This window comes from Mauremys mutica, chromosome 3 (assembly GCF_020497125.1).
Source record: "Mauremys mutica isolate MM-2020 ecotype Southern chromosome 3, ASM2049712v1, whole genome shotgun sequence".
Lineage (NCBI taxonomy): Eukaryota > Metazoa > Chordata > Testudines > Geoemydidae > Mauremys > Mauremys mutica.
The window spans coordinates 13,727,414-13,798,226 of NC_059074.1; the positions used below are offsets into that span (position 1 = coordinate 13,727,414).

Genomic DNA, 70,813 nt, shown 5'->3' on the forward strand with positions numbered 1-70,813 from the left:
CTTTAAAAAGATGCAATAACAAGGGAGTGGAGAGACCTTCAAAGAAGATTGTTGTGAAGAAAGCACTCCTCGTCCCCAAATCCTTGAAGCGACAGACAGCGGAGGTGTGGATCAGTCAGCAGGGGGATTATTTTCCTGCTGCCTTGCTTTATCAGAAAAGTACAACAAAGGCCACGCTGTAGCATGCGAGCGGGCGGTGGGACGCGGAGTTCTTCAAATGGAGGTCGGGCAGGGAAAGACGCAATCCTGGCCCTCGAGTGGGAGAGAGAGAAGAAAACCAGCCGTGAGGAGATAAAAAAGGAGCCTGATGAGCTTGGAAACTAAAATGATAGATTCAAGGCCAAGTGGTTCTGAAAGAGAGGCGATTAAAGAGACGCACAACCAGCCTACGCTATCACGCTCGTGTACTTATCCTCGTCACGGTGCTATCTGAGCACCTCACAATCTCGAATGGATTTATCCTCACCATACCCCTGGGAGGCAGGGTAGTGCGATTATCCCCATTGTACAGATGGGGAAACTGAGACACAGAGACGAAGGCCCAGATTCTCAAGTGTATTTAGACTCCTACCTCCATTCAAGTCAATGAAAATGAGGGGCCCAAATACCTTTGTGGAGCTGGGCCTAAATGCCTTGCCCCTGGCCATATAGGAAAGCTGCAGCAGAGCTGGAACCTGAGTCCACCTGGTGGTGAGTCAGTTAATCCCTTCTTGCCCCACGTTCCCAACACATTCCCATCAGGTATTCTGGGAGGAGTGGGACAGTTCGGAAAAACCATTTAATGACTGCAGTAAAGCAGAAAGGAGGAAAAATGGTCCTGTGGTTAAGGCAGCAGCGTGGGACTCCAGACAGCTGGAGTCAGTTCCTGCCTCTACCCTTTGTGCCCTGATCCAATCTTCCTGTGCCTCAGTACCGTTCCTGTAAAATGGGGCTAATAATGCCTCCTTTGTCTCTCTTATCTATTCAGATTTTAAGCTCTTTGGAGCAGGGATTTAGAATGTGTCTGTACAGCACCTAACACCCGGGGACACAGACCCTGATTGGGGCCACTAGCTCATCCGGTCACACAGATACTGAGTAACACTACAAAGAGGTCAGACCCTGTGAACATTCAAGCCACAAAAGGAGTGAATAGGCTTCCCACATGAGCTACTTCACTATGTTCCACTGGCTGGTGCTGCATGAGGCTAATTTAACAGCAGCCATCCTGTGATGTGCCATGACCTTGTTTCCCCTCCTGTGAGCAAGTCCCTACTAGTTGACACAGCTATGATAGCCAGGTAGTAGGAAGGAGTGATTTTTAGTGCTTTCTTATTTCCATCTAGGGGCATTTTCTGTTAGAGTGATAGAAAGTCTCTCTTATCCTCAGCCAGAACAAAACAAAGAGCTGTGAGGTCCTGGACATTGGAGATGGCTGCACTGTTTAAGACCACAAAGAAGGGATTTGAGCCGTAAGTTTCAGGTTCAAACCGCTTATGGCCTGATTTTCAGAGGCAATGAACATCCACAACTTTCACTGAAGTCAATGGGAGCTCCAGGCAGTGATGGACATTAGTCCAGCTCTGACACAGGGAATGAGATTTTCTCCTTTAATGGAGTAGTTGGCTGTGGAAAGAATAATAGGAAGCCTGCATAATTTAAACCCATTTTCCAGCTCCTGGCCTATTTAATGCATGTTAACAATAAGCTTCAGGAATAAGACCAGATAACACTTTTGAGTCACGGCGGATGCTCATTACTACAGTATCTGGGCGCCCCAGGTGACAAGTTATGCATTCAATAAAATCTTTCCCTCTGCTATTAATAATGCCAGAAGATATTAAAAAAAAACCAACGTTAAACCTCACTGTCATTTTTCCCCTTGATGTTGTTTCACTCTTTGCACTTCACTCAGTTTGGGCTGGGTTAGTCAAGTCCACTTTTTTTTTTTCTATTTATAGTCAGTTTCAGGTTTTCGTGCAGCTGTTTCCAATATCCCTGAGATGTATAAATAAAAAAAAAATCTCTCCTCTCTGCATCCCAAAAATCCCAATCATCGATTTTTTAAAATCCCCTATTCTGTTTTGTAAATTCCCCATCCCCTCAATGTATTTTACAAACATTTAAGGTTTGAGCCTAAACCACTGATTTAAAAGGTTGTCTTTGTAACTTCCATGATGAATAACACTTTAAAGAAAGGAATCCCCTGCACAGGAATACATCTATTTAATAAGAAGTAGCCACACTGCACTGAGTTGATGCCGACTCAAATTCAAATTTTTTTTCTTAGTTCATTTGGAAGTTAGTTATGCAGATACTGCATTCGTGGCATGAAGCAGCATGTTTTCTGCTGCTGAGGGTGAGGAAATCTTGCCATCTGGTGGAAGGAAATGCAATCACAGACCCATGTGTTGTTATATATGAAGGACCGAATTTAAAAAAAAAACACAAAAAAGTTGGTAGTAGGAGGAGGAAATATTCCCATCTCAGATTCCTGGAGACAACCTGTATGAGTCAAGCTTTCTCCCAGGGTTTACAAGCTCGCTGGGAAACAGTGTGTTGTTGTAGGTGACCAGATGGCTATAGCAAGGAGGAACAATGATCAGGAGTTCTGGCCTTAACTCAGCAAAGCACTTAAGCATGTGCTTAACTTTAAGCATGTGAGTAGTCCCATTGACTGTCAAGAGCACTACTCTCCTGTGCTTAACTTTAAGCACACACTTAAGTGCTTTGCTGAATCGGGCCCTGCGTTCATAGCTCCGCCTAGTCAGTTAACCACTTTGTGCTTCATCTGTACCAGGGGGCTAATACCTACCTGTTGTGCAGCTTGAAAAGTGCTTTGAGATCTACCGATGAAAGACACGTAAAGCACATTAATTATGATGATTATTATTTATTATCAACTGTTTAAGGCCAAACTTTCTGCTGAACAACTTACAGCCATGACCATCACATTCCTCCTTTTGTTGGTGGAGTTACACGTTTCACGTTGCACCCCTTCGTCTTGCTTTTATAGATTTTATTACTGAGGATTTTGAACAGCTGTCAATACAGTACAAAGTTTTCAGTGGTCTCAACAATACAAAGTTGGGGGATGGTTGGTGCATAATACTCACACCCCTCCCACGCTCCCAAAGAAAAAGATGCAAAACTCACTACTCATGTTTAGTAGGAAGCAATGCTTTTAAAACCCAGCCAGCACGAGATGTAAATACCAAGGCACATGTGTAGCCTGAAGCATGCACCCCTGTTCTGCTACATGAAGCACTCAAAGTAAATTCATGGTTAACTGACCCCCTCTGCCTTCACCCTCAATACCAATGCAGCTCTCCTGGTAAAAAAATCAACCAGTAAGTGTAATCATGAGGCTGCAGATGGCAAAGCTGTTGCTTCTAACCTGCTTATTCCCAATGAGTAAGTCCGAAGAGTGAGCAGGGTAATACATGCTGGACCAGATCCTCAGCTGGTGTTAATCAACATCGTTCCAATGAGAAACACTGATCCACACCTGTTCAAGATTTGGCCCTTGGTCTCCACCTGAGGGTCATGTCCCCCAAGGAGGTTTGTGACCCTGTTTCCCATGGCCAACCTGCTGAAGCTGACGTACTCAGCCTCTTGCACCCAGGACATCATCAGATGCCCTACGAACCACTGCATCAGTTCTGGCTGAGCCTCTTGTGCGGGGCCCCAGACCCAGTGCAAAGGACTCTAGGAGCAGGAGAAAGACCAGTTGCAAGTGGCCGCGTGGGAGCTGTGACAGGAGTAACAGGCTGACAGCCGAACATGACGGCATTTACGTCCTCTTAGGGCCAACCCTCAGTGAAGTTGAAGGCAAGACTCTCAATGACTTCATTGGGTTTAGCGTAGCACTGTCAGCGGCTTGCTGGTTCTAGCCAGCTCAGGAGTGCACACATACAAGGTCCGCATAAGCAATCTCCAGCCAGCTGTGTAAGGCACGAGTACAAGACAACTTGGGAAGAGGGAGGGTTTGACAAGACTGGGTCTCTCACTGGGAGGAGGACGGCAGGGATGGCACTAACTCCAGTGTTGACGAAGCACCCCGTGTCCTTAGGACGTTATCTGAAAAGCAGCGTTGGTCAGTATTTCCCTGCAAAGTCAGCCCCATCATTCCCCCAGGAGGTCAGTTACTGGTCTCATTTGCAGGGGTGAATGGGGGTAACCGCTCAGGCTGAGAGTTAACATAGGGACACTGAAAAAAAACAACCCGGGAGGAAAGGTAACAGGAAAAAATAAGTTGCTTTGTGACACCAGTAGGTGGCGATATAGGGTCACGGAAAGCATCAGGCTCAGTCCTTCCACAGAGCGATGCACATTCTTGTCCTCTGTGGTTTGCAAACACTTGCGCGGAGATGGCATGGGTTGGTGTGTATCTTCCTCTGTCGGACACAGTGTGCAGCCTAGTTTAAATCCTTTGGAGGAGCTAACGCTTGGGCTACACAAAGATTTCGTACCAGCATAACAAAGTATTTAGGGTAGGGATGTTATGGTTATACCAGTACAACTTCCAGCGTAGATACAGTTATATTGTACAAAGATGCTTATACCAGAATACTTTATTCCCATTCCTATACAGAAACACATTCACACCTCTATAATTGCATCCACACTAGAGGGCTTGTACTGCTTTAACCCAATGCAATTACAGTGGTTCAACTTTAGAGTGTAAACAAGGCAAAAGAAGAAAATCCGCTCTGATGGACTCTTCCCCAAAACTGACAAGAGACCAACAAGTAATTTTACAAAGGCCCCCGAGCAGCTCTCTCATAAAAACATATTTGTATCGTTAGCAACCTGGGCTGAATTTGAATCAGGAACGCAGAGTTCACAGCCTCTGTATCCTATTAGCATAATCCCCCTTGAGCCAATCCCCTCCCCCCCACCTAACTTGTCATTAAGGCCAGTAGTCTCAGATTAGGGTGCCCAGATGTAGGCACTTATCCACAGAAAGGCACCTAAATTAGTGGCTTGGTTTTCAAAGAATCCAGGCATCCGCAGCTGCCATTGTCTACTGCTCCCCTCCACCAGCCAACCATTTCCCTCCCTGACTGACCTTCACCCCTGCAAAAGAGTTTGCTAACATCAAAGCAAAACAGAGCCCTTCTGGGAGTTGTAACACACACAAAAGAGAGTTCAAAAATCCCCCAAACCAGACCAAACACTAAAGCTTCTTCGGTCACATCTCTAAGCCTCACTTCCAAGGTCGGTTTCAACTCACTCAAGTAATCCAGTTTTGCTTGGATTTGATAGGCCAGATCCTCTGCTGGAGTAAATCAGCGCTGCTCCACTGAAGTCAATGGGGATTTACACCAGGTGATGACCAGACCAGTTGGGTGTGAAGATATTGCACAGGACACATGGGTGGTGCAGTGGTATAATCTACTACAAGGGAACTGGGATTTAACACTGGGAGAGGACAGAATGGACAAGACATGTGCTTACCAGTTAGGCCTGTGAGGACTGTACTTAGTCGGAGCCTCCTGGACAGCTGACGTAAGCACCATTGACTTCAGTGCAGTCATTTCAATTCACACTAGCTGGAGATCCGGCTCCTGGCCTCCAGTCGCCTACTTCCCACTCAACTAGACGAAGAAGAGACTTATCCAGTTGGTGGATTCGTTCTAAGCAACCCAAACCTTTGTAATTCATTTGGGACAGTAAAAGGGACTGACCCATAACCATCAGCATGAAATATGCAACTGTCTGCTACCCTCATTTCCATATTACAGGAGGGCTATACTACAGCGTCAGGGTTACGCACTGCCCTAGATCCATATGATCCGCTGCCAGCTCGCTCCCGCAGCAGAGGGCAAAGGCCTATTACACCATCCGTCCATTCCTCTGCCAGGGTGGGATTGTTCCTTATGGTACGTCCACTCTACTGGCACCAGTCGGAGTCGAATATTCAACAGAAATCTGCAGTGCAAATGGAAGAAGAATTTTGCTCTGAGTACAACAGACATTAGGGGACACCAGGCGGGATCATCGAAGGGAGAACGAGTGTACATTTTGCTTCACCCCCCCACACACAGTTTTTTCTCCAGTGATTACGTTTTAATCTCTAATGTTATTTAGCATTGATGAAAGGTGACAGACTCACAACCTTGAAGACCTCTGTTTACCCTCATAAGTACAACACAGGCTATAGCAAGTGCCAGCTTCCCCAAAATGCCCCAACAAAGAGCACTGCTCCTGGCCGGAAGGGGACTGTCCCTACAGTGAAGGGTCTTTGTTCTCTTTGCTCCACCAGTAACTGAGTGCAAGCTCATTTGATGCAGGCCACCAAACAGTCACCGGCATCACTGCCGACCCAGGCTGGATTCAAACAAAAAGGCTCCATATCCCATTACCAACCCCTGAGAGAGTCCGCCTCGTTATTTTAAATTTTCATGAGCAGCCCTGGTACTGAATTTCTATAAACACCCATGGTGAAATCTCCCAGTGACAGAAGAGGGAATTTCACTCACATCATCACTGGGTCAGGTGTTTCCCGGAAGAAAACCTGGGTCAGAGTCAAAGAGTGAAGCAGAGAGGGGCCCGACGCACGAAGTTCTGATCTGGTCTGGAAAATCCCCAAAGTCTGGGGATAGATGGATCTAGAGTTTTGGTCCAGACCCAATTTGGCAAAGTTATCCTAAGAACCTGGCACGATTTATTTCTGGAGGGAAGAGCTGAGAGAACATGAGTCACAAGAATCTAACTTGGAGATATATAAAGGGCTTGTGCAGCTGTACGTTACATAGTACTGGGCCACCCAGACCTCTGCAGCTACACCCTGAAAATTTAGACTCATGTGGCCCAATCCTGCTCCTCCTGAAATTTTGCTATTGACTTAAATGGGAGCAGGATCAAGCCCTGGTATAGCAGAGATGGAAAAGACCTAGTAGGTCATCGTGTCCATGTTCCCTGCCGGTGCAGGACTGATCCACACTGCACAGTCTCCTGTGCTTTGTAAAGTCTTAAATTACTCTAGCCATGTGCTTCCCCTAGGAGACTGCTTTACAGTTTAATGACCCTCAGGTTTTCCTGATATTCAATGTAATATTCCCTGCAGATTTACTAGCGGGGAACAAACTAGAAACCTCCGCCTAATCCAAGCATCCTTGGTTAAGTGCCCCAATCGGGCTTAAAAAAACACCCTGCATTGCAAGGGGCAGCCACTCAAGTAAAAACACTTTAGACAGAAGGGCTCTCATAGAGCGACTCCAGCCTGCGACCCATCCCTCAGTTATAAATTAGACAAACTGTTATGCAAACAAACCAATTTGTTATATCTCTATAAATGATCCTCCGCTGGTTTCCACTGAATTGGTACCAGCCAGTCAGTGTCTCTCTAGTCTTTGCAATGGCCTCTCAGGAGTCTCTTTTAGCCAGCCCCGCTTTGATCCTGCACTGCAGGAAGTGAGCCGTGACGGCACTACAGGCCACCAGGCCAAAGAAAGAGGCACAGGACAGGTAGATGGAGAGGGGTCCATGTCTACTCCGGAAAATCTCCTGCCTGATCTTGTAATCCAGGAAGATGGCCTCCAGCTGCGAGAGCGTGCAAAGGGCCAAGAACATGTGGAAGATCTGATGGGCGTGGCCGATTATATCACAGGAGCCCGGGAAATACTTCTCGGGGACTGGGCAGGAAAAGAAATAAGCACTGATTAGAAAGAACAGTATCTGGAAGGTGTGGTACCAGGCAGCCTGCTCCTCGCAGCCCCCCAAGTGGCACATGACCACCCGGTGTGCAACTGGGCTGATGTCCAAGACGAACGCCAGCCCTGCTGGGATCACCTGACACATCTTCCTCATGAGGGGATAGGGGCGCCGGTACCGGTACTTGGCGTAGCAGCAGCCAGCACAAGAGAGCCAGCCGCAGAAGGCAGCCGCGGGGAGGAAGAAGAGCCAGAATCTGTCGTACCAGGCTTGGTCTGAGCTGTAGTAGAAATGGGCCAGGGCGCTGCCGTATTGGTAGACGCTGACCCCGACGTAGTCCACGAAGTAGAAGGTGTAGTGAGACAGCTCCGACTTGGATTGCAGCAGGTGGGCCAAGAGGCTGCAGATTAGGTAGGTGAGGGAGGACAGCACGAAGATAAACAAAGGCCAGGATGAGACGTCCAAGGACAGCTCCTCCGCTTCTGCAAAGGCCTTGAACCTCAGCAACACAGCCAAGGCTGCCAGCAGGTGAGTCCAGACATTGACCACCTCGTTGTGCTTCTGGAACAGGCTGAAGAAGTAATAGCGCCACTCCTGGCCGATGGGGCGGTACCCGGTCTGGATGTACGGCTCCCGGAAGAGCTGGGGCACGTCGGATTCTTCGACGGTGCAGGGCATCTTGGGGAAGCCTTCCTCCAGGAGTCTGGGGAGGCGGCGGAGCTGCTGCCCGCTGACAGACAAGGTGCTGATACGCTCCAGGATGGCCGTCATCATGCTCCCCACGGCAGAAGGGAGTCCGCAGACGGGTAAGGCCAATCCCTCGCCCTGCAGTGAGGAGAGAAATGGGAGCAGTGAACAGCAGAATAAAGCCGGGACGGAGCCAGGGAATGTGAGTCACAAAATCCCAGGGTGTGTGCTGGGCGCAGCTAACAGGAGGCTATTGGCCAGGCAAAGGCCTGTGCTCAGTTGGGGTTCTACACAACCTAACGGGCCAAAACACAGCCTGAAGTAATGGGCCACAGCTCCGTGGACAGGACTGTCCTGATCCTGGTGGTTCCTACAGCGCCAAGCACACAGGATAACAAATAACAAGCAGCCCCTGGATTCCATCCCTTTGTCATCATCTGAGGGGGAAGTCTGAGATCTGCCATCCCCCATCCACTGAGATTGGAGGAACCCAGCCGGCTGGTCCCCTCCTAGGAAATAAGCACTCCTGGGACATCTCCCCCATTGCTCTCTCTCTGCTGTGCATCCCCCACCCCACCGGAAGGGGGGCAGCAGAAGGGAGTGGGGGAAACACAGGAGATGAGAGACAAAGGGCAGTCGCCCCAAGAGGGCTTCCTCTCCCTTCAGCCCCCTGTAAGGTCTCCCTCCCTCAGCCTGGTCCCTCCTCTCTCCCCGCTACCTCCCCCTCTCCCCCACCTGAGGAAAGGGGAAGGGCTTGAGCGGCACCTGCTGCTCTGCCTGCCAGCCTGGGGAAGCCAGCAGGGGGCGCAGTGAGGGAGGGTTACAGAGGCAGCCAATGGGGTGCAGCGGCCTCTCGTGGCCAGTGATGAGAACAGCAGCACTCCCAGCCAAGCTGCTCAGGGCAGAGGGGTGCTTTGGGTGGGGTTCAATCTGGGAGGTTTTGCCCTAATTATTGGGAGAGTCACTGCACAACAGCAAGCAAAGGCCCGCACCACGCTTTGAGCTTGCAAAGTGCAACGGATTTCCCCCGTGGGTGCTGCGATACCATGAAGCCCAGCATGAGAGCTGAACAGAGCTTGAGTTCCCAAGGCCGGGAGGTCCCAGTCTTAGTGGGGGGCCTCTAGTGGTGCGTCTACACAGCTCACTAAGCCTGGGTCGGTGGAAGCCTGCATTCACAGACCGTCTGATTCAGCTTTGTGGCTTGACCTGCCTCCACACTGCAAAATGACAGGGCTTGTACCCAAGTCACAGCAGGATCACAGGATCTGGGTTCTGAGTGCTTGCTGACCAAGTCGACTGATTTGGGTGTGGACAGAAGGAGGAGTTGGGCTCAAAATTGAGTCAGAGCCCAGGCTTAGTGTGCAGAGTACACATATAGTAGGAGCTGCTGTAATAATAAATTTGCGATGGAGGCTGAGCCACTTAACTTCCGAACCAAATGCACAGCTCCTCCTGGATGGGGAGCACTGGGATCCGCCAGATGGGGCCAGACCCCTCTCCACTACGGAGCAAGCAGCTGGTTCAGGTGACATTCCAGACCTCTCCCTTCACTGGCAACAGTTAAGCAGCTGCAGGTCAAGGGATTTCTGCAGCAAGGAGCAGCCAGAGAGATGATGCTGTTTTCAAGAGCCAATGGTGATCGGATACGGGGAGTGCTTAGCCTTGCCAATCCCTTCTCCTCTTTCTAGAACCTGCCTTGAAATGCAGCCATGTGGCTCCGACTGTTTTAAGATCCAGTCAGTCAGGCTTGGGGAGACATGTACTTGGACGTGCAGAAAGCCTTTGACAAGGTCTCTCCTCATCAAAGGCTTTTAAACAAACTAAGCAGTCAGGGAGAAGAGGGAAGGTCCTCTCATGGATGAGTAACTGGATAAAAGATAGGAAACAAGGGATACAAATAAATGGTCAGTTTTCACAAAGGAGAGAGATAAATAGCAGGGTTCTGCCAAGGATCTGTTTTGGGACATGTGGTGTTCAACCTATTCGTAAATGATCTGCAAAAAGGGGGTGAACAGTCAGGTGGCAAAGTTTGCCGATGATACAAAATTGCTCAAGGTAGTTAAATCCAAAGCTGACTGCAAAGAGTTACAAAGGGAGCTCACAAAACTGGGTGACTGGGGAATAGAGATGTAAATATTGTTTAAAAAGTTAATCGTTTAAATGATTAAAAAATATTTTGTGTAAACAGTTAACTGGTTAAAGGGCTGGCAGCTGGGACCGGGACTGCTCTGGCTGGGGCCGGCTGGCTGGCCTGGAGGTTAACAGCTAAGCCAGGTTAACCGTTAAGACTGATGCTTACCGGTTAACCGGTTAACATTTTATATCCCTACTGTGGAACAAAATGGCAGATGAGACTCAATGTTGATAAATGCAAAGTAACGCACATTAGAAAATATAATCCCAACTGTACATATACAATGAGGGGGTCTAAGTTAGCTGATACCATTCAAGAAAGAGATCTTGGTATCACTGTATCACTTGGTATCACTAGTTCTCTGAAAACACCCACTCTATGTGCAGCAGCAGTCAAAAAAGCGAACAGAATGTTGGGAATCCTTAGGAAAGGGATAGGTAATAAGACAGAAAATATCATAATGCCACTATTTAAATCCATGATACGCCCACATCTTGAATACTGGTTGCAGTTTTGGCCTCCCCATCTCAAAAAGAGATATCAGAATTGGAAAAAGTACAGAGAAGGGCAACAAAAATGTTTAGGGGTATGGAACAGCTTCCGTATGAGGAGAGATTAAAAAGAGTGGAACTGTTCAGCTTAGAAAAAGAGACGAGTAAAGGGGGATACGAGAGAGGGCGATAAAATCATGAGTGCTGTGGAGAAAGTGAGCAGGGAAGTGTTATTTATCCCATCACATAACAAAAAGACCAAAGGTCACCCAATGAAATGAATAGGCAGCGAGTTTAAACAAACATAAGGAAGTATTTCTTCATACAAAGCACAATCAACCTGTGGAACTCATTGCCAGGGGATCTTGTGAAGGCCAAAAGTATAACTGGGTTCAAAAAAGAACTAGATAAGTTAATGGGGGAGAGGTTCATCAATGGCTATTAGCCAAGAAGGTCAGGGACACAACCTCATGCTCTGGGTGTCTCTAAACCTCTGACTGCCAGAAGCTGGACAACAGGGGATTGATCACTCAATAATTGCCCTGTTCTGTTCATTCCCTCCGAAGCATCTGGCATCCGCTACTGCCGCAGGACAGGATACTGGGCCAGATGAACCATTGGTCTGACCCAGTATGGCCGTTCTTATGTTCTTACATATAACCTGACCCTCACAAGCCCCAGTGGGCTGGGCTTCCTGGCCCCTAGAAACAGCCACCACTGTCTGGGATTCTTGCACCAGATTGCTCTGCTCCCTGGCAACCAGCATTGCTAAGCTCCAAGGCACTGGGGTGGTGTGTGGTTGGGAGAGGGTCAGAGCTCTCCCACCACTCGCAAGTCCTGGGAGCTCCAGACACATTTCTGCAGCAGATGGAAAACTGCAGCATGAAATTGTGGGGTCTGCAACAACCCAAGCAGTACCATCCCCTGCCACGGAGGCTTGCACAGGTAGCACCGTCCTAAGGGGTGGTGGAACAGACCCACTCCTCCTGCAAGCTGGGAAGCAGCACAGCGGACCTCCCTGAAATGCCACCTGAGGCTCCCTGGGAGGTGATGCGTGTCCACACAGCTCCCATTGCAGAGCTGTGCCTAGAAGGCACAATCTTAGCCCTCAGCTTTTTCCCTGCTGTCTGGAGGTGGAGGGCTGTACTGCATGGTCAGAGCTCCCTGTAAAAACCCGCAAAGCCACTTTCAAATCTTTCCTTAAAACTTCCCTCTGCGGCAATGCCTATGATGCCCTCAGCTATGGCCAGGCAGCTGGTGTGCTATGACCGCTCTCTGTTATACTCAGAATGGGCTTACAAAGTGCAGTGCCACAGGCGCTGTGCAAACCCATAACAGAGAGACGGTCCTTGCCCGCAAAGAGCCACAATCCGCTATCAGGCATGTGCACCAGGTGACAATGAGACGATTTTCCCCATCGGTTTGTTGTGTTCACCGCTCGTCTCCCATTTCATTCTTAGACTCTAAGGGCGTGGCTACATGACAACAAAGGACCTGTAGCGTGGCTGCGACTGGTCCAAATCAGATGTCTCGAGCTCGCAGGGCTCAGACTGTGGGTTAAAAATAACAGTGTAGACATCTGGGCTTCAGACTCAGGCTGGAGGTTGGGCTCTGATGCCCTCCCGCCTTGCGGGATCTCAGAGCCCAGGCTCCATCCCGAGCCCAGATGTCTACCCTGCAGGCTTTAGCCCCACAGCCTGAGCCACGCAAGCCCAAGTTTATTGACCCAGGCTCTGAGCCGCAGGTTTTTTATTACAGTGTAGACAGCCCCTAAGCTCTCTGGGGCAGGGACCATCTCTTTGTTATAGGTCTGTACAGTATCTAGCACAGGGACATCCTCATCCCTAAACTGAGGCCTCTGGGAATACAGGCATTGGCAGACTGGATCAGACCCACAGTTCATCTAACCCACTCTCCTGTCTCTGACCGTGGCCAGCATCAGATGCCTCAGAGGAAGGTGTAAAAACCCCACTGTAGGCAGATGTAGGGTAACCTGCCCCCATGAAGGTCTCGTCTTAATCCTTAGAACTTGGCCGAAACCCTGAAGCCTAAGGGTTAATTTCCTTTCCAAAACGCTTTTAGTTTTAGCATTTACTATTACAACTCTGGGTACCACTGTTGCCTGTAGACACTAATGTAATACAAACAATAATGACAAGCTATGGACCCGATCCTGCAAACACCTACCTATGCTTGTACTTTATGCATCTGAGTACGTCCATTGATCTCATTATAGAGCTCCTATTCCTCAGATAAAGAGCAGCGTGTGTATCTATGTTTGCAGGGTCAGTGCCTCTCTCCTTATCGGACATGCACTCAACAACCACCGTCGTGGAGACGGTTCCTATATAAGTAAACACAGAGGAGTGTTTTGTTTGGGGGCATGAACTATTTCAGGGATGGGCAAACTACAACCTGGGGGCTGCATCCAGCCCTTCAGACATTTTAATACGGCCCTCGAGCTCCCGCCGAGGAGCAGGGTCCGGGGCTTGCCCCACTTCGGCGCTACTGTTGGGGAGCAGAGTTGGGGCCTTGCCCCGCTCCGCATGGTTCCTGGAAGTGTCGGCATGTCCCCCTCCAGCTCCTATACGTAGAGGCAGCCAAGGGGCTCTGCACGCTGCCCCCATCCCAAGTGCCACCCCCGCAGCTCCCATTGCCTGGCCGCACCTCTGCGTAGGAGCCAGAGAGGGGACATGCCACTGCTTCTGGGAGTTGCTTGAGGTAAGCGTCGCCTGGAGCCTGCATCCCTGACCCCCTCCCTGCCCCAGCCCTGATCCCCCTCCTGCCATCTGAACCTCTTTGTCCCAGCCCGGAGCATCCTCCTGCACCCCAAACCCTCATCCCCAGCCAAATCCCGGAGCCTGCATCCCCAGCTGGAGCCCTCGCCCACCCCCAACCCCCTGCCCCAGCCTGGAGCTCCTTCCTGCACACTGAACTCCTTATTTCTGGACCTACCACAGAGCCCGCACGTGAGCATTCATGGCCCACCATACAATTTCCATACCCAGATGTGGTCCTCGGGCCAAAAAGTTTGCCCACCCCTGAACTATTTTCTCCTTCCTCTGAAGCAACAGATACTGGCTATTGCCAGAGACGGGATATTGGGCTTGCTGGACCCATTGTATGATCTGGTATGGAAGGGCCTTCTAACCGGGGTGAGCTGCAGCGGGTTCGCACGGGTTCGCGGGAACCCGTTGTTAAATTTAGCAGCCATTTTAGAACCGCTTGTTAAGGGCTGCTAAATTTAACAAAAGTTCCCGCCCACTCCTCTCCTGCTCCGCCCCCTTCTCCTCCCCCTCCCCTGCTTCCCGCGAATCAGATGTTCGCGGGAAGCCTGAACAAGCAGCATGGAGGCAGCCAGCAGGTAAGCTGGGGTGCGGAGGGGGAGGGGAGGTGCGGCTGGCTCAGCAGCTCCCGGTCCCAGACCGCGGCTCCCTCCAGCCCAGCGCCGGCCCGGGGAGTCGGGCCCCGCGGCTGCCGCCGAGCGGCCGGGCCCCGGTGCCGGCCCAGGGAGTCGGGCCGAACGGCCGGGCCCCGGCGCCGGCCCGGCCCGGGGAGTCGGGCCGAGTGGCCGGGCCCCGGCGCCGGCCCCGCCCGGGGAGTCGGGCCGAGCGGCGCCGGTCGTGGTTCTGGCAGAGTGGACCCGGTCCCCAGGCAGTGTGGTAAGGGGGCAGGGAGGGGGTGGGTTGTGGGGGGGTGGATAGGGGTCAGGGCAGTCAGAGGGTAGGGAACAGGGGGATTGAATGGGGGCAAGGGTCCCGGGGAGCAGTCAGGAAAGAGCAGGGTTGGATGAGGTGATGGGGGCACTCAGGGACAGAGAGAAGGGGTAGTTGTATGGGGTAGGGGTTCTGGGGGGCCATTGAGAATGAGAGGAGGGGTTGGGTGGGGCGGCAAGGGGCAGTCAGGGGACAGGGAAGGGGGGGATGGGTCAGGGGTCTCGGAGTGTGTGTGTTAAGGAACATGAGGGGTTGGATGGGGCACGACCCCCCCCCCACAGAGGGGGGGGAAGGAGGGAACCCGTTGTTAAAATTTTGGAGGGAGGAGGGAACCCGTTGTTAAAAAATTGGCAGCTCATCACTGCTTCTAACTAATGGCTCCACGGATCCTCCCAAAGCTACTTCACTCAAACACAAAGGGAGAGAAGGCCGGGAGATGGCAACCACCACAGGAGGAGATCCACATTTGAGGCCAACGCTCCTGAACTAAAGAAGTCCCTAGAAGAGCCAGAAATGAAGGTTCTGAGCCTGATTTTGCAGCCACCCGGCTTTCCCCACTTCCTCCAACAACCTAACCAGTCCGTAAATAGAGCTCTGGGTGGAACTTCCTGCTTCCAGCGGGCACTGGTCACCACCGTTACGATTGCAAAAGAGTTTCTGGCAGAGCACCCGGTTCTTTTGCTGTCTGAAAATAACGCCTCGTGGGGCTGTCATTTGTCATGTTTGGCAATGGGGAACTTGTCTGGTGAGTCTGACTCAGTCCCCTTCGGTCACTTCAGGAGGGGAGATTTTCAAAGTTCTTTTCAGTTTTTTGTTTTAAACAGGGCTATGGCAAAAAAAAGCCGGAAGCATGAAAGCTCTTTCAGACAGTGTCCTCACTAAGGGTCGCTGCCTTGGCAAGATATTGAAAGAACTGGTTTAGGAGGGCTCAGAAGGGTTCACATGAGAGACTCCTTCTGTATGCTGAGGCCATGACAACTGTGTTGTGCAGTGCTGCTGTCATCACCCGCTGCTGCGCCGTTTCTCCTGGGAACGTTGTGGTCCAGATCCTGGCCTGTGGATGAGCAGCATTTGGTGCAGCTCAGGAAGGGCAACGCAAAAGGGTTTTAAGCCACATTTGGGTCCCATTCCCCCTCCCTGTCCCCCAATCCTGGAGTTATGTGAGTGCTGGGCCATTCCCTGCAGGAAGAAGGAGCAGCTTCAGGGCTGCTTGGTGTTTTGCTGGCTGCCCATGCTGCTGTCCTGGCAGCCACACATCGTCATGGCAGAAGGATGCACCAGCCACACCCCTTTTTCTCCAGCCATGCCCCCTGTGCCGGCAGCCAGGAAGGGCCAGTTCAGTGGCTGTCACCGGAGGATCCCCCGGCAGAATGAAAACCCTCCAGTGGCTCCGTCTACCAGAAGGGCACAAAGAAGCTCTAATAGACTGGAGGATCTGGCTCTCGCTATTCAGATCCCTTCCCCATTTAGCTTTAACCTTCCCTCCTATCCCCAAGGATGACTGACCCGAGCTCAGCGGCATCAGGGAAGGTGCGGAGATTGGAGCCAGACCAGTGCTTCTCTCCCACAGGAAGCAGCAGCACCCGGCTCGCGCTGCCTGGCACGGAGCTATCATTGCTAGCAAACAGCGAGGAGAAGCAAAGCATCATGGGGAAGGAGGGGCCAGAGGCTAGCCGGGGAGTGAGTTGACAATGCTAAGCAGAACTCACTCGGAGTAATTTGTCTCCTGGTGCCTTGGATACTCATAAAGGGCCTGATCCTAGAAGCTGCTGGGCACCCACAATTCCCACTGACGTTCAGCTCAGCACCTGCCAGGAGCTGGTCCAGACTCCTCACACTAGGTCCTGCAAAACTCCCACTATAGCAAGGCTGTCTCGGGCCCTGAGTGTGGGGAGAGTGCAAAGCAGCTGCCTCTCCTTGCACTGCTGTGTCTGACACTCGCTCCTGTGCAGGGGCAGCCAAAGGACGCCTCGGCCTCGTGCTGGCCCGACCTCCGCACAGGGGGGAGTTTCACCACGGCAGTGCTGGCGCTGCACAAGCCTATGTCCTGCAGTTAGGGTGACCAGATATCCCGATTTTTGGGTCTTTTTCTTATATAGGCTCCTATTACGCCCCACCCCATCCCGATTTTTCACACTTGCTGTCTGGTCATCCTACCTGCAATAGCCCTTGACCCTCCAATGGACAAGGGCTACTGCAAGGCCTCGCTTCCCTCATTGTCCCACCCAGCACATCAGACCACGCAGTGCAGTGAGCGTGTGCTGCACCCCAAGGCTATAGCAGCAATCACCTTCCCTCCTGCCTACTTCAGGAACAATCCCTCCCACAGGTCACATTGGGGTGCAGCTCTGCACGGACCCCAAAGCAGGACTGTGCGGCAAGGGCACAATAAAGCCTGTGATATCGCAAACGTGGTGGAGGTTTTCTGCATGGCATTTATGGGATATCGACTGCTCCCAGCATAGTGTCATTGGTTCCTTGTACTCCCGCTTTGGGGCTACTCCAATACAAATACCGGTAATAATAAAAATAACGCTCTGGAAGGAAAACACGACCACACATCTTGCAGAGGATGATCTCTATTGTAATGCAGAGATCCCATTGCCTGGTGTCTCCAGCTGACAATCAAACAGTCCGTGGGTTTTGCATTACGCCCCTGCATGAGCACTGACCCTGTGCTGCACTCTGCACACCAGCTGGTTACACACACTAACCTTGCACTCCCCACTGGGCTCCCCGTCCCTCTCCTGATACAGCCCTTTTTAATTATTATTGAGTTTTGATGCTGAAAACTCAACTGAAGCATTTCACCCTCCCTCAGTGCCCTCCATTCCCACATGCAGGGAGCAGCCAAACAGGTTCTGGAGCTGTAACACCGCCTCAGGGCTCAGATGACTCTGAATTAGAGCAAGGTGAGGGCCCTTCAAGCCCCAGATTGGATTTCCATCCCAATGGCACTCTCCACGCTCACAATCCAGCATCGATTGTCCCCAGCAAGGTCCAGAGTTGAGGGTCTGGGTGCTCGAGCACATCAGCTGGCCTTCATGGTCAGGGGGAGAGAGGCCGTCACAGCACACGGATCACTGAGGGCCAAGTTGTGTAGCAACTTCCTGCAACAGCTGTAGCTTCCACGTGCAGGCACTTGGTACTCACCTTTCAGCCTATCATCAGCCTCTCTTCTGTGGAATCCTTGCTTGGGGGATGCCCACTGGCCCGTCCCAAGGGAGATGGTGTGTAACCAAAGCACCATGCTAACCCTTTCCCATCGCTCCTTTAAGCAAACAGCAGCCAAGAATTCAGCCCGACCGCGGACAAGTGAAAGCTGGGTGGTAATCGCCAGACTACCAGTGAGCACAGCTCATACCGGAACAGGGAGTGGAATGGGTATCGCCAGCTTGAGTGACAACACCCAAGGCCCTCGTTAACCCTTTGGAGCCTGCAGACCTGGCTCTACACAATACAGACCTGTTTATCCGAAGGGCTTGGGGCCCGAACCTCCTGGATAGCCCCGGGGGGATCACTGCAGCCGCCTGCACTAGAGTCAGAGGATGGCACTGGGGCTCTGGTTGAGAGTTTAAGTTAACCCACGCTCAGCTGACTGCTGTGGCACTGACATAAGAGGAGCCAGATGGTGGCTAGCACCTAGCTGATCGGACACTACGCTGGTGGGCGCAATATACAAATCTAGCTAGGCAGATGGATTAGACAGACACGGGTGTGATGACCCCTTCTCCTGCAAACAGGGCACTAATACACGGCCAAAGCAACATGATTGTGCGGGCCTGAAGCCTGGTTCAGCCTATGCAGGGCTCCTTGCCCATTCTGCTCAAAGGCTGGGGGAGACTGTGCAGAGGGGTTAGGACCAGGTCACGCCAGCTGGGTACAAGCATGTGCATGTGGACTACACAACCCTGGGTCCCTGGTCACACCTGTTACATCCCCTTGGCACTGCAAGTCCCAGAGGACATCCAGAGAGGTCTCTGCAACTTTTGGTACTATCCAGAAAGCCAGCATCTGTACTAGACTAGTACTGGCTACAATTAGCAGGGCGTGTGTCAAAGTGTAGGCCATCCAGAATCTAGGCAGGGCCTGCTTTTCAAAAGTGCTGAGCCCTCAGGCACCCATTGGCTTCAAGTGTACCTGCAAACGCTTAGCTGATAGACAGACAGACAGACAGACTGACACTCCAAGCAATCATGTCGCTAACAGTCTGGAAAGCGCTAATGTTTAAAGGGATAAACCACGGCGAGACATTTTTACAATAATATCCTGGCACTAAAGAAAAAAAAATCACAAGAAACACACTTGAAACCTGGATAAACAAGCCTAAGTTAAGAATCTCCTAGGTGGCTTATTTTAAACAGAGCCCATGTGAGCAGGAACAAGTTGGTAATTTCCAGCAGTCATGTGGTGAACAAAGCAACAAGCAATTAATGTTACAGAGAAAAGAAATCCAAGGTCAGCACTGGCTGGTTCCCTTTCACAGAGCTTCTATTCTCTCCCTTTCGCGGGGGTGTAGCCTCAGCTGAAAGCTGCATTCATTTGTAGGGCGTCTATTTCAGAATCTGTCCTCACCCTACTCTCTGGGGGATTCAATTATTTTGGCTGTTCCCAAACAACAGCAACTAAGTGTCATTTGTTTGGGATCTGAGAAAAAGGAAAGACTGAGGGGACCACAGCCAAGTTGTGTCATTACAAGCCCAGTAAAAATGTGCAAATTCAGGGAGAAATGATCCTTTCCCCCTTTTATGAATGCCACAAAACAGGTTTAAAAGAGTTAGCAAACCCAAACTGTTTCCAGATCTTTACTTTTGGTCTAAGTCTAGAGGGGAGGTTTGAATGAGGAAAATCTGATGCTATGTGACAATTCTCTATTTCCCCATCACTTTGGCCTCAGAACTGAGAGACAAAGATTGTACTGATCTGGTATGTTTACTTGCAGTATGTTATTCAGTCACTAGATATCTTTGTGTGGTACCTGGTAAACAAGGGTGACAAAGCTGGAACTGGAGCTGCATGAAAGTCTGTTTGTATATGTATTTGCAATTGTTTTCTTTAATAAATGTCTCTTGTTTAAGAAAGACCGTGATTCTCTATAACATGACAATAGCAATGGTGAATGATCTCCCCCTAGCAACTGCCCAGGTCATTACTATTACTATTTATGCAGTGCTAAAAGCATGCTTGCCACTTATGGCAAGGTTCTAGTGCAATGGGCTACAAGGTTTTGTTGACTTGCCTGCCGGCTCTTGTGAGGATGGATGGAGTGGCCCTTCAGCAAAATCATTAGAGACTGTTGACATTTTTTGTAGTACATTTTTTGAGTTGAAAAAGGGCCATTTTTAAAAATAAAAATATTTTTGCAAAAACTATCGATGTTAGCTAATTGTGAAATTTTCTGAAGCATTTTTCATGGGCATCTTTATCAAACATCCTTATGGAAACTTTTCATTTACAAAACAAGGTTTTCAGTAAATGTAAAGTTTTGATAACAATTTCAATTCACAAAAATGTTGCCAAAAGTTTGTTAAAAATGCAAAGTGGGCCCATTTTGAAGCCTACACACAAAACAACTTAAGAATTTGTCATAAAAGTTTTCTCCCTGACTAGCTCCAGAATTCCTTCTCCCCAAAGAAACTCTGCCGCCCATCTTGCCATCCCTCCTGTTCGATGTGTATGTGAAGCCACTAAGGGGGACTGCAAAAACGAAGGGGCACAGTTTTATTAGCTGACACTCAGCTCTATGTCTCCTTTGAATTATAGCCAGGTTCTGCTGGCTCAGCACCTTCCCACTATCCGGCTGAGACTGGGAGCTGACAGGGAGTGGTCAAACCTGCACAAGATATGCCTAGTGCTTGGTGGCAGTGTGTAGAAGAACGGAAGTTGAAGGGTTATGTCTACCAGTCGTCATGACGGATAATGGCCTCCGTACCTGTTGGAGCAATGGCTGCCAGATAGCAGTGAGGGCCACTGCTTCCTTTCAATCCTACTATCTGTAGCTGGCCAGAAGTTGTGACCATCCCTCTCTAATGTGGGCCACGCCACAGCTACACCCATGGCTGTCATTTCCAGGCTCAACCAGTATAGTGTTCTTGAATTGAGATGACCCTGATAGTCCCCCTAGGCACCAGCGGATGCTGAATGCAGCAGCTTAATGGCTGAGTGAGGCAGGTCACAAGGGGTATGTCTGTACTGCAATGTAAACCCGCGCTTGAGCCCAGGCTCAAAGCTCAACCCCCTTATGTCCACACTGCAATTGCGCTTACCCAGTCCCGGGACCCTGCAGGGCTGGAGGGTCCAAGCTCAAGTCGAGCTGGGAAACAGGGTCCGAGCCCTATTGCTTTGCAGTGTAGCCGCAGCCGCATTTGACTCAGGTCCCAGGAGTCATCCGCAAGTATCCCACAATTCCATGGGACAACTTCCTTAGTCCTTTCTATCCCAACAATCTGCAATCCACTCTATTGAAAACAGAAGCCCCCACCCCTTGGCAAAGGGCAGCAGCTCGGACCAGCATTAACCTATTCTCTTCTGACCACCGATCTGCAAGCATATTATCAGAGAGCCTCCTGAATTTGCAAAGGAGAGCGAACCTGTAACATGCAGGGCAGACAGTAAAGTTTTCCCACAGTGCACCACAGTCTGGAGCGGCAACATGGAGGGAAGGAGCGCTGTGGTCTCTGGGATGTGGTTACTTTGACTCGGGTCTTGCACTGCAGATGCCAGAGCCCTAGATTTGAGCACAGGTTAGAAAATTCGTAATGCAGGGTTTAAATACAATGTAGATGCTCAAGCCCCAGGGTTCCCAACACAGGTTAGCTGACTCCAGTCCCACTAACCCTGGGCTTACACTGCAGTGTAGACATACCCTAGGAGCACATAGCTCTGGTGACTGAATCTCTACACTGGCTTCCGCTTGCAGTTCAAGGTGCTGGCCATCTTTGGCTTCTCTGCGACAGTGATCAGAAAGAAACTGCCCTTTCTCAGCTGTGAAGACCAGTTGGGGGAGACCTGCTGCCAGTTCCTTGGGCTAGACACTCCCCAACAATGACGGGGCTCTCTCAAGTGAGGAGCCCCCCTGCATCTCACCCTGAAAGGCATCCACTAGGAACTAGACTGAGAGCACCACCTCCCACCAAACGGCCACCAGATGACCATGTCTTTGGGTATCGACTGAGCTGAGCTTGAAAGGATGTAGTGAGAAATGCACTCACAATGGACTTGATCCAGAGTCCACTGAACCAGGAGTCTTTCCACTCACTGCTCTGCATTTCTAATCAGGCCCACTGCCCATTTGCACTCCCCAGTCAAATCGCCTTAGAACAAACTCGCTCCTCTACAGTCGTAGAAGTAACTTAGTCTAGAAGCAAATAGCAGGGGGGGAGGAGGAGGAGAAATGGAACTTATTTTGAAATGAGCAGCCTAGCACGACTGTAAATATTTCCCAGCCCTAACCCATGTGACCACTGGGAACCACTATTGCCCTTGGCTGCGAAACAGAGAGAACATCACATACTTGCTGTTAGTGGCGCCCGGCACTCTCAGTCGTCACTTCCTTTTCCTGTGGTGCATAAACCTGTCACCTCCACATTTCCTGCCAACTGCTACAGCTTGACAGTGCTGAGTGCTGAGCATTCAGATAACTAAGGGACAGATGCTGATCTCAGCTACACCTGTGCAAATCCAGACTTCACTTGAATTATTCTGGATTTACACTCACATAGCTGAGATCAGAATCGGTTTCTCTGTTTGCACTGTCCGCGTAGTAACATATAAGAGGGCAGATTCAATGAATTTACACCAGGGATGAATTTCACCCAAGATCTAATAGGTGGCAGTAAAGGATACAGTGATATTTTGATCATCTAGGCTCCAGTTGTCAGACATGTGGAGCACTCACACCTCTCACAGACAGGAACTTCAGGAGCCCAGCACTTCTGTAAAACCAGATCCCAGCTGTCTCACGCTGAGCATCCAAAAATCAAAGCACCAACATTAGAGGGCACAATTGGGAATACGTTTCTTAACTTCTCCATGTCTCGGTTTGTGAATCTATAAAACAGGGCTAATAATACCTACCAACTTTACTGGCACATCCTTGTGTGTGTGCTTTGAAATCCTTGGACAGAAGGTGCTCAAAGTGCTGTTATTACATCATATATTAAATAGAGATGTTTTATTTCTACACAAAGGGGCAATCCAGGACCCACTGAAGTCAGTGGGAGCCCCACTTATTTCAGTGGGGCCAGGATTTCTCCCAAACTCTGATTTCTATCAGTCAAAGGACACATTCAAAGCACTCACCCAAGTGAGGGACTGAATGGGTCAGGACATTAGAATTGGGTTGTAGAACCTTTTACCTACAGGCCACTCCTTCATACCCAGACTAGGCAGAGACCAAAAGCTATTCCGACCTGCTGTTTACTTGGTTCTCCATAATGAGTTGGTGGCTCCAATCTGGTTTCTACTAGATGGCAACCAGCTCCACTACTGGATCTCTCAGATGAGAGGGGAAGGACGTAAATAGGCACATTTCATAAGCCCTAAAACTCGCTTGGGCCAAAATGCTCTAATGTGGGGGCTGTTGGGCACCCATATTAAAGTAGTTGGGTTTCCAGAGTTTGCTGGCCCCACAAATCCTAATAAAGTCAACAGGAGCTATGGGTGCTTAGCAGCTCTGAAAATCAGGCTGCTTTTACTTAGGGGCCTAAATGATGGATTTAGATGCCTAATCATAGGCACCCATGTTGGAACATTTTGGCCTGGAGGTTTCAAAAGGAAAGGCGTGTTAACCACGGGCAAAGCTCCTCAAATCTGACTTTATAATATCTCCAGCCATAGCATCTGTAGCACAATGCATTCAGCCTGAGGTGTGTGGAACTGGGATGGGTACTACAGAATCTTATGGCAACTCCCACATCCTGTGCATCTGCTTAGATTTGCTACTTAGGAGGCATGGCTGCTGTTCTGTGTTCAGCTTCTGGGCTGTGAACTCAGACAGTACATACAGCACAAGGTGGAAGTGTCTAAACCCTGAAAACATAGCTCAGTGAGACAGAACAGTACAGGGAGGCTATTACAAAGGGCAGAGCTGCAGAGGAGAAGGCTCTTGCACCAATAGCGACGAGAGTGTGTGAAGTGAGGAGGTGATGGAGGGAGCAGGAAGTGATGGAGAGAGAGAAGGTGCAAGAGAAAAGACTAGAGCAAGTCTGCGGAAGGTTACAAAAAAAAAGAAAATGGGCCTAATTCTGCCCTCAGACACACAAATGTACAGCTCCAAAGGGAGCTAAATACAGGAAGCTGAAGGCAGGATTTGTATTGGGAATTGGTGCCTCACAATTTACTGAGATTAGCCATCAAAAACGACAAGAGCTGGAGTCACCATTTATATCCTGGGACAGTCACTGGAAAGTCAGGTCTCGCTGTTTTCTGGCCTGGAGGCAGGCTCAGCTAGCAGCCAGCTCAGCTGTGCTGAACCATGTACTTCTCAACACCAACACTGCATTGTCTCAGTTGTGTTGTCTCCAGCAAATGAGAGTTGTGCATCTGGTACAACAAACAGAGTACAAGGGCCTTGGATGAGGGTGAGTTATGACAAAACCGTGCAAGGGCATCGCCAGACAAAAACATCAATGATCCTGGAGCTCCAACACAGGGAAAGGCAGTTTGCAAAGTCCTGCCAAGATGAGATGTGCTGGAGAATTCTTCATGGGGTTTTTTGGTGCCTGGGGGACAAGAACGGGTAAGTAGATTGAACTCATTCATGGCTGCGAGCCAGGAACTGAGGTCAAATCCTGACTGCTGACTCTGCTCTCTGTGCCCTGGGGAGTCACTATGTCACACAGTTTTAACCCTGGATACTTTAAGTTAGACACCTAAATACGTGGCCTGATTTGCAGAGGTACAGAGCTCCCAGAGAAACTCCTAACTTGCTCAGCACCTCTGAAATGCAGGCTACGGATTTAGATGTCTCACTTTAGGCATCTAAAATTGAAAACTTTGGCCAGAATCTTTCTGTCGCAAGACACTATCGCTCATTTGTACAGTACGGGGCGTAGTCCTAAGCAAATTCCAAATGAAGTCACTTTCTGCCTTCCCAAATTGTAGTTTCAATATAGGATATAGGATCCTTCTTCACCTCCTGTCCAAAATCATGGTGCAGTGTTACTACGTACCCCATGGATTGAGAACTGGTTAAAGGACAGGGAACAAAGGGTAGGAATTAATGGTAAATTCTCAGAATGGAGAGGGGTAACTAGTGGTGTTCCCCAAGGGTCAGTCCTCGGACCAATCCTATTCAATTTATTCATAAATGATCTGGAGAAAGGGGTAAACAGTGAGGTGGCAAAGTTTGCAGATGATACTAAACTACTCAAGATAGTTAAGACCAAAGCAGATTGTGAAGAACTTCAAAAAGATCTCACAAAACTAAGTGATTGGGCAACAAAATGGCAAATGAAATTTAATGTGGATAAATATAAAGTAATGCACATTGGAAAAAATAACCCCAACTATACATACAACATGATGGGGGCTAATTTAGCTACAACGAGTCAGGAAAAAGATCTTGGAGTTATCGTGGATAGTTCTCTGAAGATGTCCACGCAGTGTGCAGAGGCGGTCAAAAAAGCAAACAGGATGTTAGGAATCATTAAAAAGGGGATAGAGAATAAGACTGAGAATATATTATTGCCCTTATATAAATCCATGGTACGCCCACATCTCGAATACTGTGTACAGATGTGGTCTCCTCACCTCAAAAAAGATATTCTAGCACTAGAAAAGGTTCAGAAAAGAGCAACTAAAATGATTAGGGGTTTAGAGAGGGTCCCATATGAGGAAAGATTAAAGAGGCTAGGACTCTTCAGTTTGGAAAAAAGAAGACTAAGGGGGGACATGATAGAGGTATATAAAATCATGAGTGATGTTGAGAAAGTGGATAAGGAAAAGTTATTTACTTATTCCCATAATACAAGAACTAGGGGTCACCAAATGAAATTAATAGGCAGCAGGTTTAAAACAAATAAAAGGAAGTTCTTCTTCACGCAGCGCACAGTCAACTTGTGGAACTCCTTACCTGAGGAGGTTGTGAAGGCTAGGACTATAACAATGTTTAAAAGGGGACTGGATAAATTCATGGTGGCTAAGTCCATAAATGGCTATTAGCCAGGATGGGTAAGAATGGTGTCCCTAGCCTCTGTTCGTCAGAGGATGGAGATGGATGGCAGGAGAGAGATCACTTGATCATTCCCTGTTAGGTTCACTCCCTCAGGGGCACCTGGCATTGGCCACTGTTGGTAGACAGATACTGGGCTAGATGGACCTTTGGTCTGACCCGGTACGGCCTTTCTTATGTTCTTATGTTAGAGGTGGCTGCATTTCAGAGCCGATGCACATATATAGCCTGCAAAGTAGTTTGCAAAAGATCATCACCACTGCCCTTATCCCCCTGGACGATGCCATGCACCTTCAGCATCAGCCAGTGGTTGGGCTGGCACACCGTGGAAATGAAGCAGACCAAGGTCCGTTATGGATATATATTCCACCAGGTGTAAGCAAAATTAGAGTACAGACTCAGCATTGTTAATGGTTGCTATGGCGGAGGTGAGTCATGGGAATCGGTAACAACGAGCGTGAACAGTCACAGATACGCTTGAGCAACCACAGTTAGGAACTACCCTCCTAGGCCTGGGAGTTATAAGAACATTTTAGAAGGCAGCTCCTGACTCTTTGGATACCCTCCATCTGTCCATTTCCTCACTGTAGATTCAAGGCCTGTTGACCAGGTAACCTTCTTCCTGAATCAGTACAGGACTAATACCCCGTACGGGAGTAAGGGGTGCTATTCTGCCGGAGGGGTATTGTAGAGGGGTTTGCTACTGTAGATGCAGAATCAGGAATCAGTCCAGCAAACCCTTTCTCACATAGGTAGATCCATTGACTTTGTGGAGATGACCCATGTGAGCAAGGCCTAGCCACACAAGAGTTTGCCAGATCAGGCCCTCAGAGAGGTCATTTGATGAGAGCTAAAAAAGTGCTCTTGGTTCTGCTACCCAGACCAGAGCAGGTTTACAAGTGTGCTGCACTGCATGAACTGTGCTCCTAACTGCATTACATTTAAATTCTGGATGGGATTTTTGTGATCAGGTGACCATCTGCAGCATGCCAAACAAACAAAACAAAACTGTGAGACCGCTGTGAAAAGCAACAGGGTGGTTGCTAAGAAGATCTCCCACAGCACGTCCTGCTGGACTGATTATTTTGCTATAAACGTGTCATCACCACAAAGACAAATGCACAGACATACTTTTAAGGCTATGAATTCTGGTGCCACAGTCACTAGAAAAAAATGTACACACATCACGCTTATCATCAGCCACGCCTGTAAGCAGAGAATGTGACACCAGTGAGTAAAGTTTCCAACCCTCCAGGATTACCCTGGAGTCTCCAGGAATTAAAGATTCATTTTTAATTAAAGATTATGTGATGTGATGAAACCTCCAGGTATACCTCCCAGCAAAACTGGCAACCCAACCAGTGAGATGTTCTCAGTCCTACCCTAATTGCCTAGAGCTGTGGATATTTTCCACATCAGGTCTCATTTACATACTACTACCTCCATCCCCCACCCTCCTCCAATCTAGGAAGGAGCCCCTTCCCATTTAGCAATATGAAAAGAACAAAGTGATCACAACGCCCTGACACCTGTTTGTGACACTACCCGCCCCCCAAGAGTCACAACCCCAGGCAAAGAAGCCCTGGCTTAGAAACTCTTCACAGGAACTTATAACTCTTGGGGAATTTATTGCGCAATCGTGAACACTATCATTAAAGGGCCGGTAAAGGTTGCTGGGAGAGGGTTCCTGACACAGCTACATCTAAACCTTCAGAAACATCCAGTTGTGCACATAGCTGCTTGTGCAACCACATGATCTCATTGTTACCCTCATCCTCCCTCATTTCCCCCCCCTGTTGTTTGTTCTGTTCACTTGCTGCACAATGTTGCAATTGGACTGTAAACTCTTCTAGACAGGGCCCATATATCTGTGTCTGCAGAGCACCTAACGCAAAGGGGCCCTGATCCCGATCGAAGCCATTGGGCACAGCCTCAGTGGAAATATTAAATAATAATAAATGATGCATAGGATATTTTTAGAATCTGAACATTCTTGCAATCACATGGGGTTGGTGGGAAACACCCTTAGCAGCAAACAGGAGTAAATAAAGAATGGTTTTGTGGTTTGGCTTGATTTTTCTCTGTGTTTCTAGGAATTGTTAGACAACATCTGGATAAATTCACACTGTCCCTTAATGCTAAAGCCGGAGCACAACCTGTTTATATAATCCACTGTTATGTTTCTCTCCCATATACAAAGAGGTAACCGTATACTTTCAGCCTGAATGATTTTTTTATATTAGATTTAGGGAAACAATCAAACAAGAAGGAACAAGAGTGATGTCTCCACGAGAAGGCACAGCATGCGTGCCATGCCTGTAACATGCCGCACTGACCAGCAGCTGCCCTCTAGGCAGGCAGCCTTGTTAGAAATGAAAAGGGGAGTACAGTACACAGGAAACAAGTAATACTAGCTACAGAGCAACCAACACCACATTTACCTTGTATTGTGTTTGTTTGGTTTTGGAACCCCGATGTGGCCCTCAGGCCAAAAAGTTTTAAATCTTAATCGGTCAAGGTAGAAGTGCAAGCTGTGGTTCTCAAACTCAGGCTATGTTTTCACTGCAGAGTTAATTCAAGTTATCTACCCTCAAGTTAACTTCTCTGAGCAGCTGAGGAAAGCGAGGGGACCCTGAGCAGTGGGCCCAGCGCAGGGAGACGCCTCAGCCAAAAGGCCCTGCAGGTCAGACTTGGAGGGGGATCGTAACCCTGACAGGGCGGGGGCGATGCTGGGAAGAAGGGTCCTGCCACCTAGAGCCTGAGACATGTGGCCACCACCAGAGCAAGTGTCCAACCCACAGCATCCCTGCAGCCCAGCCAGGGCCTGAGAAGGAGGCCTGGGAATTACAAGAAACCAGGGCTGCCCGGGGGGGGCGGGGGGGGCAAGTGGGGCAATTTGCCCCAGGCCCCGGGCCCCGCAGGGACCCCCACGAGAATATCGTATTCTATAGTATTGCAACTTTTTTTTATGGAAGGGGCTCCCAAAATTGCTTTGCCCCAGGCCCCCTGAATCCTCTGGGTGGCCCTGCAAGAAACAGACTGTGAACTGCCCTGACATTCCAGAGACATTGTTTGTGATGTTCCCTGCCACAGAGCAGGGTGATGTGTTTCCTTCAACCTTTCCCATTTTCCTTATTCCTTTTTAAACTAATTGTTAATTAAATAAACTGTATTGCTTTAAATCATATGTAATGATCAGTGGGTCAGGAAAGCACCCAGTGCAGAGAGAGTACCCTGGAGTGGGGACACCCTAGCCCCTGTCCTAGGTGACCACAGCAGGGTTGGGGGTTGAGCCCCCTAGGAATCCTGGGCCCAGCCTTGTTGGGGTTACGAGGACTCTGCCAGACAGGAGAGTGCAAGGGGAGTCCTCGAGGGCAGGGAGGCCTCTGGGTAAAGGAAGTGGGAGCGAGGACTCAGATCCTTCCGCTAGCCCATTTCACCGGGGTGGTGCAGAAGCCAGGAAAGTTCCCCACAATCGCAGAACCATTCCCTCGCTTACATACAAAGGCAGAGAAAGTGGCCAAAGGAAAAAGCAAATTTGGGCTCACTTTCCCTTAAGTGCAGGGTTCTTCTTTTCCAAATACTAAGGAAATATACAAGCAACAAAGGCCCTGATCCAAATAGGGTGACCAGATGTCCTGATTTTATAGGGACAGTCCTGATATTTGGGGCTTTTTCTGATCTAGACTCCTATTACCCGCCCCACACACACACACACCCTCTGTCCCAATTTTTCACACTTGCTATATGGTCACCCTAGATCCAAAGGTCACTGAAATCAATGGAAAGACTCACATTGTTCGACTTCAGTGTGCTTTGAATCAGGCCCACAGCTATACACACCTTGCAATTGTGTGTGATGTAAAACAACACATCCCAGAAAACAAAATAGTGCATCCTGAGAAAGGCAGATCAGAAAGGTGACCAGCTGATGTATGAATAGTGAGTCAAATCCTCAGGTCCTTACTCAGTTGTTAATCAAAAGTTTTGCTTGAGCAAGTGTAACCCACACATCTAGTGGCACCGAGATCATTTAAAGAGAGAGATACAATGACTCTGCTCTACAGCCTTAGCTAACAGCCAGCTGGCTTTTAGCTCATGCACTAAGCTCCAGAGGTCTCAGGTTCGATGACGACTGGGGTCTGTCGGTGTTACACAAGGGCTGCTGGTTTTGGCCCAGGGATCTGAAAGCCTTCCAGGTTTATGCCCTAACCACTGGGCCATCCTTCCTTTCATGCCACCAGGATCAACACTGTGTGGAGCATAGTACAGGCACAGCTATCTCTGTGGGTGCGCAAAAGGTGCCCAACTGAAAAGATGTCCATCTCTGGGATGCACAGAGGTACCTATGTATCCTTTGGGCATACGAGGGGTGTTCACTCTAGGTGCTCAGCTGAGTGGGGGTGAAGCACAATGGTATCTATCTATGTTGGTGTAGAAAGGGAGCATCTGGGCCCTAATTGAGGCAGGGGCAGACAGTGGTGCTGTCTGTGTGCCATTCTGGGGGTGCCCATCTCTGGGGGGGGACACACAATGGGTGCCCATGTATTTCTGTGCCATGGGGTGCCCATCTCTTTCTGTGCGGGGGGGGGTGCACATCTCTGGGAGGCACACAGGAGTTGCCCATCTATTTCTGTGCAGGGGAGCCCATCTCTGGGGGAGGGGTACATGGGGGTGCCCATCTCTGGGGAGCCACACGGGGAGTGCCCATCTCGGGGGAGGGGTGCACGGAAGGTGCCCAGCTATTTCTGTGCGGGGGGGCCCACGGGACCTCCCAGGCTGGCGGTGCTGCTGCCCCGCGCCCTGTGGGCCCAGCCCGGGATCGGTGTCGCTGCAGACTCACCGCGCTTCCTCCAGCAGCAGCAGCAGCAGCTCCCTGCGATCCGGGAGCGCGGCAGCGGCAGCCTCGGCCCTGGGGTGCCCGGGATGGAGCCGCCGGCCGGCCGGGCTGCGCATCTCCTGCCGGGGCTGCCTGCAGGCGGGCGGGGCCGGGGGCTGACGGGGAGCCCTGCCCCGCGCATGCCCTGCCCACGGCGGCCGCCTCCCCCGGCAGCTTCGCTCGGCGCCTGGCCCGGCCGGTTCCGCGTCCAGCCCGGGCAGGGACCCGCATGGCCCCGAACGCCCCCCCCCGTGTCACCCCCGCCTGGTTCACAGTGACCCCCCACACTGCCCAGTGAGCCCCTCCTGCCTGGTACACAGTGACCCCCCCCACTGCCCAGTGACCCCCCCCGCCTGGTACACAGTGACCCCCCCCACTGCCCAGTGACCCCCCCCGCCTGGTACACAGTGACCCCCCACACTGCCCAGTGAGCCCCTCCTGCCTGGTACACAGTGACCCCCCCCACTGCCCAGTGACCCCCCCGCCTGGTACACAGTGACCCCCCCACACTGCCCAGTGAGTCCCCCCCACCTGGTACACAGTGACCCCCCCACACTGCCCAGTGAGCCCCTCCTGCCTGGTACACAGTGACCCCCCCACACTGCCCAGTGAGTCGTCCCCCCCACCTGGTACACAGTGACCCCCCCCACACTGCCCAGTGAGTCCCCCCACCCCGCCTGGTACACACCGGCTCCCAACTCCAACCTCACTGCCCGATCAATATTGACTCTCCACTAGCCCCCAGTGACCTCCCCTCCACCCACTGCCTGGTACACAGTGACCAGGGGCAGCTCTAGACATTTCATCGCCCCAAGCACGGGGCACGCCTGCGGGAGGTCCACCGGAGCCCAGGGCTGCCCAGAGGATTCCGGGGGCCCGGGGTCTTCGGCGGCAGGGGGCCCTTCCGTTCCTGGACTCGCCGCCAAAGTGCCCCGAAGACCCGTGGCGGCCCCCCCGCCGCCGAATTACTGCTGAAGCGGGACCCGCCGCCGAAGTGCAGCCCGATCTTTGGCGGTAATTCGGCGGAGGGGGGCCCCGCCGCGGGTCTTTGGGGCACTTCGGCGGCGGGTCCCGGAAGGGAAGGGCCCACCGCCGCCAAATTACCGCCGAAGACCGGGCTGCACGTCAGCGGCGGGTCCCGCTCCGTCTTCGGCAGTAATTCGCCAGCAGGGGGTCCTTCCGCCCCGGAACGGAAGGACCCCCCGCCGGCGAAGACCGGGAGCAGAAGAAGCTCCTGCGCCCATCCGCACAAGAGTTTGCCGGGCCCCCCGGAGGGAGTGAGGGACCCCGCTCCAGGGGCCCCGAAAAACTCTGGTGGGGGCCCCCATGGGGCTCGGGGCCTGGGGCAAATTGCCCCTCCTGCCCCCCCCCTCTGGGCGGCCCTGCCGGAGCCGCCTGCCGCCCTCCCGGCGACCGGCGGAGCGCCCCCCCACGGCATGCCGCCCCAAGCACGCGCTTGGCGTGCTGGGGCCTGGAGCCGGCCCTGCACACAATGACCCTTTCACAACTCCTGCTACACACACAGTGACTTACCCCACACTTCCTGGTACACACACAGCCCAATCCCTTCAACGTAGTGACTTCTCCACACCCACTGATACACACACAGCCTGAACTTCCACACACACAGTGACTCCTCCACACCTTTGATACAAACACAGCCTGAACTTCCACACACACAGTGATCTCTCCACACCCCTGATAGATACACAGCCCAATCTCTCCCCCTCCCACGCCGCACAGTGACCCTCCCACACTCCCTGCTGCACACACAGTGACCTCTCTACACTCCCTGATACACAGCCCAACCTCCCACATACACACAGTGATCCCGCCACACTTCCTGGTACACACACACAGCCTGATCCCCCCACATAGTGACCCTGCCACACACCCTGCCACATGCACAGCCCGATCCCCCCCTACAGTGACTCCCTCCACACCTTTGATACACACAGCCTGATCCCCGCAACATAGTGCCCCCTTCACACCCACTGATACACACACACCGCCCAGTCTCTGCCCCACACAGTGCCCCCTTGATACAAACTGCCTGATCTTGCACACACACACACAGTGCCCCTCAGCACCCCCTGTGACACACACCGCCTGATCCCCACACAAACAGTGATCCCCTTGACACTCCTGATACACACCCAGCCCAACCCTCTCCCACAGTGACCCCTTCACACACCCTGGTACACACACACACAGATCTGACATACATCCCAATCTCCCCCCTCATATGCACAAACATATACTGACCCCCCCCAACACACACTCTGACACACATGCACATAAAACACACATTTTGACCCCCCACCATAACTTGACAGCCAGGAATCACATTCCCATACACTCTTTAAAACACACACATGCACAGACCCTGACACACAGTCACATAAGCACGCACAACTTAACACAGTCACATTCACGTGCATACACTCATAATGTTACCTAGAGGCGCACACACAAAAATCACATAAAACCCCACATTTTAACACAGACACACAGTCACATTCACATACACACATTGTCCCATGGAGACATGCACAAATCACATAAACACACACAGGTTAAGACAGCCACACAGTTACATTCACCTGCGCGCACACACACAGTCACATACAGGCAGGTACACACTGACCCAGGTGCACCCACCCCCACTTTAAACTGTGCTTCCTGTATAATACCACAATATAATACTCTATAAACCTTTATCCCTGCTGCCTTTCCTCCTTTACTAATCTACATTATTATCGGTCACTGACAAAAATCAGCAATCCTCAGCTCTAGATACCAACAGCAGAAAGCCTATTCGCATCCCCTATGCAAAGGTTTGATCTCTTTTAGATGATTGCATGTTCAGTAATATTTCCAGACCTGTGTATTCTGTTCTGGCAATGTACGAAAAAGGTGACATTGAAACACACCATTTTCTGGATAGGAAGAACTCACAAGATCCTTGTTATTTTCATCTGAGACGGAATCTGAGTCACACCATGATATTGCAAAATCACAATGGCATTTCTGTGACAGCCGCAAATCATGGTGTTCTGGCCCAGCATCCAGCTCAGAGTGCACATGTGTGACGCGTTAATATCCTAACTGTAGTTTTATGGGGCATGGAAAAGACTAAAAAATCAGGCATCTCCTGTGAATTTTGGGGGGGCTAGATGGCAATCCAGAAAAAAAAAGTCTTGCCCCTCTGCAGCCATTCAGATACGCAGGCTCCAGCCCTGCAACTACTTGCAAGAGGATGGACTACTGCCCCTGCATTGATTTCAGTGGGGCTTCTGCCCGGAGTGACTGTCCCATTGAAATCAGTGTAACTCCAGACAAGCGCTTCAGTCCACCTGTGTGCAGGAAGTTGGAGAATGAGTGTCTACAGCTGTATTGATACTAGGCTTTTCCCACTAAAATTTGCCACTGTTGATGCCTCCAGTACAGCTCCACCAGTGGACCAGCAGTAGGCGTTCCAATGTAGACAAGGTACCAGCAGCTGCTGCCATTTTAGTCACCATGTCACTGAAACCTGTTCAGCCCAGGTCTAGTCTTGCAACATATACATATTCTGGATCCTGAATGATTTTCTTTGCTCGCCATGGACCAAATTCTGCTCTGCCCAACCTCAGGGGTTTTGATGAGAGTGCATGGGAGGGAAGATTCTTTTGTCTTAAAAGGAGAACTGGTTTGCAACCACTTTGTTGTAAATGCAGTAGATTAGGAAGTTAACTAGTTTCACAGCTGCTTCTATACTAAACCCCTTTCTGCATCCTCCGCTGAGCTGCTGTTTTGTAATTTCCCACACGGGGAGACAGTTTATTGTATCAAATAACCCTGTTTCCTAGCATGATTGTACTCACACATGACTGGTTTCTTAAGCAGAAGTTCTCAACCAGGGGTCCGAGGCCCCCTTGGGGGCCACGAACAGGTTTCAGGGGGTCCACCAAGCAAAGTCGGCATGGAGCCCAGGGCAGAAAGCTGAAGCCCCTCTGCCCGGAGCTTTACTACCCCGGGGGGGAGGGAGCAGCTGAAGCCTGAGCAATTTAACTTTGTGGGGGGCCCGGACAATTGCCTTGTTCGCTAGCCCCTAATGCCAGCCCTGGCTTTTATACAGGGGCTCTGGAACAGTTTGTATAATGGGGGTGCTGTGAACCATTGAACCAAACTGTAAACCCTGTATATGATAGAAACCACTTCAAGCCAAGGGGTGTGGCTGCGCCCCCAGCACCCCTAGTTCCAGCACCTATGCTTTTACATGCAGAAAAACGGTTGTTGTGGCACAGGTGGGCCATGGAGTTTTTATAGCATGTTGGGGGAAAGAAAGAAAAAGGGTGAAAACAGCTGATTGGAGTATTATCCCATGCTGGAGGGGAATCACCTAATATTCTAAGCACCTGTTGTTCCCTCTCCCCCTTTCAGTCTAAATGCATCTTGGTTTGTTTATGTAGGGTTGCTCATGATGCCTAGCTCAATGGGGTCCTGGTCCATGACTAGGGCTCCTTGGTGCTACAGTAATACAAAAAAATTATTCTGGGAGAGCAGGAGAGCCACATATAAAGAAAATATGAGGAAGAAAATATGGCCCCATTTTGAGCCTACCAATCTTGCAAACACCCCTCTGACCCTCTGGAGGCTTCAGCTCATCTTTCTAAGCACCCATGTATCTGGTCAGCTGGAAGCTGCCAGCGTTCTGTGAATTAACAGTAGGTCGCAATTATGACCAACTACAGTGACATGGTTTTAGCCTGCGAGCCACAATTGGGTAAGAACTCAGAGCCCACGGTGAAGGGGACCAGAGGAACAGATCTCCTTGACTGGCTGTCAGTAACATTATAACCATGGCAATAATCCTTGCTAAATGGCCATTCGCAGGCCACTGAAGTCAATGGAAAGACTCGAAGGCTGGAAATGCCTGCTAGCGGCACGCAGGAACAAGCAAGATCCTTGTGAGTTTCCCTTCAAGGACGTATAGTCTCTGGATGGAACTTACTTTTCCTTTCCTCACAGCAGGGTGGCCAGGACAAGTTGGCTCCGATGCTTTATCTGCAATGCGGGCACCAAAGGGCATATCTACATAGCCCACAGCAGCGAGCCTCCCAGCTTACAGGCTCTGGTTTGTGGGGTTCGCTCTAGCGCTCTAAAAATAGCTGTGGAGACAGCACTTTGAAGGTGCGGCTTGGGCTGGAGTCTACCCTCCACCCTGGGCATCAGAGCCCCAGTTGCAACATCTATGCAGCTATTTTTAGCAAGGTAGCACAAGCCTTGTGCACCCAAATCTGTCAAGCTGGGCTGTGAGGTTCACTGCTGTGGGCTGGGTAGACATAACTAAAGGGCCAGAAGGGAATAGCTGAACAATCAAGTCGTGTGGTTTAGTGGACAGAGCACTGGACTGGAACTCAGGAGACCTGGCTTCTATTTCTGGCTAGGCTCTTGGGCTTCTGGATGACTTTAGGTAAGTCATGTCATGCTGTGCCTCAGTTTCCCTATCTGTAAAATGGGGTTAATGTAAAGAGTTTGAGATCTGATGAAAAACATTGTGTAAGGGTGACGTGTTATTATAGCCTACAGCTTCCCAAATGGTAGCACTTTGCAGATGTCAAATTAAGGAGTATCTGCTTAACTGGCAGATTGAGGCCAGAATGAATCTGTAGGAAAAAGTACCATAAACAGATCTAGGAGAGAAGGTAGACTGGGCTTGGCCATCCTGCTAGAGGACCTGATTTGTAAAGCCTATATCAGGTTTGTCCTTGCTTTCCCTCTTGTATGGTTTGCAATATAGATTGCTTTTCCCTATTTATCTTAAAACATGCCTGTGAATAATCTGTGAGTAACCTTATCACACAGCTCACCGCACTTTAGGGTCTGTTTGTTTTGCATGCTAACTTCTGCTGATGCTGAAAAGTGAGACCTGTGGCAATGGTTAATCCATTTAATTACCTGATTTCAGCTGAATGTCCCAGGTATGCTAACACAGCTGCCATGGTACTGAGTACTCTGGCTACAGAACACACCAGCTCTGCTGCAGGTGCACCCAGAATCCTGCTGAATATGCAGGTTTATGTTGATAGAAAACCCCTGCTGTGCTGCTTAGTGCTATAGGTATTTCCAGGAAGATCACACCTGCCCTGCTGACAGATGTTCTTTAGGTAGAATGCACCTTCTCATGATGACAACTGTTCCAGGCACATCCAGGTAGAACGTATCAGTTACTCTGCCAAACACAGTGCAAGGATACCAGGTAATGAATGGTCTAGAGAAGGTAGATCTGGCATGTCTATTCACCTTCCTCGGAAGCAGTTGGTGCCGTCCACTGTTGGAGACAGGATGCTGAATTAGATCAGCTCCAGTCTGGCAATTCCTATGTTCCTAATTATGCGATTTGATAACTCGTAATTCATACAACCATCTCTCATCACCCAGCAATGGTAATGTGCATGGTGTTGCTCTAAGGAGGTGAGACTATTTGGGGCAGGAACTGTCTTTCTTTTTGTGTCTTATTCAGTGGTGAGCACATTGTGACTACTAGACATTGTTACACTACAATTATTATTATGGCTTAAAAAATGACTCAGCCATGTTTCTGACATTTACTATTTTCCCAGTGCTGAAAATAGCTCGTGGAAGCGGCCTGGGAAATTTCCCTCCCCCAATAGATTTTCCATGCCGGCTGAGAGCTGATCCTGGAGGGTGCTGTAGCTGAAGCAGGGGGCAGTTTTTGAGATAACTTAAAGAAAATCATGCTTTAAACATCTTTTACTCTTAAAGATGAGCTGTTGATTTTGAGAATTAGGCAAAAGGAAATAAAAATAGCTACTTAAAACCTCAGAGGCTCCATATACAGAAGTGAATGCTGGCAGGGGATCAGCCTTCAGCCAGGGGCGGCTCTACCTTTTTGGCCGCCCCAAGCAGTCATGCGCGGGAGGCACCCCGGAGCCGCGGGAGCAGCGGACCTCCCGCGGGCATGACTGCGGAGGGTCCGCTGGTCGTGCGGCTCGGCTGGACCTCCCGCAGCTGCGGACGGTTCGCTGGTCCGGCGGCTGTGGTTGAGCTGCCGCAGTCATGCCTGCGGGAGGTCCACTGGAGCTGCGGGACGAGCGCCCCCTCCGCAGTCTTGCCTGCGGCAGGTCCGGTCGTCCGGGGCTCCGGTGGACCTCCCGCAGGCATGACTGCGGCAGGTCCGCCGGCCCAGCCTGCCGCCCCCCCGGGAAAGGGTCGCCCCACGCGCGTGCTTGCCGCGCTGGGGTCTGGAGCCGGCCCTGCCTTCAGCGCATAGAGGTGAAAGGTGATACATACATTCTTAATTACGTGTCACCACTGTCACATACACACGCCCTGTCGTCTATGCTATGGGGACTTTTGTTGATCCAACCACTCCTCAGTTTCTGTTTGCCATGGTGGTGACATTTTTTTTATTGCTAGGAGTCACAATCTGTTTTATTAGTTGTCCCAGACAACATGGAAACAAAAAAGCAACAAGCCCAACACATAAGCCCCACAGCAGCATCTGGAGGTAGCATGTCCACCCATGCATTAACAGCAGGGTTCAAATCAGAACAGGTTAGAATACAGGATAGCATTGTAGTATGCACTTCCTCGAGCATTTCAATACAGAAATACCAATAGTAGTCTCCTGACGGTGTTTTATTTTCTTCCCAGTCTGTAGAGGAAATAGACAAAGCCTTAGTCTCTAGCTACACTGGAACCCGAACGACAAAAGTTTTGTCATTCAGAGATGTGACACCTCCCACCCCCGCCCCAAAGGACAAAAAGTGCTGGTGTGAAAAGCGCTGTCGGCAGGAGAACTCTCCTGCTGACAAAGCTACTGCCCCTCGTTGGGGGTGGAAGTATTTTGTCGGTAGGAGAGCTCTCTCCTGCCGACAAGCAGTGGCTACACTGCGTGTCTTTTAGCGGCACAGCTGTGTCGCTAAAAGGTGCATAGTGTAGACAAAGCCTAAGAGGGAGGATGGGTGTAGTGTGTGTGTGTGAAGCCAGTATTGAGGGAAAGCAAAGTCAAAGATGCCTGAACTGGATGTAGGAATCACGGGGTGGAATTCCCTGGCCTGTGTTACGTAGGAGGTTGACCTAGTTCAGTGATTCTCAAACTTTTTTTTACTGGTGACCCCTTTCACATAGTGAGCATCTGAGTGCGACCCCCCCACCCCATCAATTAAAATGCTTTTAAATATATTTAACACCATTATAAATGCTGGAGGCAAAGCAGGGTTTGGGGTGGAGGCTGACAGCTCACAACTCCCCCGTGTAAGAACCTCATGACTCCCTGAGGGGTCCCGACCCCCAGTGAGAACCTCTGGCCTAGTTAGTCATAATGGACTCTTCTGGCTTTAAAATCTATTGAACGAGATTTGCACAGTCAAGTCTGTGATCATTCTTCTCTCTTGCAGAAGCGTGTTCCATAGTCTGAGTCCAGTTCCTGCGCTTCCTGCACTCATGAGCTGCCCCCAACATCGGTGTACAGTTCTGTTGTGTAAGTGGAATATGGCTACCATGGGAAGTTGCTCGGAGTATGGACGATTCAGCAGACAACTCCCAATGAGGATGAGAGTGAACATGATCCAGAGTAGCTCTTTCCTTTTCGTCCAATTGATTTTTGGACAAAAGGGAAGCCAATCAAACAAGAAAGATGAAGGGAAGCCAATCAAGGGAAGCCAATCAAACAAGAAAGAACACAGGTAAACTCCAGGATAGTCCTTGGTGTGGATATGTCTCCTTCATAACAGGCTGCATCTGAACCCAGCACAAAATGGTAGATGTCTCCAGGTGACTCCTATAAATTTAAAGGCATAGCACATAAAAAAAATCGTAAGTTATATGGTTACATACATTGAAGAAATAAACACCCATTTAGGACTCAAAGAAACTGTCCCACCATAGATCAGGATTGAAGCACATTGGTTGCAGCTGCGTAGGGGAAGCTTCTGCACCTGCTGCCTGCGCTGTACTAGTGCTGCATCTATGCTAATAACTTTGTTCTCCAGAGCTGGCGGGCAAGTACTTTTCAACCTCTCCACTGGCTCCCTTGCCTGGGTTGTTAACTAAAGTCAAATCAGCCCACATTTTTCAACAGGGTGATATAGACTAATTCAAACAAAAAATGTTAGTAATCCTAGGAACGATGCATCAAATTCTTCTCTTGTTTACACTAATCCAGCTGCACCCAGGGCTTTGCTTTTCTGTGTGTACAAGGCTTGCTGGATCTCTCTCTGGGAGCATTCTCAGTATTGCATGTCTGGAGATCGTCTGTTTGAAAGCTGCCAGGTTCGGTGCTGTAAGTCAGGTTCACCTGCTGCATGGGGACCATTTGTCCTTTCTGTTCTGCACATACTTGGATGGACACATTTTTATTTCTCAGTGGAAACTCTTTGCCAAGCCTCCCAGGCCTCTTTTATTGCTCTTTAAGCCTCCATATTAATTATTAACAGCTCTAGAGGACAAACCACACACCATCAGCTTGTTCCAACAAAGGTTCTGCTCACTGGAAGGCCACTGTTTATGTTTACGCAAGAGCTTAAATTAGTCAGCAAGGGTCAGCACCCCAGGAGTAGCAGCCTAGTGAGTCTGTAGAAACAAAGCCCCTTTTCCATGCTGCCCCAAGGGATGGAACACTCTCCCACCGCTATTTTGCCACACTCCACCTCCCCATCCAGACCCCTCCTTAAAACTCACTTCCGCTGCAATGCCTGTGAGAAGTGAAACAATGAAAATAAAAAGGGAAGAGTTCCTGACCTAACCGAGTCACCATTCCATGATCTTATTGCTGCTGTCCCGTTCAACTCTCCCTCTCCTCCCGTCTTCTTTGATCTCGCCCTCACTGGCTAGGTCATATCTAACTCCTAGAACACAAGGCCACGGTGGGTCAGACCAGTGGTCCCTCTAGCCCAGTAGCCTGTCTTCAGACAGTGGCTGGTACCAGGTGCTTCAGAGGGAATAAACAAAACAGGACATTTTCAAATGATCCGTCCCTTATTGTCCTGTCCCAGCTTCTGGCAGTCAGAGATGTAGGGACACCCCAAACGTGGGGTTGTGTCCCTGACCAGCTTGGCTATTAGCCATTGATGGATCTTGAACATATCTAATTCTTTTTTGAACCCAGTTATACTTTTGTCTGTCACAACATCCCCTTGCAAGTTTTGCAACAAGTTCCACAGGATGACTGTGAGTTGTGTGAAGTACTTTGTTTTAAACCTGCTGCATATTAATTTCATCGGGCGATCCTTAGTTCTTGTGTTCTGTGAAGGGGCAAACAATACTTCCCTATTCACTTTCCCCACACTACTCATGATTTTATACACCTCTGTCAGATTCCCTCTTATTTCCTCTTTTCTAAGCTGGAAAGTCAGTCTTTCTAACCTCTCCTCATACCGAAGCTGTTCCATACTATTAATTTTTGTTGCTCTTCTCTGTACATTTTCCAATTCTAATATATCTTTTTTTGAGACAAGGTGATCAGAACTGCATGCAGTATTCAAGGTGTAGGCATACCATAGATTTATATAATGGCATTATGATATTTTCTCTTTCTTTCCTAATGGCTTCTAACATTGTTAGCTTTTTTTGACTTCCACTGCACACTGAGCAGATGTTTTCAAAGAACTTGCTATGATGACTCCAAGATCTCTTTCTTGAGTGATAACAGCTAATTTATACCTCACCATTTTGTCTGTCTAGCTGGGATTATGTTTTCTAACGTGCATTACTTTGCATTTCTCAACACCGAATTTCATCTGCCATTTTGTTTCCAAGCACCCACTTTAATGACATCTCTTTGTAACTCTTTACAGTCAGCTTTGGGCTTAACTTTCTTGAGTAATTTTTTATCATCTGCAGATTTTGCCACCTGACTGTATACCCCCTTTTCCAGATATTTTATTATTTATAATCCTATTCCATAAATCAGGGATCGGAAACCTTTGGCACGTGGCCCAACAGGGAAATCTGCTGGCAGGCCGGGCTGGTTTGTTTACCTGCAGCGTCCGCAGGTTTGGCTGATCACAGCTTCCACTGGCTGCGTTTCGCTGTTCCGGGCCAATGGGGACTGCGGGAAGTGGCGTGGGCCGAGGGATGTGCTGGCCACTGCTTCCCGCATCCCCCATTGGCCTGGAACAGTGAATCACAGCCAGTGGGTGCTGCAATTGGCTGAATCTGCGGATGTGGCAGGTAAACAAACCGTTCTGGCCCGCCAGTGGATTTCCCTGATGGGCCGCGTGCCAAAGGTTGCCGATCCCTGCTGTAAGTTCTTCAGGGTAGGACTGCCTGTTTGTTCTGTGCAGTGCCTAGCACACGTTTGGGCATAGCACCAATCATTGTGCTCAGTCAGAAGGCCTGGTTTCTCTTCCTACTTCTGGCACAGACTTTTTGTGCTTTTCGGTGAGTCACTTAATTTCACTGGGGCAGATTGTGCTGTTCTTACCATCTCCAACAATGGCCAAAATGAGCTGAAGGTGAAAGGAACCCTGAAGGAAGTAGTCAGATAACCTGTCTGCATGGAAAATTTCCTCCTGACCCCCAAAATTTAGAGATTGGCCTAAACCCTGAAGCATAAGGACTTATATCCCTACCCAAACTCTTTATTTTTATTATTGACTATATCGCCGGGTTTCCTTGGTATCCATATAAATGTTCAGTTTAAAAAATCCTGCTAAGCTCTTGGTCTCAAACATCATGTGGCAATGGGTTCCATAGGCAAACTGTGACACTCAAGGGGGTTTTGTGAAGCTTCATTATCATGTGTAAAGTGCTTCAAATCTATGGATGATCAATGCTATATAAAGGTAAAGCATTACTAATTATTATTATTATTATTGGACTGGATAGTTTAATTTGCATGGTACCATGGTGATCTCTGAACCTGCTCTGGGATTGGAGAACAAAGTAATAGGAGTCAATTCCATTATCCCTGCTCTCTCTGTCTCTTTTCATTCCTAGGGACTGAATTGCTCAAATAAATTATTAATACAACTGCTACAGTACATGAGCAGCTGCCATGGGGCACTGCTATGAATAACAATGGGCTGCTATTTTTAGCCCTAACTCTTGTTATTTTGAGGCTTGGAGCCGTACTGCCTTCTGACTTCTCAAGCGCTCTACCTCTTGTGTGTCAGGGGGAGGAAAGGTGTTAGTATTTGTTCTTAATATTAGAACAAAATCATAGCCACTCAGGGATTTATAGGTTCCCGTTGCTTCACGCCACAACCTTTATGAGCTTCGCTGTAACAACAAGGATAGAACTCAGATCCTACTACTCTAAAAAGCACAGGACCCCACCATTTAAGCCAGAGGAGACTTTCCCTCAGCTAACAGCCGTATAGAGCTTATGATGCTCAACAGAGCAGTTCTGAGCCAACCCACTAAGGGGCAGTGGTGCCTAATCAGAATGTATACTAAAAAATCAGCCCCCTCCTCGCCCTCACATTGGTGGTAGCAGTTTACACTCTGCACAGATGTAAATAACTACACATAAGGGGCAAAGCAGTGTAGAGAGAGGCCAGTAACATCTCTGATGACATAAGTTATAAATACATTACATGCTGGCAATTTACGACAAGTCACTACTGTATTCATTGGTGTTCATGGCTTGTTTTGTAAGCAGATCCACAGGTGCACTGAGAACTGGCTTCTACTGAAACAAATATGTGGTCGGATCTCCTCCTACTCTATCAAACGTGCATATCTTTTCTGTTTATAGTGAAAGAACTTTCCCTTCAGTGACCATGTAAGGTAGGATACTCAGTCTATGCTGTCTATTACAGAGAGTGGAGAATACATACCAGGCATTACAAAGAGAGGAAAGTTGCCCCAGAACTGATATTTAATGTCATGTCCTGATAACATTTATAAACAGCTCCAAATGTCCTCTGGTGATTTGTTATGATGGCTGAAGCTGCCAGCCAAATTGCTGGTGTATAGTTTGCCTGCTCCTGCCCCATTCTAGCCAATGCCTGTCACCTGTGTTTACTGCACACATTGGTTCATTCCAGTGGCTGGGGTTTTATTTACACACACATTAGCCAGCATATTCCTGGATGTTTCCATCCTGCACAAAACCCAACAAGCTCTTTTCAGTTTCTCGACTATAAAAATATAAGGCTTGATCCTGTTCTCTTTGCTCTCGATGGCAAAACTCCTAATAGCTTCTGTGGGAGCAGGAGCAGGTCATTATTCCTTTCTTCTTCTGCTACTGCTGCTCTTCGCCAGGGTTAAACAGGACTATAGATGTGCATGGTGCTTTACAGAGAAAATAAAGACATGGGGCCAAATCCTTACGTGAACCCGAGCCCTGATTGGTGCACCCCAGCAGGGAGCATAGGTGGCTTTTTACCACCTTTCCATCACCTCTGATTGTGGAGGCTGCAGCTTCATTAGGGTTGCTTTCTAGCCACTTCATGCCATCAGAAAGACACAAAGCAGCCAGAGCAGGGACCAGAACCTGGTCAATAAGACCTAATTCTCCACTACCCTGCATGCTGTGTAGTCATTTGCAGTGAGTTACCATCCTGACTGGGTAGCATTTTATACCTACTTTGTGAAATATCAGGTCCAGAGTCACTCCTCCAAACATCTTTCAACCTAGATTAGACACAGGATGAAATGCTGGAGGGAGACATGACCGAGGGGGAAGCACGGGACATGCAATACGGTTATGCATTTTCTTGCATTACAAGGGTCATGGTACATTGCATTAGTTTAGAATTTACACTTACTTTTGCCTAGAATGCCAAAGGTTAGCTTGGAGGTGTGTGACATTGGGCCCAAATCCTCCTCTTCAGTTACACAGCCCCACTGAAGTCACTATAACTAAGAGGAGAATTTAGCTCATTCTAAGAGAGTTTGTGGAAAGAGATACATTTGAAGGTCCAGGAGGCTGCAGAGAACATGGGATCAGGCAGGCTATTGTAGGGGGACAGCACAGGAGATAGCAAAATGGTCATGGAGAGAAGCAGAATTGATGGAACGCAGCATCCGAGTGGAGAAATTGCATGAGAGGCCTGATTCTCCACTCACACTAATTTTACACTAGTGAAGCTGTATTGAATTCAACTGAGTTATTATTCCAAGAGGAGAGGGGAGAGGAATTGGACCTAAGAGAAGCAAGAAAGGGGCAGAGCTGTACAGTTTCAGTTGTTGAACCAGTAAAAGGACTACAGGAGTGGGGTGATTATACTTGAGGATTGGGTATCATTCTAATTCAGTAACAAGAGCTATTTAGCAGATATTAGATGTCTAGGTGGAGCTGATCCAGATACCTAACCCAATAAAGAGGAAACAGGACACCTACTGGTTATCTACTCTAATTTGTACACACAGACAACAGTTAGCGGTGTTTGATTTGAAGCTGCTCCCCCTAGTGGGACTGGATAGGAATGAATGAAGATTTTGCTGTAGCATTTTACATAGCTGATAATATCCTGACTGTGAGAGAGACAAGGTGGGTGAAGTAATATCTTTTATTGGACCAACTTCTGTGGTGGAATGTACAAGCTTTCAAGCTACATAGAGCCCTTCTTCAGGTCTGGGGAAGCAGAGTATCTGCGCTAAATATTGCAAACAACCTGTTGCAGTATTTGTAGTGTTGTTGTAGCCATACTAGATTCATGATATCAGAGAGACAAGGTGAGTGAGTTAACAAGATATTAAAAATAATAAAACACATAACTTCACCCACCTTGTCTCGCCACTATCGTAGATGGGGATTTAAATCATCATAGCCGCCACCACCATTTTCTATTATAGTGGTGCCTAGAAGCCCCAATGAAGTATTGGGGACCCTCTGTGCTAGGTGCAATGCACACACAATGAAAAGACAGTCTATCATTTTTTTCTTTTGTATGGAATTTTAATTGCAGTGAAACAAGCCTGTTTTTCAAAAAGAGATTCCAATGGGCAGCTTATAAACTTAGCTCAAGGAAATTCATTGTGGAAAAACTAGTGGCCTGCTGTTGAGAGGCGTTGGGCCTCTGCAATTGACATCAGCACATGGAATCTCTCAAAATCAGGGCCTAAGTCAGCAGCGTTGCCAATACTTGCGACTTTATTGTGAGCCTTGCTCATGATAACTGGTGTTTTTCCGAAAGCCCTAGCTCCTGGAGCTATAAGAATCTCTGTGAATATGTAAGAATCTCTGTTTCCACTGTAAGAACTGATAAAGTTTCTAGCCCATGAAAATGTGGCCCTCAGTTCACCCTAAAGGCTGAACAACCAGAAGGCAAATAGCACAAAGTCTCCATTTATTATTATTACTAATCTCATGAGTGTGGGGGCCTCACTCATGGCTTTTGAACTGGGTTAGGAAAGTTCTAGGTGCCTGGCTTGCTGTGCTTCAGCGAATCAGAACTGATCCTAAATCAGCCAACCCTGATGGACTACATATCCCAGCATGCCTTTCCCAGGAATACACTTCCCAGCATACAATGTTCAAAGAAACTACATATCCCAGCATTCCCTAGGGCGGACTAGCGAGTGCACAGCGGAGCCCTCTCACTCGCTACCGGGAAACCTCCCCCCTCCCGCGATTTACCACGCCCCACGTTCCACACACCCTCCCCGGTGATTGGCTGGAGCTGGGATCCATTCCCGTCCTTCCGGTTGGGCTCCTCCTTCCACGCTCTACTATTGGCTGGCCGCTAGCCGGTGCTGTCTGAGCTGGCCAATGGGAGAAGGCCAGGGCGGGAACCTTTTGTGACCTTTTCGTTGGCGGGAAAATGTACCGCGTTTTGGCGCCAGGGGTGGAGCCAGCGTGAGCGCGAGCCCGGCGGTCCCGGTCTGCGCCCCTCCGGCCTCTGCCCCGCGGGTTCGCGCCCGTCCCTGAGCAGCGTCTGAGCCCCTCCCCCCGCCCCCGAGCGCACGGACCCCCCGGCAGGGCCCGCTCCGGCAGCATGGCGGCCCCCGCGGCGGGGCTGGAGGACGCGGAGCTGCGGGAGGCGCAGCGCGACTACCTCGACTTCCTGGACGATGAGGTGGGGCGGGCGGGGGGCGGAATCCCCGAGCTCCCGGCCCTGCTGCGGGAGCCCCGAGTGTCGCTGGTCCAGGCTGGGCCAATGGCGCCTCTGGCCGCTGCTGGGGAGGCTGCAGAGGGGCTGGAAAGGGAAGGCGGGGTGTTGGGGGAGCCGGGTGGGGTACAGAGGGGATGTGGTGGGGGGGTGGTATGGAGGGAGGCTGGAGGGAGAGGAGGGGAGGGGTGCTGGGGGGAGGGGGCGGTGTGGAGGAAGGCCATGGGGTGCTGGGGGAGGGGGGATCTGCAGAGAGGATGTGGGAGGGGAGGGGGCAGTATGGAGGAAGGTCATGGGGTGCTGGGGGGGAGGATGGTGGAGGCAGCAGAGGGGATGTGGGGGGGTGCTTAGGGAAGGGGGCGGTATGGAGGAAGGCCGAGAGGTGCTGGGGGGGAGGAGGGTGGCGGCTGCAGAGGGGATGTGGGAGGGGAGGGGGCAGTATGGAGGAAGGTCATGGGGTGCTGGGGGAGGGGGGGTCTGCAGAGAGGATGTGGGAGGGGAGGGGGCAGTATGGAGGAAGGTCATGGGGTGCTGGGGGGGAGGAGGGTGGCGGCTGCAGAGGGGATGTGGGAGGGGAGGGGGCAGCATGGAGGAAGGCTGAGGGGTGCTGGAGGGAGAGGAGAGCTGTTCTTGCGTTTCCTGTTTACTTTTCCAGTCCCACAGAGTGAGCTGTGGGGTCTTAGCTCTCTCCCACCCTCCTCCTTTCTCACCCTGGCCTCTATTGAGTGGAGATCCCTGCCCCCCATTACAAACTGCTCGTATGCCGCCATTCCCAACTGGAGGAGACATTCTTGGGCTAGCTCTGATTGAGCCAATGTGCTAAAAATAGATTGTAACTCTGGCTGCGGGAGGGTACTAGCCACCCCAAGTATGTGCCTGTGGTCTCAGACAGGTACATGCTTTGGGTCGTTAGCCCCACCCGTCACTGGCATGGCTACGCCCTATATTTAGTGAGCCACCTCCATCAGAGCTAGTGTGAGTATGTCTTCATAAGCTGGGAACTGCACTTCCTGCTCAAAGTGCATACATACCCGGGGTGGGGAAGGGATTGAGAGTGCATCCTTCTATCTGGCCTTTCCTTGCAACAAAGATAATCTGGTGTCAGTAACAGTTGGGGACATTCCTCTGAGCCACTAAAGACATTGATTCCTCAAATCATAGGGGCTGCATCTCACTGGCTTAGCTTTGTAAAATGGAATCCTTTTCCCATGGTGTATTGCAGGAGGATCAGGGGATTTACCAGAGCAAAGTCCGGGATGTGATCAGTGACAATCAGTATCGTCTGATTGTCAGCATCAATGACCTGCGGCGGAAGAATGAGAAAAGAGCCAACCGGTAAGAGTGGCCTCTGAAGGAACTGGATAAGAGCAGTTAACAGGAGACTTCCCATTCAGCTACTGCACAGTATGCAACCTTCTGAATGTCCTTAGGTTTTGTGATGGCATGAGAGCCATTACAGTTGTTGCCCTGTTGGCAAAATTTGTAGGCGGGCCAATGGGTTAAGCTATTACTTCCTCTCTAAAGCCCAGTCTGCACTAGAAAAGGTTTGTCTATGTACTTATACCAGCAAACCCTACTACTGTAGACGCAGCTTACACTGACATCTAAAGTGCTTTTGCCACTATACCTTATAGCGGGTCCCTGAGCAAAATAAGATGTATCAGCCAAAGCACTTATGCTGGTATTACAGCATTTACAATAGGCCATATTAAAATGGATCCCCCCCCATTTTTTTTTTTCACACGAATAGACTTGCAATACTGGCAAAAGTTTCTTGTATGGACCTGACCTAAGGTTATGTCTTCACTGCCAAAAGCGGGGGGGGGGGGGGTCTTTTTTACAGAAGATAACTACTGTGCATTAATCCTCTTGATGTAAAATCACAGGAGATGAGGCACAGGTAGCTTTTAACATGATGTAGTTAGATGATGTCAACACTATACTCTCCTTGGTTAGCTACATTGTGGTAGAAATTAGAGCCTTATCTCCCATAGGATTTCATCACAAGAAAGCTAATGTGCTATAAAAATACACCTTTTTTGGGCAGTGAAGACAGATGCACCATATCAGGAGTGGGGCAGCTTGGTGGAAACTTCCCGTGCTGAAACTGATGCCAGTGTTGTACCTGTTCTGTCAACGAATGGGGGCCTTAACCAGATGCTGAGCATCAAAATCTTCTCTCATCTAGGATACTTACACAGGCGCCCTCTGGTTGCCCTAACAAATATATTCAGGTTGACTGACTTTATATAGTACAATGTATGGACAGTCAGTGGAGTGGAGTGAAGTGACTCTTTCTTAAGTATTAACTTCTAAAATTAGTAATAAATGCAGAACTCTTTAAGATCACTCTGAATTCCTCCTGCCAATCAAAATATAATAAAGCATTTCAATACACTTGAGGCTTCCCTACCAATATTTATAGAGGCCTCATAGTTAAGGTTGATTTTTTTTCCCCAATGAGGTTCAGGCCCATGAAATACAAACTCCATTCTGTGCGTATTGGTTGGTGTGATTCTCCAGCTCATATTCTGCTGAAAATGTCACATCTGTTACCAGATAGTGCTGAAGGATGGAGTCTGCCTAGGCAGAGTCCAGTCTCCTATTCTAAAGCACATTCAATCTGTATGCAGTTCTAAGCCTTGGACTTGCCTTCTCCCCGTGTGTGACCCTGTGTAGCATTCTAGCACGTGTGCATTTGTGATAAGACAGCCTGGTCGCTGAGATGTTTGCAGAAAGCAAATATAGGGAATGGAAACACTTTCAAAAGCTCCCAAGTAATTTAGGAATCTAATGGGGTTTAAGGCCAGACTTACACAAATATTTCAGCACCTACCTAGTGAGACTTTCAAAAGTACCTTAGTCACGTTGGTTCCTAAATCCCATAGACTTGCAGATGCCTAACCTGGTTAGGGACTTCTTGACTGAAGTGAATTCTCATGTGGGTGGTGGGGAAACATCTGTTGGTGTTTGCCCAGCTCTCCTATTAATCTGTCAAGGCACTAGGAATTGCCACTGTATGAAGGAAGGGTCTTCCTGCTGTGGATGTGCTGGCAAGGTCCACTCCTAGCAGCTGAACTGACCAGAGTTCTGCTGCCCTTTGCTCCAGGCTCCTGAGCAATGCCTTCGAGGAGCTGGTCGCCTTTCAGCGTGCCCTGAAGGACTTTGTTGCCTCTATCGATGCCACATACGCTAAACAGTATGAGGAGTTCTACATCGGGCTCGAGGGCAGCTTTGGTTCCAAACATGTGACGCCCCGGACGCTGACATCCTGTTTTCTGGGCTGCATGGTCTGCGTGGAGGGCATTGTGACAAAATGTGAGTACGGCATGGGGGGGCTGAGATGTGCCCTCTGAATGCACATGTGGGAACGTGGGAGCTATCTGTAGACACGAGAAGGGTGGGAAATGTCAGGGATGGTTAGGATGATCTAGAGTATAACTAGGAGTCATGGAGTGAAACGTAGCTGAGAAGTTTAGGCTTGTTGTCAGGGAACGTGCCCCGAGAGCTGTTACGCTGTGGGATGATCTTCCGGTGGAAAAGGTAGAAACCCCAGGAGTAGGCAAAGTCTAAAGGGTTTCTTCCCTCCTAACTTTCCTCCCACCAAACAAATCTAAATGCAGGCTCTCTGGTACGTCCGAAGATCGTCCGCAGCGTCCATTACTGCGCTGCTACCAAGAAGACCATTGAACGCCGATACACGGACATGACGACTCTCGAAGCTTTTCCATCCAGCTCTGTCTACCCCACTAAGGTGAGCAAACGGAGGCAGCGTGAAATGTTCACCAGAGGCCCGGGAGGTGGAGGGGGTGACTTGCCCAAGGCCATACAGTAGGCCAGGGGCAGAGCTGGGTATAGATTCCGGGTCTCCTGAGTCCCAGTCCAGTGGACCTCACTGCAGTTGTCCCATATAGCTATTGGCAGTGAGTTACCTCCCTCTGGCTTCATCTGTGGGGCATGCATGTTGATTAAACAGTGGTAATATATAGGCTGTTCTGTGGCAGAGTTGCTGATGTATTTGGAGCCTCCTAGTGGCCAGTCGAATGCCCTCCCAAGAAACAGACATCAGCATCGGCTAACACCATTTCAGCCCTGAAGGCAGCAGCATAAAGGAGGCAGCTTACGAATTGTTTTGCAGTCTGTGCTGGATTTAATGGAGTTCAAACCTAGGCTCCGGGTCAGATGGAAGCATCTGTTAGTCAGACTGGATCGAGTGGTCTGTTAGGCAGAGTGATCACTCAGTCTCTGGAGAACACAGTGGGTAATTGGGCTGCCAGTGACCAAATAATGCTCTTCTCACCTGAAGGTCTTGCTGCTCATGTAACTGCTCTTGCACAGGTGATCTGTGACTGCCTGTCTGGTGTAGCCAGCAGGCCTCTCCATGACGGCTTAGTCCACACTAGTGCTTGGGTAGGCTGAAGGGGCTCACGCTAGGTAGTACAGGCTGTGAGTCTGGGAGCTGGAGAGCCTGAGTGAACCACAAGGTCTCTGTGTCCAGCAGCCTCCATAAAGAAGCCCCTTGCAGCACAGTCCTGTCTCACTGCTACCACAAGGGACACTCCAGCCTCCCTTCCCGCTGCCCTATTTGGGTGACCCCATCTGCCCCCAGAGACTCCTTTGCCATGCTCCTGTGAATGAGGAGTCTCATTACTGTGTCGTTCCTCCAGGATGAAGAGAACAATCCCCTGGAGACGGAGTTTGGCCTCTCTGTCTACAAAGACCATCAAACCATCACCATCCAGGAGATGCCTGAGAAGGCCCCAGCTGGTCAGCTTCCTCGCTCTGTGGACATAATTCTGGATGATGACCTGGTGGACAGGGTGAAGCCTGGGGACCGAATCCAGGTTGTTGGGACTTACCGCTGTCTGCCCGGGAAGAAGGGGGGCTACACATCAGGGACATTCAGGTGAGGGGCACCCTCCCTTCATATTGCTGCTTTCATCCTGAAAGATCCCAGATTGCTCTGTAGCTTTTATAGGAGGATCACTTCACTTGCCACTGAGAGGCAGCCAGCTCTGGGGTGGGATGTAATAGCTGTTGAACAGCAGCACGGTGTTGTAATTAGGCCAGAACCCTGGGTCAAACTTCCTGAATCTCTTGGACAGTCCCATTATCCCTCTAGTGACTGGATAGCCAGGACCAAAAAAAACGATAGGGATGTGGTGCTGCAGACACAGATGAAGGGTAATGCAAGCCTTAAGAATGGTCTTATTGCTCAGTTAATTAAGCAGACACAATGGCATCAGGATACATCTTTTTCTGAGCTTTCCAGAGTCTCCAAGACTCAGCTTGAGGAGTTGACCCATATGGAAGGACACTGTGGGTGATTGCTGTAATCTGTAGGTCCTTGTATGGTTGGGCTGTCTGCAGGGTTTTTGTGTTCTAGACTTAACCATAGATTCATAGATTGTAGGACTGGAAGGGACCTTGAGAGGTCATCGAGTCCAGTCCCCTGCCCTCATGGCAGGACCAAATACTGTCTAGACCATATACTCTTGGAACATATACTCCACCCTCCCTCTCCTTTCCAGAACCATTTTGATCGCCTGCCATGTGAAGCAGATGAGCAAAGAAGTCCGGCCTCTCTACTCTGCCTCTGATGTAGCCAAGATCAAGAGATTTAGCAAAAGCCGCTCAAAGGTATTAAGCTTTATTTTCAAACACACCCTGTAGAAAACTGTATATTAGAGATGGGAACGTAAACACAGGTCAGCTAATCCATCCCCACGGCGCAAGGCAGGATTGCTCTGAATGTTTTCTAGTGTTTTGTCCCGCTTTAAATGGCTCTAAAGATATAGCTTTCCTCACTTATCCTGTGCGGGGGTCGGGGGGACTCTTTCTCGGTCGTCACAGTATCATTTGCTTAGTTTCTTCTCATCCTAGGCCCAGCATAACCAATTCCCTTGCTTCATGTTGATGCTCTTCTGATACTAGCTCAGCGTCCATCTGATCAGACATCTCTCTTGTGCATGCGCTGATCAAACTGGAATCCAGTCATGTCTGCTCTTTGCAGAAGTCTTAGGTTTTCTCACTCTCAGACCCTCCCCTTCTCCTTAGCTGATCAAAGCTTGAGCATTACCAAGACCCAAAGGATACAAGGTCAAATTCTACACTTACCTATGAGAGAAACAAATCAGCCCTAATCCATACCCCTCCTCCCTTACTGCAGTACCTGCAGGTCTTCTCTTAACCAGAGTGTGCCCTCAGACCGACCTCCCCTTCAGAACCATGTCCTGGAGAGATTTCCCAGCCTTCCTTGCTCTTAAAGGGATCGCTGCTTTACCATGAGGGAGAGAACTTGAGCAATGGGCAGGAGTGTTAAAGGAAGCTCAGAATCTTTTGCTCTTGTAAATAACATTGATGTACGGTCTGGCCCAATATTAACAAAAAAGAAAAAAAACCTCCTTTTTTTGGTCTCTGGGGTGCACCCAGGTTAAAATCACACTGTAAAAATTCTCCCCCTTAGGTCACTGCTGAAGGGATTTAAAACACCCTTTTTAAACTCTGTTGCTGTTTATCTTTTTTCTCAGCTGGTTGAGGTATAGTGGACTAGTTGAATGTCTTGCTAGTTCTAGCCTCGTCCCGTGCTGTTGGGGACTCCTGTCCGGCAGGGGAATGTACCTGACGTGTAACAGTTGCCAATGAAAGCCCCTTCCTTTCCTGTTGATTTTAAGCCCACGCATTAGACTAGCAAAGTCTGAACTACCTGATTGTGTCCCTTTAAGGGGAAGCCATTCTTGTTAGTTGGTTGGATTTTTTTTATGTGATTCACCTCATTTCCTCTGCCTTTAGGATGTCTTTGACCAGCTGTCGAGGTCTCTGGCCCCCAGTATCCACGGGCATGAGTATATCAAGAAGGCGATTCTCTGCATGCTGCTCGGAGGGGTGGAGAAGGTCCTGGAGAATGGGAGCCGCATCCGAGGAGACATCAACATCCTGCTGATAGGTAGGGCGGAGAGGAGCGGCATTGGGATGCTAGGATGAAGGGAGGGCGAAGCCTGTGTGATGGGAAGCTTCATAATTGCTCGGGCTTGTCCTTTCCAGGAGACCCTTCGGTTGCCAAGTCTCAGTTGTTGCGTTACGTGCTCTCTACAGCCCCCCGGGCCATCCCGACCACCGGCAGGGGCTCCTCCGGGGTTGGTCTGACTGCTGCCGTCACCACAGACCAAGAAACCGGTAAGGTTATTGTTGAAGCACTCTGCTGGGAGGAAGGAAGTAAAGGGAATGGCTCTGTAAGATGTGAGGCTGTTGTAACATCTGTCAACCATCACAGAACCATTAGTTGCTCTTGCTGGAAGCTTTTACATGATGGGAACCTCTTCTCCGATGCCAGAGTATTATTGGTGGATGTTTGCTGGGTTGCAGCTTCTTGCATCTTCTCATGCTGCATGTCTCTGAGCAGCGCCTGCCCGGGGAAGCTAGGTAGATGGCTCTCAGCTCTCCCGTATCCTGTGTGGGATCCCAGTAGGCAGCAGGAGCTGGTTGTGCCATGTCCCTAAATCACTGCACAGATGTTCTTGGCCTTCCTGTTGCTGGAAATACCTGTGAGAGAACTAATGGTACTTAAAAAGAACCGGAGTACTTGTCTCTAAGGGGCCACTAACAAATTTATTTGAGCATAAGCTTTCGTGGGCTGCAGCCCACTTCATCGGATGCATAGAACAGAACATATAGTAAGGAGAGATATATACATACAGAGTTCTTTGAATAGCATCTGGCTACTTTCAACCCAAGGTACCATCCCACACCCTGGTCCTGCCGTTCCTGTCTATCTTCAAGATCCATCTCACTTGACTTTCCCTGCGTTATCCCCACCACTCTCCTTTCCGCTGTGGAGAGCTGTCTTTGAAGCCAGGATTTCACGTACTCCTTAGGCACCTGAGTTTTGGGGATTTGAACCCCAGATTCCGGGAACCTGCCAGATCTCTGTGACTTTCAGAGGGAAGGGGAGGGCTTGGGAATGATGGCCCGTACATAACCCTGGACTTTTCCGCACTCCACCCCCCAAGGTGAACGCCGCTTGGAAGCGGGAGCCATGGTTTTGGCTGACCGGGGCGTGGTCTGTATTGATGAGTTCGACAAGATGTCTGACATTGACCGCACGGCCATCCATGAAGTGATGGAGCAGGGCCGCGTGACCATTGCCAAGGCAGGCATCCATGCCAGGCTCAATGCCCGCTGCAGCGTGCTGGCTGCAGCCAATCCTGTCTACGGAAGGGTGAGTTGGGGCGAGCGCTGGGGTGCGGGGGGAGTGCTTTCTCGGATCAGCTCTTCTCCTAGTAGCTACTGAGACCTGGAGGTGACCCGAACCACCTTCCAGGAGAGGATCATCTGATCTCTTGAGGGGTGAGCAAGAGGCCCTGATGGAAATTCTGGATGGTAAAAACCCTTCATCCAAATAACAGGGTCCTGGGTAGGTCTCTGTGCAGCCGTGGATGCCAAAAGCATATCCTAATGTCCACACTGGGCCCAGACTCTGCCTTCACATCCTGTGCACCCCCATCTTGAAATCAATGAGCTGGAGACTCAACGTGGCCTCTAGCCCATTCTTTGGAGCTCAGCCCAAGAGCTGTTAAACTGAGCAGTAAAGCATCACATGGTTTTCGGCTTTGATCTGGAAAGCGCCTGTCTTGGTGTTGACTCTGGGGGAGGCAGAGTGTAAAATGTAACAGTTCCCTTTGTAAACGGGGCAGCAATGCATGGTGGGGTGGGGCGATGCTGCTGGGTTTGGTTTCCAGGGGCAGCGTTCAGACCAGGATGGTGTGTCAGCACCTTCGTTCTTAAATCCTGTGACTGGAGGGTTCTCCCAGCCCTTCGAAAAGCCACGATGTCCCAGCGCTTCTGATAGTTTTGGGGTCTCCTGTAAGTCATCTCCCTGCTCTTTGCAGTACGATCAGTACAAAACTCCCATGGAGAACATCGGCCTTCAAGACTCCTTGCTGTCCCGATTCGATCTGCTCTTCATCGTCTTGGATCAGATGGACCCAGAGCATGACAGGGAGATTTCGGACCACGTCCTGCGAATGCACCGGTACCGAGGACCCGGCGAGCAGGATGGGGATGGTGAGTTCAGTCTTCTCTCTTCCCTCCCCCACCCCCTTTCACCCTGACTCCCCAATCCATTGTGAAAACATCTGCTCAATGTGCAGTGGCAGTCAGAAAAGCTACCAGTATTACAAATAATTAGGAAAGGGATATATAATAAGAATCATAATGCCAATATATAAATCCGTGGTACGCCCACGCCTTGAATACTGTGTGCAGTTGTGCTCACCCAGCTCATAAAAGATATATTAGAATTGGAGAAGGTACAGAGACAGGAAGCAAAAATGATTAGGGGTATGGAACAGCTTCCGTATGAGGAGAGGTTAAAAAGACTGGGTTTTTTCAGCTTAGAAAAGAGACAACTAAGGGGGGATAAGATAGAGGTGTATAAAATCGTGACTGATGTGGAGAAAATGAATAAGGAAGTGTTTATACTTTCACATAACACAGCAACCAATGGTCACCCAATAAAATTATTGGGCAGCAGGTTTAAAACAAACATAAGGAAGTATTTTTTTCACACAACATGCAGTCAGCCTGCGGAACTCGTTGCCAGGGGATGTTGTGAAGGCCAAAAGTATAACTGGGTTCAAAAAAGTATAACTGGGTTCAGGGAGGATAGGTCCATCCCTGGCTATTAGTCAAGAAAGGTCAGGGTTGCAACCTCATGCTGAGTGTCCCTAGTCCTCTGACTGCCAGAAGCTGGGACTTGATAACTGCCCTGTTCTGTTCATTCCCTGTGAAGCCTCTGGCATTGGCCTCTGTCAGAAGACAGGATACTGTGCTAAATGGACGTTTGGTCCTACTGACAGTGTTTCTTCTCCCTTGCCCAAGACCTTGGGATTCCTCCTCCCCATCCCACCCACAAATTCCTCCAGGCTTCATGTTGCACCAGCCATCTGGGGACCCATAGTCGGTTGGTCAGAAACTTCTCTTCATTCCTGTGCCCTGAGGGGCTGGATTCTGATCTCCCACATTGCAGTGCATTGGCCATTAAGCAGTCTAGCTCTCGCCCTCCAGTAACTTGCTGCATGCCTGGTTATTTGAACAGTCATGGCAAGTATGGTGGAAGAGAGCCAGCAACAGAATAAACAGCAGGCTGGGCTACCAGGAATGGCTGAGGTGTTTGACTCAGGCAGAGCCATATTAATCTCAAGGGCTTTCCTGCATTGTTGTGTGTCTTGGTTGATTTGGTGACAGGGTGAGCTCAGCTGAGTGATGCACACAACTCCTGGGGGCTTCCCCTTTCCCAGAGTCTTAAATGAGAGGAAAATCCTATTAGATCCAATCCATCCCCGGGGTAAGGGCAGTGCAAGACTGTTGCCTGCAGCACGTTCTCCACTGGCTTGTCCTGTCCAGTTAGGCGTTTCCTCCACTCCCCCGGAAGATACTCAGATCTCGCAGGAAATGAGCTTTCCCTGATATTTGGCCTACAGTTTCCTTTGTTCAGTTGCATCCCATTTTCCTTAGTTACACACACCGCGTTACCACCCTAAACCTTGGCTCTCTCGCCTCGGTGCCAGCCAGCTGTAGAGGTTTCTGGGGTGATATCTGTGGCTTAGCCAAGCTACGTACTAGCTTCTCAAGGGTTCAGGCATGGATGATGTGTAAATGCTGCTCTTCTAATGTGTTTCCCAGCCATGCCCCTGGGCAGCGCAATAGAGATCCTGGCTACAGATGATCCTAATGTGGTGCAGGAGGAGGACCAGGAGCTACAGGTGTATGAGAAACACGACAACCTTCTGCATGGCCCCAAGAGGCAGAAGTGAGTGTGTTCCTGTCTGCCCCATCCCTGTAGTGATTCAGTCATGAGCAGGCTGCCATGTTGCTCTCAATTCAGAGGGTTGAGCCTGGGGCCTGCCACTCTGCTCCTAGTTTTTATCTTCGAGGACGTTCATGGTACGACTGATTGTAAACTGCTGGGGCTTCAGCACGTCTGTCTAAGCTCCCTCCTTTGTGGGCTTGCCAAGGGAGTGGGAGAAACGTGGCCTGCAGCAGTAGTACCTTGCCTTTATATAGTGCTGTTTGTGTGGAAGGATCACTAGCCCACTAATGACAGGTGTCCAGCCCTCGGGTGGAATACGGCAGCCGTTCTGCACCTGGCCCATACCACAAGTCTGTAAGAGGATCATGGAAAACTTTGTATGTGGCTGAGCATCCCATGCATGTGTACGTTCCACATACAGCCCTGAGTGTTCCTGTTCTTTGTGTGTTGCTCATATTGGGGATGGGGTGGGGGGCTTCCTTTTGGAAGGGAGTAGCATGGTAAAAATGGAGTCTCCTGGTCCCATTCCATAACTTGTGTCTATGTGTGTGTCTGCCAGAGAGAAGATAGTTAGCATGGAGTTCATGAGAAAATACATCCACGTGGCCAAGATCATCAAGCCAGTGTTGACCCAAGAGTCAGCGAATTACATAGCGGAGGAGTACTCCCGCCTCCGCAGCCAGGACCAGATGAGCTCCGACGTCGCCAGGGTGAGCAAATCTTTCTGGGGTCGGGGAGGCAGGAGCAGACAAGGAAAGAGACCAGAATGGGTCAAGTCCACCCTTTTCCCATTGGCCAAGGAAACAGAGTCACACATCCAGCCCTGAGATATTCTCTCTGTGAGATGCCTACTGGAGGGGTGATGCTCCAGAGAGGTGAACACCTCTCATTCTCCCAGGCTTTTGCTAATAATTCTCTGGGGGGGGAAATGTCGGCCTATTTCCCGTGCCCCAAAGTTGGCTTTCAAGCAGTGTCTCTTCCCTTGAATTTCAGTCTGGAGCCTGCTAGTGGCTTCCAGAGCATCACATTTCCAATGCTGATCCCCCTGACATGGGGGGAGGGGGAATCGTATGCACTTAGTTTTACATGGTCCTTTCCCAAAGACACATGTTGAGCCTCAGGCGAAGGCTCACTCTTGCCTAGTACACTTGGATGCTACGGATCACGTGAGGCTATAGCCCACAGCATACTATATACATACTATTCCTGTTCCATGACTGGCACTGTCCCTGAACTCTTTGAGGGGTGTGTCTTCCATAGGCTTCCTTTGCGTCCTAAGACATATGTAGACTACAGCAAAGATGCACGTGACCCAGGCTTTGGGGGTGTGACCTTGCTTGATCTGTGCAGGGACTCTGCCTGCAGCTGTCCAGCATGGACCATAATAAATGTGTGGGCATTGCCGCAACATGGAGCCATTGTCTGATCCCTCAGTCGCTGGACTGTCTTCTGCTCTCTCCTCCCAGACCTCCCCTGTCACGGCCCGTACCCTGGAGACGCTGATCAGGCTTTCCACGGCCCACGCAAAGGCCCGGATGAACAAAACAATCGATCTGCAGGACGCGGAAGCTGCTGTAGAGTTGGTGCAGTTCGCCTACTTCAAAAAGGTGAGCGTATAGCCAGGGTGCTTGTGGGTAGTGGGAACCATCCAGGGCTCCTGGTGCCAAAGGGTTAAATTAAAGGGGCAAACCCCCTGTTGGAACGTCCAGGATCTGGCTTTTCTTTGTGTGGCTCTCAGCTGTGGAGCTGGCTGTTGCTGGAGTCCAGGCTGAGTGCTGGGGCTTGGCAGCTGTAGCGCAGGGTAGAAGACTCCCTGCTGCGAGCCACCTTCCAAGACACCAGCTGCGATGGGCTCCTCGCTGTGTGATCTAGGAAGCAAGCAACTGCGGTTGCTCTTGGCGGTCTTAGTCTGGGAGGAGTTTGGAGCTTTCCTCTTTTTCGTGGCAAGTTGACTTAATCCTGCGTCATGGTGCTTGGAGATTGCAGCAAGAGGCTCCATAGGAGTAAGTATTGTAGTAATTTGGGAATACTGAGTGTCAGGACTCCTAGGTTCTGTTTCCGGTTATGCTGCTAACTGTGGGCAAGTGACTCCACCTCTGTGCACGTTTCCCTGTGTGAAATGGGCATGATAGGCTACATCTCGGGGTGTTGAGGCTTAATTAGATACACAGCACTCTGAGAGCTCCACTGCTACATAAAATACCTTCTGTTCCCAAACCACTGCTGTGACTTCTCTGTTGGAGACTCAGCATGTATCAAATGCCTGAGGAGTTGACTCTCCTGTTAATCTGCTTGGCTTGGGTTGTTTGGCTCCCTTTTGCAGGTGCTGGAGAAGGAAAAGAAACGCAAGAAGCAGGCGGAGGATGATACAGAGACTGAAGAGGAAGAGGAACCAGAGGGTGGCGAGAGAAGGAAAAAGAGGTGTGTTTTGGAGGGCTGGAGATACATGTTGGAAGGGAGCACTAGCTGGGACTGGTGAAACCAACTGGGTGGGAGAGACTGAAATTGACCAGCCACATCTGTGTGCAGAAACACCCCCAGGAATGGATTTTCTTGGAGAGGTCCGACTGTATTTAACAAAGCTGAATCCCCAGAGGCTGTTGGCTAGAGGGTATTTCACCAGCTGTCTTGGAACCTCTGTCTGGGACGTGGGGGTACAGGGGAAAGCTTTAGAGAAGGTCATGTCTTTTGGGGGGTGGAAATCTGAATCTTTTTATAAACTTCCAAATGCTTTGGCCAGCCTCAGGGCTGCTCCTCCTTTGTTACCAGAACCAGCCCAGGTGTCTTCAGTGTTTGAAGAGAAGCACTGAGTTCACCAGCAATTTACAGGTGGCCCAGCTGTATCCCCACCCAGTGGTTAGAGGAGTGAAGTGCCTCCCCTGTGGCATTGGAGGCTGTTGCCTAGAGTGGTGAGGAGTGGCAGTAACCTTCTGTTGCCCTACAGGAGGAAGAAGGCGCGCCCTGGGGATCAGGAAGCCAAGGAGGGGGAGTCTTATGACCCCTATGACTTCAGTGACACAGAAGAGGAAATGCCGGAAGGTGAGTGGCTCTTTCCCTCTCCTGTGTGCACAAGGGGCTGTATATTGCTGTCTCCTGCCTGATGACGATGGAGAAGGGCAGTGGTGCTGGAGTAGGGCATGCCATGGAAGAGTCCCCTGGATGGCATGTTGCATTTCAAGCTGCCTGCTGAGACAGCTTTCTGGGCAACAAATGAACTGAGCTTCTCTCAGACACTGGAAGGTGGGAGCAAGACACCTTGGGTGATCAGCTCCAACCCCTGGGGCCAGTGCAGGATTGTTCCCTATAGCCTCTGTCCAGTTGTTGAAGAAAGTGGGCTTCTACCACTTTGCTTGGGAGACTGGTCCAGGATATAGCAGCCCTTGCTGTTAGCAGAAGTTTACTGTTGTCATTACACGTTGATGTTGTACTCTAAATGCACGTGGCGCTTTACAAAGGCCCGCTTTCAAGGGGCTGTTGTTTTTAGGCACTGTCCAACCATGGATGAAGACCCTGCTCCCATCCCAAAGAGTGTGCATAGGGCAGGTCTTCCTGGGAGGGAGATCTCTTGGGCTGTGGAACAGTTTATTGGCCATGATGGGCACCTGAGTGCTAGAGACCTCTGAAATCCAAACCGAGTACCAGGGTGGTGTGCCGTAGGGAGCAATGCTGTGTCATTGTCATGTTCCCATTTCCCCAAACGTCTGAACGTAACCACTATAGATATCGGAGACAGCTATGGATATCACCAGTGTGTACCAATGGCATTATTCCTTGCATGGATTTTGTAAGAGAGTGAATATTAATTATTATGGTAGCATCCCCGGGCCCCATTCAGGGTCCCGTTGTGCTAGACACTGTATTAACCACAAGATTAATTAGCCACTGTAAAACTACATGGAAGGAATAATATCCTTGCTCTGGAAAGAAGTTAGCAACAAGATGCTGTACAGATCCAGGCTAAAAGATGGTAACAATCTCCTGGTTGCTGCAGCACATGCAGGTCTTGGAGGGGTGACGTATAGCTATTAATTGCCAGCTGTCTCATCTTTGCTTTCTGCTTCCAGTCCAGGCACATACCCCAAAGACCCCTGAACCTGCGGAGACTGGAGGGAGCAAAAAGACCGAATTGGCTGACTCAAGGTGAGTGGTGGGCTAAAGAAGCCATGGGGAGTTATGTCATTGGATCTCAAAGGGGTCAGCTCTGTGGCTTAGCATTAAATAAACTCTTATCCAGAAACAAAGATGGAAATCCTGGGGGATTCACCACTCTTCCTTTTAAATAAAATACTGAGCCAGCACGACAGCGCTGGAGACTGATGGTCAGAAAACTGGTGCAGCCCGATCAGGGGCAGTGTGAATTGACCCACCCTGTGTGGCTTCTCTCCCTGCTTGGGGAAAAGGAGGGGTAGTCCAGACCTTCCCCTTCCTGCTGAGTGTGTCTGGAAAGGCTGCCTTTGATGCAGATACTTAACTAGCCCCCTGACTTGCTTCAGATAGGCATCTGGATGGTAGCAACTCCTGGTCATTACTGGCTTGGGTGGATTTGAGCCAGCCCCCTGTAGGTAACAGGTTCTTTGCCCAGCTAGCAATATATTGAGTCTTTCTTGTGGGGTGGGTGGATGGGGTAGGGGCTTACATTGCAAACAGAAATTAGGATAATGTTCTCCATCTTCATGGGATTTAACTCCAGCTGAGGGAGCAGACTGGGTGTTGGAAGACTTCCATTCCTTAGAGTAAGAGAATAAGGACACCAGCTCTGGACTTGCAAGTCGCACCTGAGCCTGCAGTTCCACGTGCCAGGGAAACGTGTGTGCTCCAGTGGTATCTTGCGCTCAGATACACCAGAGTGCAGTGATTTTTCTGGGCACTAAGTCTGCCTGAGGTGGAAGTTAATTATTATATTATGCATCCATAGCCCCATCTTGGCTTAAATCTCCTTAAGCCTTATAAACTCAGCAGGGTTGGGCTAGAGCAGTATTTGAATGGGAAACCTCTGGTGAATTCTCAGGAAGTGGTATGAGTGACCCAGTTAACACCTCTGATTAAATGCCAAGCCCTTGCCCCACATGGTGCTAAGCGGGGGGACTGTGTTGTTTGAGGTGCTTGCTGCCACTTAGGGCAGATGTAAGGTATGGTCAGGGCTTCTGGTCACATGGCATTCTGTGACAGTTCGGTGTCTGTAACCCCTGTGTTCTCAGGTCTCCAGCCATCCCGTGTCTCTGGGCAGGGTCCCACGTCTCACTCCCTTCTAACTGGTGGTTGTAAGGCAGCCCAGCTCCTTTCCTTACACTGTGATAGCTCCAACCAGCCAGTCTGCCTTAAGGCCAGCACCTGGGCTTTGCATTGTCGCCAAAGATCGTTACAGATCGCTACACAGCTCTTCCAAAGCAAAGTACTTTTATTCTTTGAGTAAAAGCATTACAGAGAAAACATTTCGAATCACAGGTTGTACGTGCTTACTAAACCTGTCAGAATTCGCCCGTCTCCCACATGGGGCGTCTGATAGGCCAACGTCCTGTCCAACCCTTCCATGAGAGTTATCGCTGCCTGTTTGCTGAAGCCTTGGGTCTGTTTATGTATCCTACGTTCGTTCTTTCTTGCTTGGGGCTCTGGCAAACCCAGTTTGAACCAAACCACCCCAGAAGAGGGTCCTTCTCCGGGGAAGTTTTACAGTCTTAATGACTTGCCTTAATCACCCCACTGTCTTTAGTTCTTGGTGGAGCTGTGGTGACCCTTTTCCCCCATGGAGTAGAACACAATCCTGCATAAACCATTCATACATATAATATGGCATGGGGTTGCAGTAGCCGTCACAAGAGTTAGGGGATTTTAACTCCTATAAACTGACCAGATTCTGAATTGGGTAAAATACCACCTGCAGTTCAAGATAGGTTGCAGGTGCTAGAGTCCTCTGTCTTTGGTCTCATGCTGGGAGCTGTGACACTCTCTGGGGAAGAACTAATGGCTGGGAATGAAGAATGATTTGAGTCTAGCTTCTGGTTCTGATTGCCTTTCCTCCTGCTTGGCTAGGCTGAAAGCTTTCAAGACTGGCCTCCTGGAGGTGTTCAGAGCTGCCCATGCACAGTCTGTGGGTCTGAAGAGCCTGATGGAATCCATCAACCGGGACAATCCTGACCCTTTCTCGGCAGCTGAAGTCAAGGTGGCATTGGAGCGCATGCAAGACGATAATCAGATCATGATGTCTGATGACATTATCTTCTTAATCTGAGCTTCAGGGTGAGAGATGCTAAATTCTCATGAATTGGCGTTGGAAACTCTTCTCCTCTGAGTCCTCAGACCCATCCTGAATGCTTTACTTGGCAGAACTGAACTTTCTGCCACTTGTAGCCCAAGCTGGAATTGGCGAACTCTGCAGCTGTAGCTCTGTACTGCCTCATGGAGCTTGAGAAGGAATAAAGAAGCTGGTTTTTGAAGGCCTGGGGATCCAAAGTCTATTTGGGTTAGTTTGATTCCAAAACCATTGGAATGTTTTTGTTTTTATGAGTAGCAAAAAGCCCTGCGTACAAATTACTTGTCTTCTAAATGTGCTTTAGGTGAGTCTCAGCTGTATCCAACTGCTAATGAGCTTCATTCAGGACACAATAGTTGAGTCTGATTTGGGATTTTTATCTCCGTGTGGAGACCTCAGGATACAAGTTCTTGCTATACACTTTCACGAAGCACAGATTTCTCATTCCGAAGTGGTCCTTTTAAACCCCACTTCCATTTTTTAAATGTCTGCCTAAAGTGTTACTTTTACTTTTTACAGTGGCAATGCACAAATTCACCATTTGGTGGCGACAGTTTTATAAATTCTCATACTTTAAAGTTTTTTAATGGGATATTAATATGCAATTAGGAAAATGACCATCAAAATGACATTGGATTCCATAATCTTTAGTGATTCGAGACCTGAATCTGCTCAGTTTACAAGTCAAGATAATTTGTCCTTTTCCCTGAATACTTATGCTGCAAACTCAACCTGAGCTGTGATATTCGGACCATTTTGAACAATGATTCTGCAATTAGATCTTAATTGACACTCCCAGGAGTAGGCAGGTTTGACTTGGCAGGTGTGATTCAAAGGATCTTCCTGCTGTACAACGTTAGACTTGGTAGTAGGTGAGAGAAGCCAAGGATGAGTTAATCTCACAGTCCTATCTGGAATTTCAAAGCCAGATTGGTGACAGGGTTTGGAAAGGTTACCATATTGGTAACATGTTTCAATACCAGGGTTCTACATATCAAGGCATTTAAGGCTGCAGAGTTTCTAAGGGATGCATGTGGTTCCAGATCTGCCCAGAGTTCTCAACCACGTCAATAACAGTTCTGCCTTTAGAATGAGCAGAACAAGACATGTGACACATTGAAAGCCATGTCTAATAGTGGAAACAAAGTAAAGGCTCCCTAAATTGTTTTAGGTGCTTTTGAGCCTAGGTCCCATTAATTTTCAAAGGGATTTAAGCACCAAGTCCCACTGAAAATTAACAGGACTCAGGCACTTAAGAAAACTTGACCCAGCAACTCCATAAGCACTGTCAGCTGAATTAGTGCTCGCTCTATCACTGCTCTCCAGGGGCAAACAGAGAAGGACGTAAAGTGTTACTAACTCCCTTTTGGCCAGCGATTTGTAAGACTGAAGATTTGGGCTTCTGCATTATATGGTGTAATAGGCTTATACACAAAGAGATGATTATCTATTCATAGAAAGCTCCAAAACCATACACCCAGAGTTATGTTTCAGATGACTTGTGTACAATGGAACCTGTCCTGAGTAACTTTCCCATGGTACCAGCACCTGCCTAGCAGTGTTGCTGCAAGGTTTATCAGAACCGTATTAGTAACTCTGTAAAGGGTTCTCAGCAGGAGTGGCTGTTGAAAGTAGTCCTTGCTATTTCACTCTCGCTGTACAGCTAATGCTGCTTTTTCCTTTGTGTAACTGTTGTCTCAGTCTAACGTTCAGTGATGGGGATGCTACAATACTTAAATAATAAAATGTCAAGGTCATGTCTCTCCAGTGGTGTGCTGTGTGTTGCGGATGTTCTGTGGGATTGAACTCTGCTCAGCAGAGGGCATGTAACTTGGCTGTGTTTGGAAGCTCAGCACCCAACACGCTAGCTTCTGCACACATGGACAGACCCTTTTTCTGGAGGGGTGGCTTAGAAAGTGGTGCTTCATGGGCGTTCAAAGCAGATGTGTTTGCAGCAGGGCTTGTCAGCTTTTGCACTGATGCCAATGAGATCAGCAACTATTAAATGTTTTGGGATGGGTATATTTTAGGCACTGTGTCTAACAACTACAAATAACTATTGAGATGGCTTTACTTAGAGATGGCTCCTCTAGGCTCAAAAGTGTTACTCTGTCCAATCCCTTTTGAAAGCTGAGTAACAAAGCACTACATATGGCATTTTGTACATGAATGACACTATTATGCCTTATGGGAGTAGTAGTTCAGTTGTTCTCTGTGGGCCAGATTCAGTCACCCTTATGCTAGCTAGTACCTTTAGTTGGTATTTATTTAGATTTAAACAATAGGTTAAAATAAAGCCTACAGAAAAAGCTCTAGGCCCCTGACACACACACACATTGGTAACAAACAACAGCGAGCTAGCAGCATTACTCCATCATAAACAGTAACAAAATCAGACCAAACATCTGGGCAAAGGGGAAAGCCTGTTTGCCGGGATCTTTGCCATTAACTTCAGTGAGGCCAGGATTTCACCCAGGGGGTGGAGCTGACCAAGTACTATGTTCAAATTCATTCAGATTCCAAATGATTGTTCTGTTTGTGCTCCTAGTATTGGGCAAATGAATACTAGGGGCGTTGTCATGTTCTGGAGTGCATCCAAACTGGTAGAGTTATGTCACCTCTTACCCTGTACCACATAAGTGCCTTAAAACTTTGCTACAATAGCTCTCTGCATGAGATGCCTGCCGTCAGCAACAAGCATGCATTTTATGGCTTTGTTGGGCAGCCCTGCTTCTTGCACTTTGGATCCAGGAGGCTGCCTGCAATACCACAGACTTCCACTGGTCTCCACCAGACCTTGGTTGACAACTTGGCAAGGTGACCCCAAAGCATGCACCATCCTGAATTTTCCCAAAACTCTGCTCTGTATTGTCCAGCCCGCTCCTGGACCATTCAGAGAGAGATTAAGGTTTGTTCGTTCCTTGAAAGAGAGAGAAGCACATCACAGCCTATTAATGTAAACAGGGGAGAAACACCCTTTCCCTGAGTTGGTTTATTGTAAAAATAAAACAAACTTATTAGGAAAAGGATGTAGGTTAAGGTGGTGCCAAGTACAAGAAATAAAATTAGAGATGGTTACAAGCAAATAAAAGTGAAAATGCCATCTAAAAGTCTAAGCCTTAATCTAGCAATCTACAGGCTTTGTTCAACATTTCTTACCAATCTTTCTTCTTTCCAGCCATGGTTGACTTTGCCTCAGTCAGGACTTTCCACAGAAGTACAAGCTGCTGGCTTCTCTTGTTTTTCTAAGTGAAAGATATTGCCAAAGTAGGTTCTCCCCTTATATTCAGTTCTCAGAGATTTCAATCCCTCCTTGGTTGAAGGACACATCTTTCTCAACTTGCATGAGGTGTGGCCCATTGTCTGTCCAGTGATGGATGCCAAGATGGCTTCTCCTCTCCCCTTATCTCTTGCCAAGCTCACTGGTTCGTCCCCAGCTCAGGATGACCTCCAGCTGTTCTTCCTTTCCTATGAACCTCACATCTCCCCAGTGATTTCTATGTAAATACATCTTCCATTGCTTTTGATCGCACCTTCCTTATTTTCATTGCCAACAGGTAGATAGCTGCCTTCCCTCCTGTCTGGGAGGGAACCTGTTTCTCCCTGTGTTTGATCAAACTTGAAAGCATAATATCATTAAGTATCTATATTTCCTCACAGTGTGTTAATACAGACATTTCACAGTGATATTAATCACCATTAGCTTTAAAAGATCTTACTTTATACACTTTTAAATACAGTAGTATTGTATACAATCATTTGAGTCAATTACTTATCTTTTGAGGTTCAGACCCCCTGTCGTTATAGGCCAGAAAACCTTTGCAAAGTATTCTTTGGAAAGTAAAACCCAGACCAAGGCTATAGCTACACTACAGCTTATGTCGGCAGAACTTGTGTCGCAGCAGGGGCGTGAATAAACCACACTCCTGAGCAACATAAGTTACACCGACATCGCGCTGTCCACACCAGCGCTTATGTTGACGGGAGCGCTTCTCCTGCTGATGTAGCTTCTGTCGCTTGCAGTGGTGATTTCATTATGCCACCAGGAGAGCTCTCTCCCGTCAGCATAGAACATCTTCACTAGACATTCTGCAGCAGCACAGCCGCAGTGCTGAAGATGTAAACATGCCCCAAGTTTCTCTGTCCGGCTGGGGTATAGACACTGGGCTGTCTCTTCCCCCACTTGTTAGCTTTGTTTACCTGATGAGTAAATAGACTTTCATTGTCTCTGCCTGAAGACTAGGTTGGTCAGAAAAGCAAATGCACGTTCTGTTGTCTATGGCAGACAGGGCCTATGCATTGCTTGCCAAAGACATTTTTAGAATATATCTAGCACATATTTCTAAGTCTTTGTACATACCCTGTGCATACATCACGCAAGAATATTAATGATCAGTGAGTTATTAATTTTCCAAGGAATATCTTACATGCCACCTTTGAGACACAGATTCTGACAAGTGTGTGAGATGTAGTGAGTTTGTTGGGCCTGATAAGAGCTGCTGATAAAGTGGTGAACCACATATGTGCCTCTGTGTCATAGGCACAAATAGAACAGTCGTTTGGCATTTGAAGGCAATACTTGCTCAGCTCCACTCCCAGGGTGGGATCCTGGCCTTGCTGACGTTAACAGCAGAGATGATTTCAGTGGAGCAGGGATTGTCTCTGCTCCGTGTTTTCTCTGAGACACATTTGCTTACTGAACTGTCACCCCGGTGTTTGCCACTGCTCACCATGCAGAGCCAATAGAGACGGGGAGAGAGGCTGCAGATTGTGCTGCTGGCAGTCAGGAAATATCTTTGGTGAAGGGAGAAAACTAGAGCCAGGCATCTCTGAGCGAGAGAATGTGGAATCCTACCAGGTATGTCTGGACTCGTGTGTGGCTATTGGTGGAACTCAAGTGAACTGATTCTCAGTTAACTCGGGTTAACTAACATAACAGTAAATGCCACCCCAGAGGCGGCATGTAACCGTGGATGGGGGTGGGTGGGCACATTTGAAAGGTTCTGATGGGGTGGGGGGGTCTGCAAAGCAGGCAGCATTGGGACTGCAGCATCAGGGAGGGAGAAGCAGCGCCATGTAGCAAGGGGAGATGAGGGGAGCTCAGCCAGCCGCCCTGCTGCTTCCTCCCTTCCCGCACTGCAGGGACACACGGTGAGTGCTGCCATCGGGGAGTTGCTGCCTCTTCGCTCTAGGTGTCCCAGTGAGAGGCATCCTAAGAAATCTGGGGAGGCACATGACCCCACAAGCACCCTCCCCCCCATGTGTCACCTCTGCTGCAGATGTTTGTTCCAGGATGCAAATATCTGTGGTTTATCCCAGGACTCAGCCTCGAGTAAAGAATTTGTGGTGTGTCTAGATTAGAATTTACAATAGTTGATAAATCTGAGTTAGAACAGACCCATAAACTCTAATCTAGACAGACCCACAGTGTAACAAATCACTGCTCCTCTGACTGTAAATTCATGTTAACAATTAAACAGGTGCCAGCAGTTTCCTAGCTGCAGCTGTACAGACTGATGAATGGCTGATCTTCCAGTATATTGCTTTCCATTGCATGCCAGGGAAAAGGGACTTGTTTTGAGTACTGCTTATGCAGTTGTATGGAGACCCTTTGCTGTATTGTACACTGGCTGCTATTTTGGGGAGGAAAACCCATTCTCAATATTCCAGACATTCTTTGTCTAGCCTGCAGAGATCTGTACGGGGGTTATCAGTGATTCAGAGTCAGCAGATGCGGGTTAATTGCTGACTGACAGCAAGACAGGAGTCAGTATTTGGTGTAAAATCCTGGGACGGGGGGAGCTTAGGAAGATAAATCAGCAGAGAAGGACACACTTCTCTCTCTTTCAAGACTCGTAGTATTTGAGAACGGTGCCACATTCGCAGTGCTGCAGATTGTCATACTCTGTCTCCAGCACAGGCACAGCTTTCTCCGCACTGTTCTCTACCAGAGTGCCCCATCCCTGAACATGAAAAGTTGTCCCTGGGGCCTTGTCTGCATCCTATTCCATTATTCTCCTCTAAGACTGCCAGCAAGTGGCCAGCAGTGGCAGTGACTTCACTGAGGTGGGCACTGGTCCAATAGACACTAGGAGACCACACCATCCCTAACTCAATCTAAGCGAAAGAGCCTGATGGTCCCTGCTAGCCCAGACTACATTCACACCAGAGACCCAGACATCTCCATAAACCATTTATTCCCCCTTTTGCCCATGCTCACTGTTAATCCAGATCACAAAGGCAAGGGATTTCCAGACTGTTGCTGAAAGCTGTTAAATGACCTTGCTACAACAGCTGTAGAAAAGGCTGCTGCTCTAGCAACGGGACAGAGGGATAGTAGAAAATTGTGCTTCTGTGAATGCCTTTAGGTTATGTCTATACTGGAGATTTCTGCCAGCATAGCTATGCTAGTCTGATATCTGCCCAACAGAGTTTTCCAGCCAAAAGTCTCTAGCATAAAGGCAGTCGTACCACCAAAACTACACTTTGACCAAGGCAGCTTGTTTTGCTCATGGTGGTGGTGGAATAAGCTATACTGGTAAAGGCACAGCCAGTATAACTCTTTCCACATTCAGAGCACCAGTGTAGCAAACTGGTATTCCTATACCAGTCAAATGCTTCTAGTGTAGACACAGGCCTAGTATTGACAGGGCCTATATCTATTTAATCTTTCCTAGTTAGCGCCAATGGTGGCAGTGGTTTGGGGACGTGGGCATCTGCCCACCAGGAACTGGACTGAGACAGCCAAACTCCTTTCATTAGAGCTGGTTGAAATTTTTCTGATTTTGATTTTTTGAAGACCTTTTTTGTTGAAAATTCAAATTTGGACAAACACCCCTTTTCCTCCCTTGCTGATCAAAATGTTTCAATTTTCAAAAATAAAAATAAAAAAATTGATATAAAACCAGTAAAGATGTTTGAACATTTTCATGATTTTTTATTCCTACTTTTTTTGACCAGTTCTGCCTTTCACACACACACAGGGGTCACAGGTGACCTGTACAGCTGTGTGGAGAATAGAAATT

The 70,813-nt window shown here is 49.3% G+C and overlaps 2 protein-coding genes across 5 annotated transcripts; one reads left to right on the top strand and one right to left on the bottom strand.

The window, feature by feature from the left end:
• Window positions 1-2,885: 2,885 nt before the first annotated feature.
• Window positions 2,886-32,346, bottom strand: PAQR8 (progestin and adipoQ receptor family member 8). 4 transcript variants are annotated; one of them, XR_006578544.1, is made up of 3 exons: window positions 17,820-17,936; window positions 7,259-8,463; window positions 2,886-5,913 (listed from the first exon to the last, which is right to left on the bottom strand). XR_006578544.1 is itself a non-coding variant. In XM_045011921.1 (2 exons), exon 2 carries the CDS (start codon window positions 8,410-8,412, stop codon window positions 7,351-7,353), a length of 1,062 nt encoding a protein of 353 aa, XP_044867856.1. In that variant the 5' UTR covers window positions 8,413-8,463; window positions 32,252-32,346; the 3' UTR covers window positions 2,886-7,350. The 4 variants fall into 4 exon arrangements, 3 of the variants coding, with proteins under 3 accessions (XP_044867856.1, XP_044867855.1, XP_044867854.1); XM_045011921.1 differs by lacking the exon at window positions 17,820-17,936 and adding an exon at window positions 32,252-32,346 and having other exon boundaries at window positions 2,886-8,463; XM_045011920.1 differs by lacking the exon at window positions 17,820-17,936 and adding an exon at window positions 30,683-30,794 and having other exon boundaries at window positions 2,886-8,463.
• Window positions 32,347-46,428: 14,082 nt separating this feature from the next.
• On the top strand, window positions 46,429-65,543 carry MCM3 (minichromosome maintenance complex component 3). Its single transcript, XM_045011512.1, has 17 exons — window positions 46,429-46,695; window positions 47,951-48,063; window positions 49,838-50,046; window positions 50,352-50,482; window positions 51,396-51,634; window positions 52,260-52,368; window positions 53,521-53,674; window positions 53,773-53,904; window positions 54,738-54,946; window positions 55,617-55,791; window positions 57,412-57,538; window positions 58,098-58,248; window positions 59,005-59,145; window positions 59,862-59,959; window positions 60,483-60,577; window positions 61,603-61,678; window positions 63,569-65,543. The coding sequence occupies exons 1-17, from the start codon at window positions 46,615-46,617 to the stop codon at window positions 63,765-63,767; spliced, it is 2,439 nt and encodes an 812-aa protein (XP_044867447.1). The 5' UTR covers window positions 46,429-46,614; the 3' UTR covers window positions 63,768-65,543.
• Window positions 65,544-70,813: the final 5,270 nt, after the last annotated feature.

Excerpts from the sequence above, each read along its gene's own strand:
- MCM3 (XM_045011512.1), top strand. The coding sequence starts at position 46,615 with ATGGCGGCCCCCGCGGCGGGGCTGGAGGACGCGGAGCTGCGGGAGGCG. Across the intron at positions 50,047-50,351 it reads GGAGGGCATTGTGACAAAAT|GCTCTCTGGTACGTCCGAAG; the intron begins GTGAGTACGGCA and ends ATCTAAATGCAG. Across the intron at positions 58,249-59,004 it reads TGAGCTCCGACGTCGCCAGG|ACCTCCCCTGTCACGGCCCG; the intron begins GTGAGCAAATCT and ends CTCTCCTCCCAG.
- PAQR8 (XM_045011921.1), bottom strand. The coding sequence starts at position 8,412 with ATGATGACGGCCATCCTGGAGCGTATCAGCACCTTGTCTGTCAGCGGG.